Source organism: Cyprinus carpio, chromosome B5, assembly GCF_018340385.1.
Source record: "Cyprinus carpio isolate SPL01 chromosome B5, ASM1834038v1, whole genome shotgun sequence".
NCBI classification, from domain to species: Eukaryota; Metazoa; Chordata; class Actinopteri; order Cypriniformes; family Cyprinidae; genus Cyprinus; species Cyprinus carpio.
Window position 1 is genome coordinate 29,938,020 of NC_056601.1, and position 72,089 is coordinate 30,010,108.

Sequence of the window (72,089 nt, forward strand, 5' to 3'; positions counted from 1 at the left end):
TGAGTGTACAAATCCGAGGGGAACGGAATGCAAAAGTCCTTAGTGCGCCCGGTTTCATGAATTTTGTGGGTACGGATTCAAAAAACGAAGGTTACGGTGTTCCAAAATATGAGCCGCGTACGGATTGGATATTCTTTGGGATGGTTTATTAATCTGAGGGCACCGGATTGTCTAGACCGGGGAGACACAGTTTAAGAATTTGTGAATACGGTTTACAAACTGAGAGTACGGATTGCCCACAACGGCCGCCACGGATTGTATTTTTTTTCTCGTGTGTCAGGTGACCTCCGGGGTGTCGTACATCTTGTTCTAGCACAAAATATGGTGCTTGATTATATAATTACAGCGCATACATTTTCTTTATTTGTACCCTCCAAAAAAATGTGGATGGTGAACTTGTGACATACATGCCCCGTAGGTGGGGGACACTGTAATAATCTGAGGGGCAACAGTGTAAACATATGGGACAGTTTACAAAACTGTTGCTGATCTAAAATGGAATAAAATATTATTTTACTTAAACATTATTTTAAGAGATGTAGATACTTAAAAACTGAGATAAAAAATTTACTTGAAGCTAAGGAATTTTCTTTTACTATGGTAAAATAAATTTTTTCCGCGATATCTTCCTAAGATTTTTTTAATTGTGGTTGCACTTTTTGTCTCTTCTAGTTAGATTGGAATGGCAACTCAATAACCATAAATTCTGGTCATTCTTTAGAAATGTGTGGAATAATATTTACACCATGTGTATGACAAATTATCCCGCTGTTTAGTTTGTCCCTCTGGGCTCCCCCTACATTATTCATGTGCCATTACCCTTAAGCAAATTTATAAAAAAAATTAAAAAACATGGATAATGAGAGATGAATTTTCGAGTAAAATATGACATTATGTGAGACAAATAGAGATTGTGGCGTAAATGATATAGCATATAACGCATACCTAAAAACTAACTGGTTCCGACTGGTACTAATGAGGTGGGTTGTTGGACAAATTCACTGGGACAAACTGTGTCAAATGGCAGCACTCAGTACTCAGATATGTGTGAGTTATAACTCATCCATGTGCCAAACGTATGTAAACTGATTACTCACCCCTTGGAACATGGTTTTTTTACATACAGTAGGTGTGTTGTTCTGTCCCAATACATTTATGTTGGTCTTTGGTAGGGCTAAGTGGCCATATTAAAGTTGAGATAAGAGTACACTCAGAACTGTCCTTTTCGCTATAGAAAAGTTCCTTGAAGGTTATTCTGCTGTTTGCGTGATTAAATCATTCAAAGTCTGGTCTTCTTTGTAATATATACCAGAATGCCTGTGCACTATTATGAATGATTAATCGTGGCGTTTACTTTGAGGAGTAAATGTTTAAAAGGCTTGCCATAATTGTGTCATTCGCTTATGTGAAATGTACGGGGACGGTCCGCATCTGTTGTCTTTCTAAAAAATACTGAAAAGCGTCTCGAGAATGATGTCAGACTGAACGCGAAGTCACTTCCTGAACTGAGAGAGAGAGAGAGCCTGAGGAGAGAGAGAAGAGAGGTGAGGAGCCTGGAGAGGAGATGGAAGAGAGGACGGAGAGATGAGAGAGAGAGAGAGAGAGACTCAGAGGCAAATGGGGAGAGCGCTAGTGCGTATGTAGGGAGAGAGCAAGTAGGTGAGGAGGGTCTGGCTGCGCTCCACGGACCCCGCTGGAAACTTCACATCCACAGAAATACGTCGCTACAGAGCGTCGCGCTCTCTTATATGGATGAGAGACTCGCCTGGTAAAATATATGACACGCATCATGTTGTTTGGTCTTGATGGCAGGACTGCATGGCGCATATGGGGCCATATTTTTATTTCCTACTTCATATATTTCTATGATTCAGAGTCACTGATGGAGATCAGATTTTCAGTGCGGCGGGTAATGTCATATAGGCTACTAAGAAACTAAAACTTAGGTTTGCTCTAACCTCGTGAACATTAGCCTCAAATTCAAGTCATTTGTTTTTAGCTAATCAAAGTTATTTAAAAAAAAAAAAAGTGTGGCAGTGAAGGAATGCAGGTGGATTCGGTGGAATGTTTTTTTGTGCGAGCAGAATGTGAGAACGTGTGCCCGCGCGTGTTCGAGTTTATTGGTGTTTTAATGTAGAATTATGATGATGATGATGATGATGATTACCTGCAGATCATCACAAACACTGTTACAAGCTCACTTTACTTTTGCAAAACTGCATAAGGCCTGTCAAGTACTGTTTTTTGGACATACCACAAGGGTACTACCAACGTTGCTTCCATGGTATAACATTGTATGAAAATGGTAGCATCGTATTACACGTTTTTTGGGCTGTGAGATATTCTTTGCAGAACCTTGGAGTGGCTATTTGAATACAGAAAACAAACAGATTTTTTTTTTCTTATCTTATAAGATTAAAGTCACACAGAGGTAAATTACATTTGATTGTATCCTGCTTCATTCTGTGACACAGCACATGCTGATGATATCCAGTTGCAACTTTTTATTTGTAAAAGAAGTTCATTGTAGCATGATTCCTCAGCAGTTGATTTGTTCTTGTAACCGGATGTCATTTGTTTGTTTTTTAACTCTGAAACCACATGAACAGAGAAACGGGCCCGCACACTCAATGAGAAACTAACTGTTAGAGACAGATATATGGCGAGTTTGATCTGCAGTTGTAATCAGACAGGGCTGGGGCTGATCTTTAGTTTCGGCTGAGTGCATGTTTGTTGCTTTTAGATTATTCAGACGATGACTAAACTGGAGAAAGGAAGTTTGGTCAGAGGAGAGAGTGTTATAGCCACATGGAGTGCGTGTGTATTGTATGTGTGTGACTGTGTGCGTGCTGCTGTCTGGTTTCCAAGAGACATGTGACTTTGCACAATGCCTCCTTTCCTATGCAACTAACATGTGCTCCATGGCATTTCCTGCATAAGATCTCACTGTCTCCATCTAGATGTTATCTAACAAATATTTTATGTGTGCACAGTAAGTCATTTTAACAGAACAGTCTGCACTTAGTGTCATATTCCTTATTGAAAGAAAGACTTGCTGCTGTACCAAATATCTGCTTTTCTGGGTTCCTACTCAGGATGAGCGTGTGAAGAGATTTTAAGGTAGTTTTTGGACTATGGTGGCATATTTCCAGGCCCGTAGAGCCACAGGGCTTCTTTTCACAGCTACACTGCTGTAAAATCCACACCAGCTGTTACTGCAAATGTGCTGAATATGAATACATGACCATTTCGATGCACATATGGGTTTTTCAGTGGCTGGATCTTTAATATGTGCTCACAGCCTTGCAAACAATAATTTATAGTTACCAACTCAAAATATTGAAATGTTTGCTAGTTGCAGGTACAGCCTACAGTACATGGCATTGACAGTTTTGGTTTGTAAATGTTTCTTGAAGATCATTGGTTTTTCTTTACTTACAAAACAAACAGTGGTCACACATTCTTGCCTGTTTTTAATATTGTGTTGTCTTTAAACTTCTGTAAGTTTTGTTTATGGTTTTTTGAGGAAGAGGGGCGTTCACATAAAACCTGCCCGTATTGAAAGAAGTTGTTATTTTAGTTGAATTGACATATTATTATAGCTTTGTTTATATTTTTCATGTTTTAGGCGAGTTATTTTGGTACAAGCTAAAGTAAATGAAAATTAGAAATGATGCTTTGGCAACTAGCTAAATCTTTTATTTTATGGTTTTAGTTGTAGTTAATTACAATAACCCTGGTTGGCATTTGTATAAATTTGACAAGCTTCTACAAACAGAAAATGAATTTACTCCAAGAGCTGGATTGGACACACAGCCTTAGACATCAATAACTAAACATAGGGAAGTGTTTTTCTTCTTACTTTTACAAGTCTATTTATTTTGCCGCCATCCTCCGTTTAGTTGCATTTTAAGATTTGCATTTAGCATTGGTTTTTTCTTCCTGGCTTGTCTGTCATTGTTGGGTCAACGACTCACCAGGCACAGCGGTAATGTATTTTCTAAATGGTTTTATACGATTATGAATGTAACAAACCGTTTTGTGGTTATACTCACACATGCTGCCAGTGCCAGTAAACCAACTCATCAGTGAGTCTGACTGTGTTCTGAAACTATCTCGTCATCTGTGCATCGTGTGTTCTCACACAATATACAAGGCCATGTTTCTTGGGCTCAATGCATGCCTGTAGGCACGCTGTCTTTGGTTTGGCCAGTGCCATGCTGCCTGATTGACGATGCACAGCAGCTGTATTTTTGCGCACTGTGCCTGAGTTGCCTTCCCGAGGCCCATCGCCTCTACCCAAACATTCCACATGGGGCTGAAGGGCCAGCCGGGGTTTGTTGGGTTTTGTCTGACGCGCTGCTCTCTGGGCTGAACCCTGATGGGCCCCTTTTACTGAGAGCCTTAAATCTGAATGCAATGAGCTTTCTCTCTTCATCAGTAATTAAATCTCAGGCCTGGAGACTCTTGAGACTATGCTGTGATGAATCTCTGTCGTTCTGTATGATGTGTGTGTGCTACACCATCGGTCACATGCTTTTCACATCAACCTTTTGTTTGCTGACAACAGAGAACTAAAATTCTCAAGAGTATTTTGCACTATGCACTGCAGACTGATAAAGTCAGTTCTGGTAATACCGTGTGTGCCATTTGTGTAGAAAATATCAAGACTTTTTGTATTCATTTATCATTAGCTTACAGCTTAACGAGAGAGCAAGTGCTCCACAATAGATGCTTTACAGTGGCCAATTCTTCAAGGGATAGTCCTTTAGCTTTAGCTTTCCGCTAACTGTGGTACGCACTTTCATGAGGAGAGTGGCGTCCAGCGGATTGCAGTAGGTTAAATGTGATTTCGCGGTTGAAAAAGTGATGAACGCCGAAAATGTTGGAAGATTTCGATATAAGCCGAGGGAGACTGGTTTTCCTTTGCTGTAACAAAAATACAATAAGAAAACTGGGTTCTAAATGAAAGTAGCATATAAAAATAATTTTAAGATCAGTGGAGACAACAGCTTTAACATGTTCAGTTAGTGTAACTTGATGTACTAAAATAAATATAAAACAAAAAATAATAATAAAACTATACATACATATTAAAAATAAACAGTAACAAAAAAAATAAAAAACCAACAAATTTCTAAAACTTTAACTAACATTAAATGATAGCAAAAAATAACAAATTCAAAATATTGAAAAAACAGGCTAAACTTAATATCTTGTTTGTTTGTTCATCATTCATTCATTCATTCATTCATTCATTCATTCATTTATTTTAATATTTCTGGCAGACAAAAAAAAAAAGTTTTTCTACAAACCATATCATTTTCAAAATGTTTCAGAGTTTAAGATTGATGCGAGAACTTAACCTCAGCTCTCAAATATCATTGCACCACACTGCATATTTACAGTCAGTATTCTTGTGCTTTGTGCCAAGAACAATATTTTTTCTGTAAAAAAAAAAAAAAATGCAATGTTTTTTCCCGTAAGAGTTGAACTGTTAAGTGTGAGTGAGATCATGATTAAAAAACCCCAAAAGCCAATTCTCTTTCAAAACATGTTTTGTTCCAGCCCTGTTCCAGTGTTTCGGGGTTGAATGTTACAGGGTTGAAGATCGGTGCAAGAACCGTTTATATAGGATGTTCCACAGCAAGTTTCCAGGGTTCGGGTTCATCGATCTCATGTAGCCCCATGTTGTTTACAGTGTCTAAACTCACCACTTGGCATGTATGAATAGTTACTATGCACATGTCGGCTGTTTCTGTGATGCCAATGAGATGCTAGTGAATATGCTGGGGGGGGGGGAACGTCAGGTCTCACTATCAAATCAAATCAAATGCAGTTGCTTCATATAGTCCATATGTATGAACCTGTTCAGTCAGATATTGGAATGAAATGTGGGTGGAATGACCTTTTTTGTTCATTGGTGTTAGTGTAAACAGTGCAATATCAGTGTCTTCATGGAAAACTGTTCATGCTTAATTGTATTTCTGTGTACTTTCGTAAGAGGGAAAATATGGGATGAAAGAGATACAGATACAAGGGGTGCTGCAGTGATAAGAACAATAACTGGCCTTTTATGGAACATATTAAACCAAACAACAATGCAATAACGTTGCACACAGACTCTGAATGATTTCTGTCAAACTTGGGCTGGGACATTTGATAGTTTGTTAAATTAAACTGCTTTTTTCTGTGTCTCTCCCTCCCCCTCTTTGTCTTTGTGATTTCTGGTAAGTGACATTGCTGGCCTTTGTGCATAACGCCTGGCATGATCACATGGTATGGATGTCACGCCAGTATGTGTGTGTGTGTGAGAGAGAGAGAGAGAGAGAGAGAGTCTGTGAATAATTCCACATTGAATGACTGTGTGTATATTGTACACATTCCAGCAGGGCAGAGCTCACTGGGACTGTAAACCACTTCAAAAGCTCCGATGATTTTCCACTTTAGCCGTCCTGTGTCCTGTTTCGTTCAGAAATATTTAAGCTGCTTTTTATCAGTTCTAATAGCTGCCTGGGTCTTGCTCGAAGTTCTCTTGCCAAGTATGCATTTTCTGTTCTTGATACACATGTAAAAACATGCTCGCGTTATGCAGGTAGAGCGCCAGTCGCCTCTAACAGCATGCAAATTATTGTTCTCGTTAATTTGTTTACATATGATTTCTTTCCATCATAGCTGATGTGAATGAGTCTCACAATGTAATATAAAAGTGACCTATTTATTACTTAAGCGTTTGCTAAGCAAATGAACTAGGTCTGTCAAAGTTAATTTGATGCAATTAATTACAGGAAAAATAGCGTGTTAAAAAAAAATCAAGGCATTTAACGCATCACCCCACCCAGACCTGTACATCATCTTACATTGTTCGGCATGATGCAGGATGGTGACCTGATGCATAATGAAGCCGCTATTAGAAATGCACATAGAACCTAAAATTTCTAAATATAAGAGTGTTTTTTGGTTTTTTTAGTGTGTCCTCACATTTTGTATCATATATATCATATAGTTTAGCAATATCCCACACCAGCGTGAGTGCAGTTGTTCCCAAATATCTGCATGACTGCAAATGTGAAATTGATTTTATACAACAGTTCAATGAACAAAAAGTAAATATTGTGTTTTGCAAATGAAAAAAAGTTCCATTAAAGCAACGGCAAACACAACAGTGATTCGTTACTGAATGAATCTACGGTTTTTGAATGAATCAGTTGAGTCAATGCATCAATGACGCATTCATAAAGACAGTAGCTGTGTCTGATTTCAGAGGCTGCAAAATGAGACACAGTAGTCAATACTTGATTAATTTGTGAATGAATCAGCAATTTGAATTGGTTACATAGGGCCCTATGAAATCCGTTTTATTTTTTCCCAAATTCTGTTTTTTTTTACGTTGTAATTTTTTGGGATTCAATTTTTTCCTCAACTCCTTTTTAATTGTTAAATTAAATTGTATAAAATCAAAAAAGCATGTCTAATTAACTAAAATCATAAAACATACATTTTCACAATCAATTTATTAAAAGTTTAACAAAAAATACTTTTAGGGCCCTACAAAATTTATTTTTTTTCTTCACCATATGTTTTTAGTTGTTACCTAATTCTGTGTGTTGTAGCATGTCTTCTTATTTAAATGCATAAAAAACAACTTAAATTATTAAATTTTTTTTCTTAAAATAGCCTTATGAGTTTTTTTTCCTCAGTAATTTCTGTTGTGTATTTACATTTTTTTTCTGGTTATCATATGAAGGCCATAAAACATTAATTTTCTTTTAATTATTGAAAATTAAGCAAGGCTTTTTTTTGGTAAACAAATGGGATTTACTATTAAAAAATTAAAACATGGAAGAAATGTTATGTGATTATTCCTTAAAAAAATAATGTGTGTTTCTTTTTATTAGTAGTAGGCTAAGTACATTCTGCTGAACAATAGTAATACATTTCTGGCAAATACTTGTCTTAAACGTGTTTACATCCTCATTTAGTGAGACGGCAGACGCTGAAATCACCGCGAGCGGTCACGCATGCTTCCATATGTGTGTAATAAACGAAAAGCGCTTCTGCACCATTCATTAACAGAGACATGCAGAACATGCAGGATTCATATTTAAATTGACTTTTCCGGCTTAATATTTACAAATATTAGTCCATATCGTGATTTGATTTAAGTGTAAATGACCGATACTGTTGATTTGATTCATTCAAAATTTGACCAATTTCCGTGACATTCCGCGTTAAACTGTAATTCCATTGTTTTATGACTGGATTCCGCGATTTCCGTCCACGTTTCCCTATCACGGAAATCATAAGGCCCCTAGTTACATGAATGAATGATTCACATGGCTCACCTCATTAAGACTAGCTGCCACATACTGACACCTTTTTTTTTTTCCGATTTATTGTGGGGTGTCAATTTAGTTTAAAAAGGACATGTTTTAATATTCACACTTTTTTTTAAATCCCTTAATGCCCATTTAAAACCATTCATTTCATAGTATTAATTTACACAGTTCTGATTGCAGTGTAAATGCTTCATGCCACCCCGTCACAGTCTGGGTAAATACATTTATATGCAAGCTTCCGAAAACAATGTTATGGCCCACATTGTAGACAATAAGTTTATGTGTAATACATTTTTTTGTTCAATCAAAATATTTTTGTATTTTGTATTCAATGCTTTTCTCATTTAACACCATGACTGTTAAAAAAGATTTTTAGGGCTAATTTTTCAGCCCAAACTGATGTGCAATTCATTTGATTGATTAATCTTCCCAATCATGTGTAATTCATTAAGATTATAATAATTCGAATCACTTGACAAGCCCTGAAATTACCATATTACTGCTCAAGGTGATTTGATCAAACACTAATATTAAGTTTTAAACACTTTGAAGGATTCCTCAGATCTTGTGTGTTGTTAAGGAGAGTCTGCTGCTACTTTTGTTGATAAGGCACATCATTTGCACACAAGAAAACAGGTGGGAAAAATCCCACAGATTTGCACATAGACTGACAAACTCGAGCCATATCTCTCTTTTTATGCCAGGCAGCAGGAAACTAGTTTTGCACAGGCAAACACCACGGCTAATTTCTTACAAGCAATAGTCCAAGATCTCTTCACAAGAATCAAAAGTGTAATGCTTGCTCTTTTTACATTTTCTATAGTATTATCAAGTGTTCTCTGTCTTTGACGCCACAATTCCTGTTCTCTTGTGCACCAACCTGTGCAATGATGAGCTCTCATGTGCTGTGATCCAGATCTTTGGTTGAGCTCCAGCAGAATGTCTGGAAAAATCTCAGGGAACAGCCTGTTTTAATCGTCATCCGCACAATGCTCCTGTGAACCAGTGCACAAACCCCACGGTGTTCATTCTTAACTCGGCTCTTGTTAATATTTTTTCTGTGAACTGATAATGATCAATAACAAGGGTTACATGATGGGAATTTCTAAGGACATGCACACATCCTCAGTTTCACTTTTACAATCTTGTGAGAGCTGGATTTGCTTAAATCATTACATTATGGTTTCGCCTGTAGTGTGGATGTGCAGCTTCAAACTCACTCATCAGTCCAGATGAAATGCTGAGGGGATTGTGCTTGGCTGATTTTGTAGATAGTTAACCCATATTTAACTTGCGCAACTTGCAGTTTGAAGCATCTTTAGTGTTTCTGTTTGAGGTTTTAGCTGCAGTGCTATCGGTTTGCTTGTTTCTAATCAAAGCAGATCATATTATTCTCTTGCCTTGAAGGCATGTTGCTGCTTTATTATAAGGTAATTTTCAGTACAGTGCAATTGATGAAAAATTGAAGGCTGCTCCAGATGGCAAATCATTAACTGTGCGAAGTCTGTACTGAAGATTTAAACCAAAAAAGGAAACAGAAATCTGCATCGGCCAGGAAAAAAATCATAATTGGTGCATCACACTAATTAAAATACTAAATAAAAGCTTCAGCAGCTACCATCACACTTCGAGAGTCAATAAAAGCATATCATGCAAGACAAAATTAATACCAATGCCTTCTGATGATATATCGAGGTATTATGAAGGGAACGATTGGTCTGGTGCAAGAAACTGAACATTATTTACATCATTATTACCTGTAATCCATAGTCTCAGGCAAATGGAGAAATCTAATTCTTGTCTGTGAACCGGTTTTTTTTTGTTTTTTTTTTTTGTTTTTTGGAGGGTTTTTGGAGAGTTTGTTGGTCATATGCGCATATCAGTGGCTCTTCGGTCTTCAGTCCGAGTTTGAACTGTTCAAACATAATAAGATCAGATACACCGTTATTTTTTTGGCTCATTTTAAATCGGAGTGACTGTCTTGCCGTCTGAAAGTGGGTTTTGGATTGAGTAACTTGTAGATATGTGCTACTTGAGCAGCAAACTGATTCAGATGGTTCATCCAATATGATGAACTAGTTCAAAAGAACGATTCGTGTTGTGACTTTGAAACCATGTGCTTAAGGCTCTGGATTACAGGTAATACTATTGTAAATAATGTTAGGATTCTTGCACAGACTGATCATTTCACTTCATAAGGCTTCAAAATATCACCATGGGTGTGAATATTGTCTTTCTGTATATGCTTTTTTTGATTATTTTTACAAAACACCAAGGACAACGGTTTCAGTTAAAAATCTCTTCACTGTTCTACTAAAGAAAAAAAGTCACCTACTTTCTTGCGATGGTCTGAGGGTGAGTAAAACTAACTGCAAAACCTCATTTTTTGGTGAACTATCCCTTTAATGGAAATGCTAGTGGATAGATGATATTCCAGTATATCAACACCCCTGTTTTGAAACCATACCATAAAACACTAATAAGCATGCAACTCAAATGGATCTTTGATAGATAATTTCACCAAAAACTACTACTTACGACTCTTTTTTGCTTGCTTTTGTTTACTTGTCAGTCAGTTTGTGTCTGTTTTTTTTTTTATTAAATACAAAAAATGAGCAAATTCCCTAATCACCGAAGCAGTCATTTACTTCAGTTCAGCAGTTCTTCACTCTCAATTACAGATAACTTATAATTACTGAATCAGTTTGTTGTTTTTTATGAATGAGAGAATTTGAAAGACTGCAGAGCAAAACTCTAGCGTTTTCAATCACCGGTGACTGATTTAAAAGGCCCTTGATTGGCCATTGCATTTATAAGCTCAACAATTATAATGTTCAGTGCTGCAAAACAACATCATAGATGATGGTGCATGAGCAGATCTTAATGTAATGCAGCAGTCCACAACTTTTTAAATTTCATAATAATCACCACAGTCATCACTCACTCACAGTAATAGATTTAGTGTAATTAAAGCAGTGGGATTTTTGCCCCCATTATCTTGAGTTTAGGGGCATTTGCTCATTTTGTGGCATTTGTTTTTTTTTGCCACCAAGCCTCCTGTTTATGATTCTGTTCTACAGTACAGCTCAGACTATATTAACTCATGAAGCTGCTCTTTGCACGATGCTTCATTCATCAAGCAGACACTATGAGATGCACTTACAGTGTCGGTTGCTCACTGACTCATATAGAGAATTTTACCCAGAATTCACATCACGGTTTCACTAAACACACTTCGTCTGCTCTCATTTGTGCATGCATCGCTGTAGTGCATATGATCAGTTTGTAGAATACAGTGATGGGGGGGGGTCATCCGTGAATCTCGATTGTCTTCTGTTTTTGCATGGTTTGGCATCTCAGACGCAGTGAAGCAGAGTGTTTCAGAATCAGAAAAAGCTTTATTACCAAGTATGTTTACACATGATGATAGGATTGATGATAGGAGCTTCTAGTGTAGAAGAAAGTACAACATAGTGCAGACATGCATAGGAATAACACAGTTCAGGATAATGATGAGATCAAATCATCACTGCACTGATGCTTACTGTTCAGATGTGTTGTCTGTTTTCATCTGCATCACTGACTAACATTTATTACTAGAATCCTTCAGTCCAGACTCATCTCAGTTCTAACTGTTTACTGTTTGCACAGTCATACATGACTAACATGAAATAGCCTGTCTATTTCTTTGGTAATTAACAGTTTTATCATGCAGTTCCACTGAGTAATGGGTGTATTGTTAACAATTAATCCTGTCATGTGATTGAATTGCCATACCAAAATTTCTCAGGATTGACCTTGACTTATACTGTATGTATTTTTGAAAGTGCCATGAACAGATGGTGTTTATGGAAACATTTGCTGTAATGAAATTAATATATTCATCTGAGATCATCACTTAGTTCTAGAGTAGGAAGCAGACGAATAAAGTCTCAGAACACATTTAATGGCAGGCTCACTTCGTTTGTTCATGATCTGGACGTGTTTTTAAACTGAAATGTTAAAACCACACAGTTCCAGCACACTGCATTGTACCAGTATTGATGGGGTCTTTATCCTTGAATGACAGCAGCCTGTATATGAAGGCATGTGAATTATGCATATTGCACTGAAACAGTTGCTAGTTTCTGCTTGATATCACGTGTTGCGGGCTTTAGACAAACAGTCATCTTGGAAATAACCTAGTTTTTTACACCAGTTGAGTTTGAGGGAAGAGCTAGGTACGTGTCTTTGACAAAATCTTTGAGAGTTAGTTAAGTGTTTTTTTGACATTTAAAATCAATGATCAGAACGGCTTTTTGTTTTCTGAAGTAGTCAGTGCTTCTTACTTTTACATGGACAGACTTTTGATTATGAGTCCACAACTCACTTTGGTTGTGTTCATGTACAGACGCTATGTTTTATGAAAATGCTGACTCCGAATTTTAGATTTATATCCTAAATGACCGCGTGATAACTTTATGATCAGAATGTATGTGATGTAGTAATGCTCAGTCCGGAACTCGTTCATCACTAGGCATAAGTTTTATGGTACTATCATGCGTGCTTCATGCTCATTTATTATTCATTCTGTTTGTGGAATTTGGCTCCCCTAAGGTTCTGAAACTTTATCACGGCTGCGTTGGCTTCTGCTGCTGATTCTGCTATGACAATTGTCGTAATAACCAAGAAACACTGCGTATAAACCAAAACGGCGGAGGGCTGTATGAATACTAGTTTCTGTGCAGTATGTGCTAGTACCAAATTGCCTAAATAAAGCTGCCGACAATCTACAACATGTGTCGAAAGAAATCAATGGTAAACAATATATTCTATCGAAAAACAAAAGTAACAACTAAATGATATATCAATGCAATCAGACAATTTAATCTTAACTTTATATTTTTGTATTCGTCTTTTTGCTAATGCACGTCGACAGCGCTTCAAAATATGTCACTGTAGGGAGAGGAGATTAGGCTTAAAAAAAAAAGGTACATCTGCTAATATTGTGGAAGCTAGTTATAGTGATCGTTTATTCTTCTTAGGTTAGACTGCAATGTTATGTTATAGGTTAGTGTTATAGAACGCATGGGCATCCAGACTGGAGAAACTCAAGGGAAAACTATAGCTTGAAAAGCACAGACACCTCATGTCCTGTACCTCACTTTGATTATGCAAAGTGCAATTGATAATGAAATGCAAACGTACAAGTGTGCGTTGGCAAAAACGCTCATACCAGGGCATGAAAATTAAAGGGATTGCTGTCATCAATAAATTAAAATTCTGTCATCATTCCTCACCCTCATGTCGTTCTAAACATGTATGCACAGTCTTTCTCTATGTTGAGACATAAAAGAAGATATTTAGGAAGTTTCTGGTAAATCAAACAGTTGAGTGTTGCCACTCGGACTCCGTAGTATTTTTTTTTTTCCATACTATGGAAAGTCACGTGGCAACCATCAACTGTACATGAATTACCAGACCTCTATCCGAATATCTTCGTTTAATGTTCACAACTAAGAAAGCAACTCTATTCAAGGTTTGGAAAGACATGAGGTTGAGTAAAATTATTACAGAATTTCATTTGTTGCTGGTTAAGGTTGCATGTTTTCAGCAGCCGTTACGGGCAAAATTGGCCTTTAAACTACTAGCAAATTACACATTCTCAGATAACACTGATCCACCGTCACTTCAAGTTCACTCAAGTTGCATTTGCATAATTTTGTGTAATAGACAACAGTAGTATATCAATTCAGATTTTTATCTTAGAGGTCGCGTTTGGTTTTGTATTGGTGGTTCATTCACTCTGCAACTTCAGATTGCAACGTTTTAAAACGTCAGTGCTAGGGATGTAACAATTAAAAAAATCGCAATGTAACAGCACATGAATTATGAAGTCCATGAGACGATATTTTAAGCGAACTAACTAAAAAAATATAAATTTAAGAAGTGGGAAAAACAATCAAGGTATACAATAGCTTATATTAAGTTATTGGGACGTGAGGATCGGACTCGAATGCACCTTTGAGATTTCAAACGTGTAAGAGCTCCAACCCATTTTTCTTAACTAAGAAAACTTAACGAAGAAAAAAAGGTCAGTCAAAATGACGTACCGTTAACTTTAAAGTGAACTCTCAGCCCTTCTTTTTAGTTGTGGTAAACTGTCTCTAGTCTAACATTACAATTGTACACTGGTGTTTGTAGGAAGCCAAACAAATTAGAGTAGTATAAATAATACACACAATTTTTAGCTCATCATTGTTATTCCTAATTAGACCTATTGTTTTATACCGTCTAGGGCTGGGCAATATATCGCATGCGATTGTCACGCGCATTTCGTCAGTAAAACAGCCGGTTCCCTGATTACCGCTACCCCTAATCGCCATCACGCTGCTTTCAAATGGAGGCGGCATTTAATAGACAGAGCCAGCATATTGCGTAGCCTTGTGCATGATCTACGGCTCTGTCTATTAAATGTGCGGCTTCATTGGAAAACAGGGATGGCGATTTCGCGGTAATCATGGGAATCGTGGCTTTAATGACGGAAATGCGCGTGACAATAGCATGCGATATATTATGCCCAGCCCTAATACCGTCATGTGACCACGATGATACGATACCACACTATTGATAATACCGTTACATCAGTATTCAGTGGACACAACATTATGACTATAATTTGCATTATTGTTTGAATCAATCATATTCCTTTAAGGTGCTCATGCATTTAAAAAAAAACTGATACATTGGTATATAATGTAACAAAGTGGACCAGATTTCATGTTCTATGTGCGTGCGAAAACATTCTGGTAACCGCGAGAAATGTTTTAAGGAGCTTTGGGCAATCATACTAATCTAGAATACGATAAATCAAAAAAAAAAAAATCATTCAAGATATAAGTGAGCTAGCAGTTGAATATATGAATATCTAACTAGCATTAAACATGTCTGCTACAATCTTCTAAAATTTAACTATGAAGTGCTCACAATTTGGCAAAGAGAAGCACTAAAATTGATACATGTCTGCCACAATTTACACTTCCAATGTAGCACAGAAGCAATTCTGAAGTGGCAATAGGTGTTGCCTGACTTGGTGAAAAAAAGACTAACTCCAACCAGCTGGAAAGACAGGACTGCTGGTGGAGCAGGTGAAGATTATTTGGAGGAAATATGTTTGTTTGTGTGCTGAGTCATATTCAGAGCTAAAGAGTTGTGGTCTAAGAGCCACGGCTCTTGTCTTGTGGATTGATTTGGTATCATTGAAAACTCCGAGCCGGAAATCATCCCACACACACCACGCTTAACACTCACTTTACCTACACTTACTCACCACACGTGCATGCACACATTGGTAGTGTGTCATTTTAATCCCACATTTGTCACATTTCAAGGACTTCTAAAAATGTTCTCAAAAAAGATTCATTGTGAGGAGCTAGTCGCTCAAAACTTTAGCATATATTCTTTAAAATCAATTTGACAATTACGTGTACTATATTTCCCTCTGTCTGCTGACAAATGAGTGCTTGTATTCCATTTTCTTCTGACCTCTGTACTGTTCCATGGTTTATTAGTAGGGTGGCTCTTTTTGTATTATTTCCGGGATATAGTGTTTTACTTGTTGCGCAGTAGTATAAACAAATATCTGTCATTGTTTTTTTTACACATGAACTTTTTTGCTGGATTATCTCCCAAAATTACAAAAGACAAGAATTATTTTTTTGTTATTTGAGAGTAGGCGTTTCCTAGTAAGACCATCGATTGTAATAGTCCAAAAACCGTGCACTTAGAAGAATCTAACTTTTTTCTAAAAAAAAAAAAAAATAAGAAGTTAAATTGAATTGGTATTTGGCCCTATATGAGCCTGTTAATATTACACAAAATAAGATTAGTCTCGGGTAAAGAATGGCCGTACACAAGGTTTTAGAAATAAATACATGAGGTCCAAAAACTGAGCTTGCTAGGGGTTTTGGGGCATATGCTAAATTGGTAAATGATAATAGGAATATTTTCTATTTTTAGGTGAACTATCTTTTTAAATTGAGCACACAGAACAGCCAAGGGACATGTTGGCTTATACAAAAAGGTGGTAGACACTTGGGGGTTTCTTAAAAAATACAAGTTAAAGGAATAAAGGAAAACGATGAGTAAAATAAAAACTAGAAGTTAATAGTTTAAGAAACTTTAAATCTATGCTCTGCAGATTTTATTTTAATAGGTTAACTGACTATAATAACCACAAACTGATAACTAACATCACCACTCAAAGCCAACGTTCTGATACGACAGCATGTTAAGATATAGGTCTGAGGGATGATAATATGATTTACTGAAAGACAAAGCTATGCGAAACGAAAGAATAGATTAGAATCTTTCCAAATTATACTGGGTTGTTTAAATTCCTGGAGTATTACTGTAGGTCATTTCTTTCTGTCATAAACACACTTGGGCCAAATATTAAATAATTAGCTGCTTACATTTTCGTTCTACATCGCTCAGACTTCTGTAAATGTTATTCAATGCCTTCTTTGGGTTGATTGGCCATCCAGCTCTAGGTTTGCAGCGTTTTGACGATTGATGAGTTGCTGTTAAACCCAATTGATTAGCTGAGAGGTGAGAGGGTTCGGTACAGTACAATAAGAGGCGTCATACAATACGCAAAGTAGTCAGTTATTATTAGGCAACTATTTCATCACAACTTTTATATGAGCTAACGCCTAGGAAACATAAAGAGGTGTATGGACGCCTCAACGTGAAAGGCCTCGGCCATTAGGGGTTGGGTAACCGTTCACAGGTTTCCCCGACGTCTATCTCGATTTTCGAGACGATTTCATGGGCATGAAACCATATGGTCCTAAAAATGGTAACCACACAATTCAGAAAATAAACAATTTGGCTGCACTGTGTGTTGTTTGAATGAGTTGCAGGTGGTGACATCACGTCACAGGGTCTCTCTTTTCGCTTCTCTGTGAGCGTCATGCGCCAAGATGCATTCTCAGGTAGCCCGAAATTTGGGCACAACAGAAGTGATTTAAACATGAATTGGGTACTCGGTAGTACCGATGCAATGTCAGTCGATAGCGATTTTAAAAGTACAGAGTTCGGTACCCAAATCTACATCTACCGGCCATGCTCATTAGTGCAAGTTCATGTGAAATATGGCGCATTAAATAGCTATGTATGGTTAATCTGACCATGAACTGTCCATTTTTTGATATGACACATTCAGCTGCATTCATTTGACAGCCAGTGAAGTCCCGAATGGCTTTTGAATATCTTTATAAGAGTGTCTATTGTGTGCGTGACCAGACCCTCGTATCAATGCACTATCATCACAGATATAGATCTACTTTTTAGTACTGTTTTTGTCATGTTGGAGCTGTAGTTGTGTGTGGAGGTCTGGCGGTGGCTGCTGGAGTCACTGTTTGTTTGTTGATCTTCTCGTGTGCCAGTTTGAGTCCATTAGTGTGTTGACTGACTCACACCCGCAGGCTTCGGCTGAGATCCTGCTATGGGCTGAACGGAGCCCTTTACTTTCACACACGGGCACAACCACCAATGTTGTTTCTCCAACCAGCACTGAGATTTGGTGGAAGAACATCCTGATGTCTCATTTTCTGTTTCACAATATGGGCGCACAATTGGTGTAGAGGGGGAAAAAAAAAGAACAGTTGTTTTGTTAAGATGATAATATTGCGTATTTTAAAAATGTAATTAAAAGCTTCTGTGCTGTTTGTTGGTGGGGATGCCCGATGTGGCAAAAAAAACAATTTAAAATAAATATAAAAATAACTAATAATATGGCAATAGATTTTTTATGGTTAAAAAAACAGAGAATTAAAGATATTTTATATATAATATATAATTATATATTACTGTGATCAAGACACTGAAAAACATGGATCACGCGCCCGCTCACGTGTGATTGACCAGTGCTGCAATTCATTCTGTTCAGGCGTCTGTTAAATTAATTAACTAACAGCCTTTGCAATTTGATAATCACACTAAAGCCATTTTGTGATTTCAGCAGTTTTATGCCCCTAGTTTCACATTTAGTCTTCTTATGACCTTAAAGCTGCTTGTTGATCATTCAATGAAACATAGACTGAGAAGCGAAAACTCATATTTCTTAGGAAAAAAAACGGTATCGTGGGGTTTAAAAACAGGGCCTTTTGGATACAATAACTCCATTCCATGAAATTTTACAGAGTGACATGTAAGGGATCATATGTCATAAGCAAGTGGCATTAGAAGACAGGCCATCATGATGATATTTCTGTGTCCACACCCCGATCTCACCCGCAGCGCCCGGTGATCGATTATATTAAGACAATGCTGGTAGCACTTGAACACCACGACCGAGCAGATCTACAGTACAATCGCTTAGTGAGATTATGTTCCCTAGCATCCACCAAGGGTCATGGGTTTGAATTCCTCAGGTGATGCAGGAACTGAGAAAAGTCACTACCAGATGGCAATCAAATGTGCATGTACATATTCATCTGCTGGAGTCTGAAAGACCTGCTGAGACTGTGTTTTTCCTGTACATTTCCGTCAGACGTGCAGCTCCGTGCGATTGGAAGGGCCTGTTGCCAGGGGAGGGCGGCTGCGTCTCATCAACGTGGATCTGAATGTGTTGTGTCTGTGCACTTAGACATGCTCCGACTTTATGAACGGACTGCCCTAGAAGCATGTGCTTGAATATTCATAAAGCAGATCGTTCATAATGAAGAGGGTCAGTGAGTGCAACATCCGAATATACGTGTGTTTTCTGCTGGATTGACTCATGCTGGCGGCAGGTCTTTAACAACACTTTACCAAGGCCAGGACAGAATAGTCCACAGACTGCTCTTTTAACTTTTGGACAGAACTCCTTTTATAACTCTTTTCCTCTGTGTCTGAGGTAGTTTTATGTCTGCAGCAGTTGCATCGTGGGCCTTCTAGTTCTGGCTGACGCCAGACTGAGTGCGTCGCTGATAAAATCAATGGTTCGGCTAAGGAATCACTGGCAGGTTTTATGGGAGTTCACGTCTGTACGTTCCTTATCAAAGATGTGCAAAGTCTATATTTAGTCGTGTCCGCGGTGAGGGCCTGACTAATCGCACCTATTCCTGCAACGTACACATGCTTGTGTGGAACTGCATTGTCAGGGCGCTGTGGGGCATTAGCTGGGCAGCGTGAAAGTGAACGGCGTGCGCATGGTCCGGTGCCATGCTGCAGTGGGACAGTCAGGGGCTTCTATTGGGCTCACGTGGGCATGTGTGACCTAAACTTATGATGTAGAGCTTCAATGGCATCACAATCACAGGATATACAGGGACATCAGGTCGCCTTAGAGGCTACATTTTTTAGTGTAGGTCAGTTCCAGCACACAGAGAACTACGTACCTGGAAAATTAGTGCTGAGAACAATAGTATTGTATACTTCTGAATTACTTTTTCAGAGTTGCTAATGGCTCGGTATTGTAAAAATAACTGTTCATTTAAATTAAACTAAAAAAACCCTACAGTACCCCCAACATCATCATTAATTCTTTCTCTGTTAATGTTTTTAACAGTCACTTGGACTGCATTTGTTTTAAGCAAAATACTGCAAAAGCGAAGTATAAATAATTGTGACATAATTATATACTAACTGTAAAAACACAGCTAGTTGTTTACATCTTGTAAAATGTAAATGTAGTGCTGTGATCAAAGCTGAACGATCATAAGACTACCTCGCAGACGTTCACGTCATCATGAGCCATCTGAATGCATTCTCAATAATGCTGATGTTACTGCCTCAAGGAAATATTGTCTTTGCTATCACCGTAAAATAATAGCATTTTACCATAATATAATATAGAAACAACAGCGATGTTACGTTGTAATTAATATTTCACAGTTTTTAAACCCTTGTTTTTGATCATATAAAATGGCAGTCTTCGTGGAGCAGGAGTAGACCTTTTGATTATTATATAAAAAAATAATTTTAAATGTTGTATGACGTCAATATCAACATTTTTACTGCTCTAATTGTAGATGCAGATAATAGTTTAAGTTTTTTAATGAGGCTACATTTGAAGAGTATGTTTGAAACGCCGCTACCATTTAAGAGACCGTGACACCCAGTTCAAGGACTATATCGAAAATCCCAGCGCTCCGTGTTCTTTAGGTGCTACTTTTGGAATAAACATCACAGCATATGCTAAATGGTGTGTTAGAGGATTTTCTGTATTTGCTTTTGTAGTGAAGCTACTCATCTGTGGAAGACAATGCAACAGACGAAGAGCTGACTTTGTGTTTCACATTATGAATCAGTCATACTAGGCAAAATAGACGCCATTGCATTTTTCTGTTTTGATTTGCATCTCTCTTGGCATGAAAATGGGCCATTCATTTTGTACTGCATCTGGTCACGTAGGTCATCAATCCAACACTGGACAGATAGAGAGTGATCTCACTCATTCGAACCATGTGGTCAATATACTCAATATTTCACAGCTAAAATCGAAGGATGAAAATTTCATGAAAATAAGTACAGGTCCCATTCAGACTTGGCAGACCACACAGCTTGTCAGTGTTGGATGTCCTTGTGTTTTTGAAATGTTTTGTGCTTGAGTTATGTCATGTCAGACTGGATTGCTTACTTCAGCACTGCGGGCTCAGCACCGAGAGTTTTTTCTTCTTTCACTAGAAGCAGACATCACCCCCCCCCTTTTTCAGTGTCTGTGCGGCAAAGACAAATACCACCTGCAGTAACAAAACCACTACCGGCTTTACCAGTGTAAAAATATCTTTCAGATAAATGGATTATTCAGACAACTTGTTTCCACAACAGTGGGTCCCTGTGTGTGGGGGGAACACTGCGATAAACTTTCCCCGTTGCTGAGTTCGAAAATACCAGAGATCCTGTCAACAGTATCAAAAATAGGCAATATTAAAAGGATTTAGAATTCCAATCAGTAGACCGATGTTACAATTCCTTAATATTATAAGGCCTATATTAATTATTAGGGTAGGGCTGCATGCGATGTCATTTGCATTTTGTAGTAAATCCGGTTAGAACGAGCAGTAAACTATCATTGACGGTGCTTTAAGATGGAGCAGCATTTACTAACACAGAGTGCTTCATTCAAAGATACATATGACAATGCACAGCCAGAGTATGCCTAATCAGATTTTCTATTCCATTTTGAGTTTACCTCGGCAGTCCATATAAGGCCATAACGTGAAATAAAGAAATAAGTTTTGTAATTATTTTATTTCCTTCACATTTCATTGAAGTAACACAAAAGTTTTTTATGGTTTTAGTGGGTTATATTGAAACACTATGGTGTTGAGGGAAGCATAAGTTTAATAGTTACGAGGATGCAGATGTTAGTTATTGCATCCAATTAGCGATTCGTCTTCATATGCGTGATGTCTTATGTGACAACCAAGCTCATAAACACCCAACAAATAGCATGAAAATCATCCGGGGACTTTCCAGGAAACCGTGATTTGCCTACAGTGAAATCAGGCTTTGTGTTTGGTGTTGGGTTAGTGTAATGGTGTCGTGGATGAAGTGATTTTCTTTGGCTGGCTTCTGTCGCCTACACATTAAAAATCGAACTTTTGACTGTGTACTATCACACCTCCCTCATACGGCCTCTCTCTCTCTCTCTTACTATCTCTCTCTTCCCTCTCTGGGTAATGGACACCCAGGATCCATTATAGCTGGTCGCTCTGGTGTGGCCTTTATAGACGCAGCCTTGATTGCTTCTTTTATCACACATACAATGATTGCAGCTGCACGTTGTTGCGAGCCCGACGACGAGGAGACGGACACTCATGAAAGCTTAAACTTCATGTGAGCAAAATGCTGCACAGTCACATGACCCCAAGCTGCGCGTTTCACTTTTGTTTTCCTGGAAATAATGAGCTGCGCGATTGTTTACCAAGAGTGGAAAAAAAGTTTCTGTGTGTTGTCACAACAGGTTCATCAATTGGGGCTTGTCGTGAGTGAGGGTGTTTGAGTGTTGGTGTGGTTGTAAAGGTTTTATTGTTGTATGGGGATTTGACGGCACCCCCCAAGTGGTTATCATGACATGTGACCACTAACCCTACTTTGTAACATGGTTTGATGAGGTTTCACACTTTACTGTGTCCTTTAAAAACAAGCCAGCTTATAAAAAAAACATAGAGTGAATGGTGTATGCCAAAGTAAGTTAGTCGTATTTTAGTATAGTATGTGAGGGGTTAGGTTTAGGTGTGGGGTTAAGGGAGAATAGAAAATAGGGAATATTTAATAAAAGGGAAGAGGAAGGAGGGAAGGAAAAAGACAAAAAACAAAAAGGGTTTTTTTTTTAAAAGTTAATGTGTTCGTGTGTCTGAATCAACGGTCTGAGCTCAAATTTTAGTGTATTGCAAGCGATCAGCCTGTTGTTGAGTAGGGCTTCAGATCTTCACTTTAATGCTATTTCAGTTGTGACTAGGGTTTTTCATCGGATGATGCCAGGTAGCTTAGGACCCAAGGCTAAAGAGGCCAATATATCACCCAATATTTAGCATTTTTGTAATGGTGACGTGGTGGTTTTGCTAAGTTTTATCGTTTGGGCGCGAATCAGGAGTTGTTGGACAGCAGGACTTTTTATTTTGACATTGCTGGTGGAATTCTTATGTTGCCGCAGTGAGGATCTCATTGCTCTTTCCAGTTCACTGTCTTTGTACTCTTCTGGTCTGATTAATAAAAAGGAATCAAAGCTTTTTTACTAATATATTCGCGTCATAAATAGCAAGTGGTAGGACCACAAAGTTATTAGACCAAAATAGTATTTTCACCAGCTCTAACAATGGTTTTAAGTTAGTTATTTCTATCTTTGTTGTATAGTTGTATGTGGCAATAGGAAAATATCCGTGTACATTTTTCCCATAAAGCATTTTCATTTTGCCGTTTTTAATCTGTAATATAATCCAGTTGAGGATTTGTGTTTTGACCAAGGAGGTCTATCAACAAACCAGTTGCTCCACACAGATTGTGATCTCACCATCAAACAGTCTGTCTGGGAATTATACATGAGAGAGAAAACGAAGAAGAAAAAAAACCCTGAACCTGAGAACAGGACTAAATCCACCCTCGAAAAGAAACACTTTGGCAAACAAATCCCAAGATGCTTCAAGAAACCTACCTGCAAAGCTCCAAGTACTGGTTAAAGTTTTTTAGACAACTTGCTTGTATAAATCAGGATGGCATGTCACAAATAATGTCATAAATAGATTTTTTCTTTTATCAATATGAACTTCTGTCACAAAATGTTGAAAATCAACATTGGGTGTGACCGTTCCTTTGCAGTTTTTTAATTTTTTTTTTTTTTTTAGTTTTTTTTGTTTTTTTTTTTTTTTTTTTTTTTCTTTTTTTTTTTTTTTTATTTTTGTTTTTTGTTTCTTAATATTTTTTTTTTTTTATTTTTAAAAGCAGAGCTTTTGCCACTCGGTGCACTTGCGCATAGTTTTTAAGGTAAAACTTTGCAGGTTAGGGTTTCTTGAAAGCATCTTGGAGGACGTTGTCAACAGTTCATTTCCTGGATTTAGTCTGTCTCAGTTTGTTCTGTTTCTTCATGTCATTCCAGGACAGACTGGCTGATGATGAGATGATAATTACACATTAATGGCAAAAATCTGATATTGCCATAACTAACTGACACCACATAAAGCAGAAGATAACTTGACTTTTAAGACCCTTTTTAGCTGGTGTGAAATACTAGTGTTTCTAATCATTTTGGCCCACCACTGTACACATCACACACACACACACACACACCGTATATATAAGACACCCTGTGGTCATAATAGCTTCATATCGGATCTATTCTTTCAGGGGTGTGAGTTGCTCTCTGTACGCTCTCTCTTGCTGTATGTATTATATATGTCTTTATTTTTATAGTTCCGGTTTTTGATGTGTGATTTTAGTAAGGTTGTTTTTTATCATTTGTATTATTTATTTATTTTAATATAGCTTTTATGCATGATATGTTATTTTAATACATCATGTTAAATTAAATTAATGAAAATGAGAATCAGACTACTGAAAGTTTATAAAAAAAAGTAATTTTTATTTCATTCATGTGCAGTTAGACATTATTTTATTTTCAAGTCATGAATATGTCTGGTTTTTTGATTTGTTATTTTTGTGTTTTTGTTTTTGGTGGTTTAATTAACCCTGATCATACTGGCAATATCAGATGTGTTCATGGGTGCATGTCTTCTTCTGTCTGCATGCACCATTTTCTCTGAATATGGCTGTTTCTCACTCTTGTCTCGTCTCTGTCCAGATTGACCCTCCCCCACTGGCTCTGTCGACGGTGTGAATGCGGGCCGCCATGTCCCAGATGCTCCACATGGAGATCCCTAACTTTGGCAGCATGGTGCTGGGCTCCCTGAATGAGCAGCGGCTGCAGGGCCAGTACTGCGACGTCTCCATCCTGGTGAAGGGCCAGACGTTCAAGGCCCACCGCGCCGTTCTGGCTGCCAGCAGCCTGTACTTCCGCGACCTGTTCAGCGGCAGCAGCAAAGCACAGTTCGAGCTGCCGTCCTCTGTCACGCCGGCCTGTTCCAGCAGATCCTCAGCTTATGCTACACGGGGAAGCTGACCATGGCCGCCAGTGAGCAGCTGGTCGTGATGTACACGGCCGGATTACCTGCAGATCAGCATCCAGCAACATCGTAGAGCGCGGCATGGACCTGATGTTCAAAGCCAACTCGCCACACTGCGACTCAGCCACAGCCGCCATGGATGAGCCCAACTCGGGCCCGCAGAGTCCCCTGCACCCACCCACTGGTGCCAGCGGCTGGTCCACCTCGTCGCTGCATCGCAGACCCGCAGGGATCAAGCTGGAGGGAGCCGCTGGCCAAACGAGCTAGCGATGGGACACGTTCGGCACGGGCCGCACCCCTGTTCTCGGCAGGGTCGTTTCCGCCCGGGGGTCCGGCGTATCTGGGAGAGCGTTCCAGTCCAGGAGCGTCCAGCCTTCCGACCACTGACAGCCCCACGTCTTACCAGAACGAAGACGAAGAGCTTGAGGAAGGAGAGCCATTCGACGCAGACGAGACGTACAGCCAGCTGTGCGGCCGCTCGGCCAACCCTTACGGAAGTACGGCAGCTTCTTCTTCTGTCCGACTCTCATCTGCTGTTGATTGTGTGTTATTTTTGATTGTTTGAATGACAGGCAAAATGTTATATGAGGGTTTCTTTGGTTAGAGATGGAATGCTCAGCATGTGGCAGATGGTTTGAAAAGTGATAATGTGCCAGTTAAAAACTGGCTGACAGGAGGGCAAGTTATGAATTCTGCTTTTTGATAACCTGCATCGTTCTCATAGAGTTGGAAGAGTTTTAATTACAGTACTATATATGATCTTGATACAGTGTACACAGTCTGGTATGTTTAGGGGGGAATACTTTTGATGTCTGCTTTTGAGTAATTATTTTACAATAATTGATTTTACTTTAGTAGGGTTTTTTAAAATGTATTTAAATTTTTTAAATTAAATTTTTTTCTATGTGCTGTTCAAAGGTTTGGGGTCGAATAATAAATATATATGTATATACTGTATATATATATATATATATATATATATATATATATATATTTATATATATTATATATATATGTGATATTGTATAGATATGTATAGATACTGTATATATGTATATATTATAAATTAATGCTTTTATTGATCAAAAGTGACAGTAGAGACATTTATAATGTTACAAAAGATTTCTATTTCAAATTGATGCTGTTCTTTTGAAATTTCTATTCATCAAAAAATACTGAAAAATTTAATGCATCACGGTTTTCAGATAAAAAAAGTTTTTCAGAAATGTTTTTTGAGCAGCAAATCAGCATTATTAGAATGAATTTCTGAAGAATCACGTGACACTGAACACTGGAGTGATGATGCTGAAAATTTTGGTCACGGCAATAAATTACACTTATATTCACATAGAAAACAGTTATTTAAAATATAATTTTTCACAGTTTTTACTGTATTTTTTGATGAACTTAATGCTGCCTTGGTGAACAGAAGAAACTTTTTTTCCAAAACATTGATCCTACCAACCCCAAACTTTTGAGAATGGTAGTAAATGTAAGGAGTGACCGTGCCAACGCAACACAACGCTGGACCTTTAGTAATGGAATAATGAATATATTACACGAGGATCATATCAAATCATTCACTAGTGAACTAGAGGCTGCTTCTGTTGCTGTTAAATAGGTTACAGGCTCATTACTTTGGGTCAGTATGTGAAGTTGTCTAGACAAACTTGTGGGGAAGTCGTGGTCTAATGGTTAGAGAGTCGGACTCATAACCCAAAGATTGCGGGTTCCAGTCTCATACCAGCAGGGATTTTAGGTGGGGGGAGGGAATGAACAGCGCTCTCTTTCACCTTCAATACCACGACTGAGGTGTCCTTGAGAAAGGCACCGAACCCCAACTGCTCCCCAGGTGCCGCAGCAAAAAATGGCTGCCCACTGCTCCCGGTGCGTGTTCTCAGTGTGTGTGTGTGTGTTCACTGCTGTGTGTGCACTTTGGATGGGATAAATGCAGAGCACTAATTCCTAGTATACTTGGCCACATGTCACGTCACTTTCACTTTCACAATTTTAAGTAGTGAAGAGTCCATAAGATGAGCCAGAGCATTTCAGGATGTCTTTTGCAGTTGGGTTGTAGGACTGGTTTTTAGTGTCATTTCATCACTAAGCTTATAAGCAATTCATTGTGCAACAACTGTCAGAATTGTTAGTAAGCTGTAAAAAAAAAAAAAAGGTGTTGTAAAACATAAAATAGGCAGCAAAGAAACACGTGTGAGCAGAAGTGTGAACATTGGGCGGTTCATGAGGTCTGTTTAAACTGTGATATCAGAGACATGTGTTAAAGATAACCTGATGTATTATTACAGTGTGGATTTCTCCAGAACACACTCAGTCAAAAAACATGTAGTGAAATGTAATATTTTTATAGTTGGACGGTAATTCTCAGGACATACTGCAAGTAAGTCACTCATCATAATTTAAAAATTATTGATAACCCATTTTATATTAAAAAATTTAATGACACCCGTTCCAAATGTACATTCAAAATGTTACGGGATAAAGATCCAGGCAAAAATTAATAATAATGGCCCTAATTAGCAAATGTTATTCCAAAGACAGTTTTCACATACTTTGTATGGAACCGTTTCCGCCATGGGATAAAAACAAATATTTTCATCCCACAATTCTGACTTTTTTGGTTTTGTTTTGTTTTGTATCACAATTCTAAGTTTGTATCTCACAATTCTTTATAAACTCACATTTCTGAGAAAAAAAGTAAAAGTTGGGAGATATAAAGTCCCAATTAAAAACAGATTTGTGAGATATAAACTCCTATAATTGAATTGTGATGAGGAAAAAGTCAGAATTTTTAGTTTTTTTTCTCAAAATGACCCATTTAAATTTCTCAATTCTTACTTTTTTTTTCTCTCTGAATTTTCAGTTAACGCCTCACAATTCTGAACTGTGATTTGAGGAAAAAAACTCTGAATTGCTTCCATGACTTCATGCCAAGATCTGTCATTTTCAGTAAAAATGTTTTCCCATAGCTATGTTGAAATATTAAGCTCTGAGGCCAATATAAATGTGTTTAAAAAAGTCAAGAAAAAAATTAAGATGGCTCTCACTCAAATGTGAAATTATCAAACACCACAGCATTAATTCAGGACTTTGTTCTACTAAGTGCAGGGCATTTTTGAGGAAAAAGAACATTTTAAATATCAATAAAAGCTTAATTTAGGTATTATTCTTTGTGTAACAAGCAAATTGGCTGCGTCTGTCTAATGATATTCCAATGGAAAAAAACGAACTACTTTCTGTTGTAACAGTTGTTATGCTAATGTAAGTTGATTTTGCCTGTTTATTTCATAAGTAGTAAGTCATGGAGACACACTTGAGCGTTTCATGAGAAAGTGCCTGAGGTTAATGAGTCAGAGCTTGAAGAAAGTGCTGCTAAAAGGTCAAATTCAGAGTTAAATGCTGTTGGATATGAGCATTCCTCCATGTTGAGTAACACGCTGATCTTTTGTCTGCTGTGTGTTATCAGAGTTCCTGTCTTGATTTTTCCCGTATGTTTGGTAACTATACAGATCTATCCTGACTGAGGAAATGGCTGTGTCTCTCTGCAGTGACACTAACTGTAGCTCTCGCCCAGCGCTCGGGTGTCACAGATCATGAAATGCATTCAGTCTGAAATCAGTCACCACTCTAAAGGGTCACATTGTGGGTTATTTGAGAGCTCACACATCTCTTGTGTGTGTGTGTGTGTGACTGAAGGACAAATGGGAAGCAGAACTTTTCTATTAGTCGTGCCAGTGCAGAGCTTTATTGAGTTGAGGCAATTTGATGCGTCAAATAAGTGAAGAGCAGGCGCTTCCCCTGAATACAGTTACTGTAAAAATGTCCACCTAATTCAACTTAACATACATTTTAAGTAGCAAATTGGCTGTACAAGTCATTCAACTCATTTTTGGAAATCTTGTATATTTAAAATTCCAAAAACTTAAGGCAAAACACTATAGGTAATATTGGATAAATACAGGTTGAAAATTGGGTTTTTTGTTGGTGGGGGGGCTTTTTTATCACTGTACAAATCAGAATATACTTGTTTTTGTTTTTGGAACAAAGTTTTGTATAAATAAGTGTGTTTGATATATGAACAAACCTCCAGTAAAAGCCTTCAGAATATAGATAGGAATAAAACTGTATGTTTTGAAATATGTAAATGCTGCTGAATTGGAGATATAAATTAATTTTGGGGGGAAAAAAACGACCTGAATTCTACAGATGAAAAAAGAAGTGCAATAATAAAGCCAAGTGAATGATGTACAAACCCTTTCAGTAAAACTCTTAAGAATATAGATAGGAATAAAACTCTTAAGTTTTGGTGTAAGTACAGTAAGTGATGCTGACATGGAGAAACTTTTGAATTGATATGGATATGAATTGGAAATTAAATCTCCAGACACATGTAGATAAAGTGCAATAAAATAAACACTTAAATGTGTATTTCAGATGTTTTCTTGAAAGTTACAGTAGTTTGAAACAACACTTTATGAAAAGCCAAACAGCTCAAAATAGCTTTTTGCTTCTCGTGATTCGCCTTAAAAATAAAGTTGAAATTGGTTAAATGATTTTGATAGATTGTATTGAGTGTATGCATAATTTTTTACTATGTGCAGAACTTATAAGCATCTGTTAAGATGGACTAAAACAGTGTTGAGTTCTCAAACTTGTTGATTTTATGGCATGATTTGTCGTGATCTGAGGCCGTATCAGAGGTTCTGAATGTTGTCGGGACTCTGTCTCTTCCAGTGGCAGAGAAGCCGGAGATGGCGGTCATGCCGGTGTCATTGGAGAACCGCTCATGTGTGCTGATCCGCAGAGATCTGGTGGCTCTGCCCGCTAGTCTCATCAGTCAGATCGGCTACCGATGCCATCCCAAACTCTACACCGAGGGAGACCCCGGAGAGAAACTGGAACTGGTGGCAGGTTGGTGAATCACTCAATCAACCCTATATGAAAGTTAACAAAAATGAGACTTCGTCATGAAGACATTGAAGGAACACAACCGAAAGCTCATTGTACAGCCTTGTTTCCAATGTAAAAGATCATAATGAATGATTTTGCCCCTTGTTACTAGTAAAACCCATTTCAGAAAACCTGTAATACAAAACAATCTGTGATTGATCTGTAAGTTAACAGTTTTACCTTGTTCACCTGTGCTATCTGTCTTGTCACAGATGTTGTTCATGCACTGGAGCTGATTACTATCACATTTCTCTGTGTTGTTCAGGCACAAGTGTGTTCATGACCAGAGGTCAGCTGATGAACTGTCATCTATGTGCTGGTGTCAAACACAAGGTGCTGCTGCGCAGGCTCCTCGCCACCTTCTTTGACAGGTGTGTAACATCACATAAAATCACCGCTGTCTGTGGGGGTGTAACGGTACATCTATTTGTACATCTCATTCACTTTGACATGCATGTGTACTGAATGAATCCAGCATTTAACCTGCACATGGATGGAATGATACAGTCTATATCACTATACTTTGATGTTATGAACACATCTGAAAAAAAATGAAGGACTCACAGCTGCTGTTAGGAAACCACAGGATCCAAGTTGTTATCATAAGCTTACAGGTTAAAGCGGTTTGTTCTTCTGCCAGATGCATGTGCTCTGACAGTAAATGAGTCTCTTAAACCAAAGCCACTTTAAGGGCAAGCCTCCAAGGTTAGCAAAAAGTGTAAAGGAAGGAGACCAGAGGCTGGTGTTTGTATGGATGTCAATGGTGGAGAGGCTTCACTACGCTCAATAAACCGCTTTTGTGGAGCTTATAATAGCTTATCATTTAATGAATCGACAGCCTAATGTTTGGGACTGCGCTATTTTTTTGAGTTTACTCAAATATTCAAATCTCTTCTCTTATTTACAACAGCACCATAAGCTGCAGTATGAAGAGTGTGTGGCAGCAGTAATGACAGACTTTTTATTTAAAGACAGAGACAGTTTGTTCAGTAAATCAGTTTAATAAGAAAGAAAAATATGCACTTTTATGTTGTATTTTTTCCCCATGCTGCACTGAGAACGTACCGAACCATGGCTTCAAAAATTAGTTATGTACCAAAATATTGTGTAGCGTTACACTGTGGAGTGAATTTTTTGCCGATATTCATCAAACAAATCCAGCATTTGCAAATAAACACAATCTGCTTTGCAAAGAAAAACTTGACTTTCAAAGAAACGCAAAGTGATTTGCAAATACAAAACTATGTATGGACAAATATATGTATTGTGTGTTACAATTGTGAGACTCATTTGCCTTTTTATGAAGAAACTTGGCTTGATTTTCTCACAAATGCGTGCAGGCAGATTTTCTCACAAATGCAATTGAGCAACTTCCTTTTCCAAAAACAGCAGATGGCGCTGTCGGTCAATTTACGCTAGTCTTCCGAGACCTGAAACAACTTCCTTAACCCAGACAACCTTTTCAGTGATTACAGCAGACCAACATAAGTGGGGAACAGGTGAGTTTCTGTCTTATCTATAATTAACCATTTAGATGTTTTCACAAAGCGACCCTACTACAGTGTTTCATTCTGCTATATATGTTGAGACATAGCCTACAGTGGAGAGAAATGTTATAGGCTATCTCTGCAGTAAAAGTTTAAACAAGTATAAAACTACACATAGACAACCTGCTGAAAGGAGAAGACTAATCTAATTATACAAATAGGCTGCTATAATCAAACTAGTTTAAGTTAAAGTGAGCATTATTGTGATTCAGCTATGTAAATGTACCGAAATATAATCTAAACATTAATATCCCTTACGTAATTTGTAGTAAAGCTGCTATTCTAGAAATGGTAACCTGCAAAAAAAAAAAAAAAAAAACTTGGTTACCACAATTTTATTATAGTAAAGGGAATAAGGGATATCATAGTTAATTATCATATTTATGTTTATATATAGCTTAGTTTATATACACGCCTTGTACAACATTTAAAACTAAAGGTGGCCTGTAAGGAGATATTTTAGATTTCAACCAATATTTTACTCTGAATACCGGCAGATTTTAGTCTGGCAAAAGCCTGTTTGGAAAAATTCAACTAAATAAATGTAGCTTTTTATATATAGCCGAGCAACATTTTAACTCTTGAAGTTAAGAATAAAAGGCTTCTGTCAGGAATTATATTAGTGGCTCTTCAAAATGCAAACATTTGTCATTTGAGTCACTCCGAGAAGAGTCCTCGTTTGTCCAAAAATTTCTTCACCCCGTGTAGCGCGTCATCATCCAACGTGCAGAAAAATAAAGTACACTTGATGTTTTTAGGGGCATCTACATGTTTACCTGTTGACCTCAGATCATTAACATGTGAACAGAACGCTCAATGTGAGGCGGGATCACATTAGCAATAATGGAGTGAGACAGGAGAAACTGTACCTCTCCTTTTATACAGATTATCAGAGAATATTTATTTATATATATATAGTATATATATAAGTTTTATTTAAAAGTAGACATTTCAAGCTTTCTATACATATATGTATCATGTATGTGAGGCACATATTCACTGAGATTCAGAGTGTTTTATTCATGTGCCTATGAAGAAAGTTCCCGGAGACCGAGATGGCAGAGAGCGCACCCTGGTTGTATTCTTTATTTTACAAAAGCACATTGTTTTGTTGTTATTATTACTAGACACTTTGCAGCTTCAAAAGATGCCATATTTCTATCTGTATTTTTAGTTTTTTTATGGTCAAGAAAACATGACAAAACGCGCCGGCGCAGTCTTCGACCCCAAAGATTGTTGTTAACATTACATTGTTAAAATCATTCTGAAATACTGGTAAACCACTGTTTATTAAAATGCTGAATTTAATATTATATTAGAAGAGAAATATTCATCATTTTTCTTAGCTAAAAAATACATAATTATTTTGGACACAAATGATTGCACAGTGTTACAACATTTAAAAAGATATTGTACTAAATAATTTGATTTGTTTTCAATTTTTCATTAATAATTCATGACCTCTTGGGTGATATTACTATATCTGATTCTAAATTAAATTTTCTAACCTTTCATTTTTGGTACAAAATATTGTCGCTATCCATAATACATTTCCATTTTAGTATTACAATATACTGTGACATGATATGTTGTTATACCCCTGCATTGTTTTGAATATGTAGCTTATATATTCTATATCCTGCGATCCAACAGAGGATAAGAGGTACAGAGAATGGATCAGTTTTTATAGGGAAAGACTGCCTAGTTAAATGTTAAGCCATGCCACTACTGATTTTTGAACTAATCAGTCATGTTAAAGGGATACTCCACCCCAAAATGAAAATTTTGTCACTAATCACTTACCCCCATGTTGTTCCAAACCCATGAAAGCTTCGTTCGTCTTCAGAACACAACTTAAGATATTTTGGATGAAAACTGGGAGGCCTCTGACTGTCCGTATGCTCTTCAGTATCATCTGCGCCACAAGGATGCACTATTTTCTTTCAAATCAAAGCCAAATACACGTAGAAACAGCGCATCCTTGTGGCGTGGATGATACAGAAGAGCATACGTGATATGGAGAGAGACAGAGGAAACCGTTGACAAAGGAATTATTGAATAAAGTCATTATTTTTGTTTTCTTTGCTTACAAAAAGTGTTCCCGTCACTTCATAAAACCCAGATTGCACATCTGATGACAGATGGAGTATTCTGACGACGACTTTCATACCTTTTATGGACCTTTACCCTGTTATTTACTTGACAGTCTATGGGACAGTCACAAGCCTCCCGGTTTTCATCCAAAATATCTTAAATTGTGTTCCGAAGATGAACGAAGCTTTTACGGGTTTGGAACGACATGGGGGTAAGTGATTCATGACAAAATTTTCATTTTGGGGTGGAGTATCCCTTTAACAACTTTACAGCACTTATTGAGAATTTCACTGACACTGTAGTATGGTCGCTTTGTGAAAACATCTAAATGGTTAATTCTAGATATAGTAAGACAGAAACTCACCTGTTTCCCACTCATGTTGGTCTGCTGTATTCCCTCAAAAGGTAAACAGGTGTTTCGGGTCTCGGGAGACTAGCATAAATTGAGCGACAGCGCCATTTGCTGTTTTTGGAAAAAAAGTTGCTCAATTGCATTGGTGAGAAAATCAAGCCAAGTTTCCTTATAAAAAGGCAAGTGAGTCTTAGTAATGCACAATACATATATTTGTCCATACCTCTGCATTTTCCCTCAAATAGAGGTTTGTATTTGCGTTTGTCTGAAAGTCGAGTTTTTCTTTGCGAAGCAGATTGTATTTATTTGCAAAACACTGGATTTGTTTGATGAATATTGGTACAAAATTCGCTCCATAGTACACCCCTCCAGTTATGTGCAGTGCAGTTATTGAAATACTGAATGTTTTGGTCTCATGGCTTTGCTTTCCACTGCACCCTCTGCTGGCTGCTTGTTAAACCTGCAGGAACACGTTAGCAAACAGCTGTGGGACGGGGATCCGATCGTCAACCAGTGACCCCAGCAGAAAACCACTGGACAGTCGAGTCCTGAACGCTGTCAAACGTACGTTACGCTCTATATAATAATTAGTAGTGATGTTCAAATTTACATTCATTACTCCACCCTGCATCACATCTGCTGAATGAAATCCAATACTTATTCCAACAATTCCTGTCTTCCTCTGAGCTAGATTACAACTATTAGTTCAATTCTCATTATTTGATGCCTAATCCCGATTTCAAGGTCAGAATTATGAAAACTGACAGAAGAACAGTCAAACATGAGCCAGACGTTTTCTGCTTTAACTGCATCCAAACAGACACAGAAATTCTCAGATTTTGTTTAAAATCTTATTTATTTAGAAATTTGTGTCTATGACACAAATCAGCAGCAGCTGCTGAAGTGTATTTTAACGTATTTTCCACTCCTCTGCAGTTTGTAAGTTAAATGAATACTTCTTTTTTTGTGTCAAAACATCTGACATTTGTCATTTAAAGTCATTGAAGCTGTCACGTACTCTACCAGTCAAAGGTTTTTGAACAGTAACATTTTTAATGATTTTATAGAATTCTCTTCTGCTCACAGAGCCTGCATTTATTTGATCCAAAGTACAGCAAAAACAGTACAATTTTGAAATATTTTGAAAATAACTTTTCTATTTTAATATATTTTGTTAAAATGTTATTTATTCCTGATTTCAAAGCTTAATTTTTAGCATCGTTACTCCAGTCACATGATCCTTCAGAAATCATTCTTAATCTTCTGATTTGCTGCTCAAAAAAATTATTATTATTTTTATTATTATTTTGTGGAAAACAGTTGAGTAGAATTTTTCAAGTTTTTCTGTCTTTATCATAATTTTATATCAATTTAAAGCATCCTTGCTAAATAAAAGTTCACCCCCAAAAAATACAAATTATACTGACTCCAAGAAAAAAAGAAAAATGTACTCAACTGTTTTAAATATTAATAATAATAATAATAAATGTTTCTTGAACAACAAATCAGCATATTAAAATGATTTCTGAAAGATTATGTGACACATTTTAAAATATATTCAAATAGAAAGCAGTTGTTTTAAATAGTAAAAACATTTCACAATATTACTGCTTTTGCTGTATGTTGGATCAAATAAATGCTGACTTGGTGAGCAGAAGGGAATTATTTCAAAACCATTTAAATTCTTAATGTTCAAAAACTCGACTGGTAGTGTATATAATTTGAAAAAATTATTTCGTGAAAAGACTGTACACGATTGAAATATTTTATTGATATTTTTGAACTCCGCATTATCAAATTAGGTAATACAAGCCATGTTTGAAACTCAAGCAAAAAACTTCTCAGGATGCAGGGCTGTGTAATCATGCAGTAGGTGAAATCATCATTAACTGTTAATTGCTCACCACAATCATGCAGCTTTAGTTTCCTTCTCATTCAAGCTCTTAATAATGCACTCTTTTTTTTCTAGTTTACTGTCAGAACTTTGCGCCCAACTTTAAGGAAAGCGAGATGAACGTCATCGCCGCTGACATGTGCACCAACGCGCGGCGTGTACGGAAGCGCTGGCTTCCCAAGATCCAGTCCATACTGCCGGACGGGATGGAGGTTTATCAGGGCTCGTCGGTGGCGGCGGGTGTCAGTCTGGGCATCAGTGGCCTTCAGCTGCCCTTTGAGACAGACTTTAAGAATCTGCTACCCTCGGGCCTGAGCCTCTACGCCGAGCGCAAGGAAGCCACGAGAACTCATTTACCACTGGATGGCGACAGCCCCGATCTTCCACGGGACGGAGGCGAGGAGGAGACGCAGGCCGAGGAGGATGAGGAGGAAGAGGCCCAGACTGACAGCAGAGACGGGACGTTGGGGGCGGGGCCTGTCAAACCTGGAGCTGAGGGCGGGGCCACTGTGGCCACTCCTCCTGAGAGGCAGCAGGAGGAGGAGGAGTTTGTGGATGGCCAGAGAATAAATGGGCAGTGAGACTGGAGAAAACGGCCTTCAGTTCATATCCACCATGTGAATAAACACTGAAGGGAGGAATCAAACACACACAGGCATCACTCGTGAAGAACACACAACTGGATTTGGCAGGATGTTCATCATGTGCTCCATAAAGCAGAAGTCACGGGTCATGGGACGAAATCATGCCAGTGGCATGGCGGCTGACCTTTATTGTGAAACATTATATTACGTTCATTCTTGATCTTGAGATCACCTTGCCATAAATGCAGCAGTAAATCTCACTAAAACATGACCAGATCACTTTACACCCCAAAATCAAAAGGAAAACAAAAGGATGAAGCTTTTACAAGAACCATTAACATGCATATCAGTTGCTATGTTTACATGCATCCAAAAATCAGTTAATTATAATAATAATAATAATAATAATAATTGATAATTAAATTGGATTGACTGATGTGGTGTAGACCTGAAATAATACAATCAACAAGATAAATTGAAGTATGAAATACCTGAAAGAAACTATTTTCTTAATTAGATTCAGTAATAGCATGCCTAACATGCACAGTTTACATATGTTTTACATCTTAAGGACTTGTGAGTGGATGGGACTGAATATTTGCTAAACATTTGCAAAAAATGTAAAACTAAAAAAGTTCTTCGGAGACAAATAGCAGATTACTTTTTACACAGGTCTCATGGTTCCTGTGGCTCAGTGGTAGAGCATTGTGTTAGCAGCGTAAAGGTTGTCTGATCGAACCCAAATTCTATAAAAAAAAAAAAAAAACCTTAGCCTGAATGCACTGTAAGTCGCTTTGGATAAAAGCATCTGCTAAATGCGTAAATTTAAAATGTGAATGGGTTTGCAACAGAATCTGAAACCAGATTAGATTTGTTATTGGTTATGAAAATTATTGCATGTAAACATAGCTGTGCCATTATTTGAGTGACAGTTTTTTTTAAATGTATTTAATGAATTTTTTTGATAATGAGAAATTTAAATCATTTATTTTAATTTGGAACCATAATGGTCCCAAGTGTATTTTTGTGTAATCTGGGCATGTTTTTTGTGAGATTCATTTACTAGATTCATTTACTTATCTAGAGAATTGGCTGCGTTTAATATTCATTTGAAGCTGAAATTATGCATTTCATAGTTACATTTAATGTTCGGTTTTTAGTGCAGTAGATCTGATTTAGAATAGTTCCATCATCTTCACACCTTTAACTGGTACGTGAGTGATCGTCCCTTCAGAAGAGCGATGCCTGCGTGTGTTTGACCCGATCTGAACGCTGACATCAAGCTCACATGACCAGCCGACACACGGATAACATCAGACATTTCGCCGATCTTTCAATACAAACGCACGCTGACGCTGCTAGAATGAGCGCTCACTTCCACTGCTTGCATGCCAGATCACATACAACTAATAATCTGCATCCCCGAAAAAACAAATAAAACTGCTACGGTTTATGTAAGAACTGTTTGTCAGACAAAGAACTGATGAATTTTCCTGAATGAAATGGTCAAGCGGTCAGGTTTTCGCGGTGTGTTGCTGTCTGGAATTGAAGCGGTGGGGTTTTTCTGTACTGTAAACTGTTTGATGAATCTAGCTGGCTTCATTACATTTGCACTTGACGGGTTTAAGGAGGTGATGGAGAGCAGCTGCTGAAGACTGTTTGTGAGCGGCACTAAGAGTGATGTACGTGTCTCTGAGTGATTCTGTTCACGTAGGTTTTGCTTTATGTGCGAAGCGTTTTCTGTTCCTTATATGTTTCTGACACATGCACTAATCTAGAAGACAATAACAAAACAAACCCTCCCCACGCTTCAGCATCTTAAATATGACACAAATTTGATTTGTTTACTCAAAAACGAGTGTTTTGCCCAACATTTTTCCACACTATGGGTGATGAACAACACACCCACATACACCCTGAACTCATCCCGAAATTATCTCTGGCCACATGAAGTGTGTTGTCTTCATGAGAAATCAAATTTCTTTGATTTTGGGGAGAAATATGAATGTTCCTTTTGAGATTAATGACAAACATGTCATATTATCTCTGAAGCTTTAAGAGCGTTGTGTATTTGCGTCATGCTTTTAATACTGTAGTTATCAGAATCTCCAGGTATGTTGATTTTTTTTTTTTTCCTTTTTTTTTTCGGAAATTCATCTTCAATCATGATGTTAAGATCTACTGATTTAATGCACAAGGGTTTATTTTGCACTGTCGGTTGTTGTGTGTTAAAGTGCCTCATCAGTGCCGTTGATTGACAGCTGTCATGATTCTGATCAACACTAGATGGCAAAGACTAAACTAAGGACACATTTGTCCAGATCTTTGAGAATCTTGAAGATTTGGTGTCTTTTCCTTGTGGAGAGTTCAAAACTTCATCTTCACCTGCTTCTCCTGTTTTATTATTAGTAGCCTAAGCATTTTTTTCAAGCTTGAGTCAGTTAGAAAGTTGGCTGTCTCATATCTCATTGAGGAGGAATAATGGCCTTGATTTTGTTGAGGTTGAAGATCTCGTGCCTTATTGTGACTACTGATACCATCATAACTCTTCAATTCAGAATGTTTTTAGAGTGACCGAAATAATGATTTGTGAAATTATGCAAAAAATGTTCTGCAAGTGCTGGACGTTTATCACAGCTGTTGGTTTGTCATGTTAAAAACAGCTCAACACACCTGAAGATTCTGAATAGAACTGACAGATGGCTCATACGGTATGATTAATGCTGTTTGATTTCATATTTATGTAGTCTGTGACTATTTAGATCAATAGCAATAGGTTTGTAAAGGTAGAAATAGTCGGCTGGCTGCCACTAAAATGTGCTGGAACTAACATATGATCACTAAGGCCAGTCTTACACTAGTACTTTTATATACCTTTATTATTTACTCAGAAACCCTGTAGTATCAGTAGGCAAATCTCCAAGTATCTTGTCTCCAGCTTTATTTTTGAAGCGAAGTGGCTCTGAATTCATGCACTAGATAACGTGGATCTTTTACCAACTTGTAGAGCGCAAAGATGTTTGTTGCAGCTGTTCAAATGTATGTAATGTGCTCATTTCTAGATTTCTGTTGGTACAGTAGCGTAGAAGCTTCTTTAGTAAGGCTGAGTGTTTTCCGAATATCAGCACGATGAAATGCAAACTCTGATAAACAGAACATATTAATAACTTTAGTAACATATTTACAGACTGCAGTGGTCCAGAATTTCATCATTTGGCTCTTGCCACATTACAAAATATCCTATTACAGTAATGGCCAATGAATGTAACAAAAACAGCTGCTTCCAGAAGAATGCATATGCTCAAGAAAGTGCAACGCTAATGACTCGGCCCTTCATCTTCTTTATGCAAATGATCATTTCTTGTTTTATTCTTTTGATTTTGGAGTTAAAACACCCTGAGGTTTCAGCACAGTGTTTAAGCGTAATTGCATATTTCTCTGTCGGGATGCTGTGCAGCCGAATGACTTTAATTATTCAAATGAATATGCACATTAATGATCTGCCTATAACTGCATGCTGTTTCTCCACAGATCGATCCGATGAGCAGTTCTTGTGGGACTTGTGTCCCGTCTGCACTACTTACGTGTGTTTCTCCTTGTAGTAAATAACGGCAGCACTTTAAAGTTTGTGTGAAGGTTGGTGGAGTTCAGTGGGAGCCGCTAAACCTCGAGCTCCGAGCCCCGACAATCAGAGGGAGAAGGTGTTTGAGGATCTTTGACTCAAACATTGAAATACAAACGATAGCTGAGCTTTGCTTATAGCATAGCATCGCCACGACGCTCCATCAAACAACCTCACTAAAAAATATAATAAACAACCATTAAACTGCTTTTTTATTCAAATAAGAAACAATTATGTCTACTGCAACATGTCACTGTTATTGTCACAAATAAAATCTCTTTCATTCCCAGTGTCTTTGCTGTGCAAATGTGACGATCAATTCTTGTTTGCTGCTGAAAATCCTTCAGCTAATTTTGGTGTTCAAGAAATTATGAATTTCTCATTATCATATTTTTGTCAATTTGTTTTTGTTCATTTAGCACAGGTTTTATGTTTCTTTTTGCGGCCGATTAATCAGAAGTCTCATTGATCTGAGCTTATGCAGTTCTTGGGTGAAAAAAGCATTATTTTTGGATAATTTTGGCTGAGGTTTAAGGTAAAATCAATGAGGCCTATGATGCAAGCAGCTCCAAAGTTGAAACAAAGATTGAATCCATTTGGTTATAATAGGCTATGTTATATATTTCTTAAGCTTTCTGACCCCAAAACTCAACTAATCTCTGCATTCATTCTTGAACTCTCATCATTAATGTGAATTAGGATGATATAGACACACCTCCTCTTCCAAGCAGATTTGAATCATCTTTAGTTGATTGGAACTTCTTAATTATTGCTCTGATGGTGGAAATGGGGATTTTTAATGCTTTAGATATTTTCTTACAGCCACTTTCTATTTTGTGAAGCTCAACAATATTGTTCTGCACATCAGAACTATATTCTTTGGTTTTACTCATGGACGATGAAGAGAATTCGGCCTCTGTGTTCCCCATTTTTAGAATCATGTGAAATAGGAAGTTATGGCTGGAAAATTTCATGTCACCCTGTGTGCTAAAAAATGGGAATATACTTCAGAGATATTTTATTCATAAGAATTTCTTGGGGTGCTAATAATTGTGACCAACATGCATTTTTTTTATAATTGTTATAGGCTACACTGTCAAAAAAAAAAACTTGAGAAGAGGTCGTCTAACAAATGTAAAGAATTTTTAGTAGCAGTTTATTGTTTTGTGTGAACTGAACAAGAGTACTCTAGCAAAAGAGTTATCTAAACAAATTATTTTACGTTGAACAATACTGAGCAAGTTCCCAGCATGAACTGCGGTTTATTATTATTATTAAAATATTATCATTGTTTACTAGCTTAATTTATGCTGCTGGTGGTGTTGTCACTGTCAGCTGTCTTATGGATCAATTAGTTCATACTTTTACTGAATTAACATTTGTTGGTCCTCAGCATATGTTTGAGAATCGTGTGTGGAGGTATCTTGTGGTTTTAAACCATTTGTCTATCAGCATGTTTGCCTTAAGAGGCAGATTCTTTCCATATTACTGTGGGCTTTATAAATGAAACAATAAGAAAGAAGATTGCTAAAGATGTGTAGAATTGATAAGTATTAAATAACTTTTAGTTGATGTGACAGATCTTTTACAATTCAGCAGACTGCCTTTTATTCATTAGATGAACTAAAAGTTTTAATTTGTCAGTTGCTAGTTGAGTTGACTTTTTACCCTGTGTGAGCAAAGTCTGTAGCCTATAAGTTTGGCATTTCTGGGGAAAAGGTTATCCTCTCTGGGTCAAAATGACATAAACACAGTTAAATGTCCTTCAGAATAGCCTACTTTGCTTTCAAAATACACATTTCACAAAACCATCATTTTACTCTTTGATCTTTTCTTTGATCATTATTATTAGTAATAGCATGTATAATGGATGCTCTTTCGGTAAAATGTCAAACTTGTGACTAGTCTACCCATACTAGCCTATTTTAAATCAATATTATTTATTTATTTATTTATTTTGGCTTGGTTATTTTAATGTTAGAGAAAATATAAAAGGAATGTTAAATTTAATCATTTTGCAAATTTTGAATGTTTTCTGGACCATCTGGAACGAGTAGATTAACGTCTAACTAAATGATTCAGAAAAACGTTCCATAAACAATGTTTAAATAGTGTTTTTGTACTAATGTTTTGAGAACAACTTAAAAACTTGGAATAATTAGCGTTCTATTAACGTGCTGGAAGAATGTTCATAACTTGAGAACATTGACACAACCTTAACCAAAGTGATTTTGGGGTGTTTTTCTGTCATCAGAGAATATAAATGTGAATATGAGTCAAAATATTTTTTTATTGCAATATTGATTGTGTCTAATTAGAGAGAAGTAGCCAACATTAAAGTCACTTTATCATGCTATTAAAGAATAAGTTGTTCTTTGCCAGAGGACAGGTAGTTTAATGTTCAAATGTGCGACATTCTAAGAGCCACTTACACAGTTTATCTTGCATTATGCATTAAATCGGAAGATATCTCAAATACTAACCAGGCTATCGGCGTGAATATTCGGTGTTGCATTCATGAGCGCTGTGCTGCTGTACACCGTTTGGCCTTTAGGGGTCGCTACCGTGTGACAAGATTGTGATGACACGCATCCGCGTCTTAACACGCGTCATTTCCTGCTAAAGTTCAACGCGGGTTCTTGCTAACACGCAGAGAGTTTGAGATGAGCAGAATAAATTCATTAGTTCGCCAATAATAACGTTATTAGCTACACATTAACTTGTTATTGTACTTGACGGCGCTCGAGTGAAGCTTTGCAAAGATGGGAGACGATCCGGACTCTATTCCAGAGAGAGAGATGAAGGTGAGACATTTACCCGCTAGTAATACTCCTTTTCTTATTATTTTTATTATTATTATTATTAATATTATTATAGTTATTAGAGTAAAGGCGTCCTGTGGCAGGTAAAGGTGATGTATGTTTATGGCGGTATGAATTCATGTGGCTTGTGCCTTAGTTTAGTTTCTTATTCTTACGAATTGGTGTAGTTTTACTTTTGTAAAATAGTACTAGTCCGCATTAAATGATTAAATATGCAGGTATATTGGAACTCTGTGAGTTAAGCACACGAACTGATAACATAAACAAATTCTGGAGGTTATTAAGTGTCATATATGTCTGTTAATTACTTCATACGAGTCTCAGCTTGACAGCATAATTAAGCAAAATATAGTTTCCCTTTCCCATCAGACTCTTTACATACTATTTGTTCATATTTGACTCCGGTTTGGGGTGTTTGGGATTTTAAACAAGTCGGATCACTATAGACTTATTTTAGGTTTAATGTCACTCTTGCTGTGAAACGAATGTGAAACCTGAAACTGAATACATTTTTTTTTTTTTTTTTTTTTTGTGGGTGTATTTTAAATCACATTTAAACATTCTTGAATTTAAGACTTTCCCTTTTAATTAAAGTGAAAGTTCATCCAAAAATAAAAATTTGTTAATTTACTAAATGTTAATATACTCACCCTCAGGTCATCCACGAAGTAGGAAAGTTGTATTTTTTCTTTCTTTTTTTTTTAGTAGAACATTAAAGAAGATTTTTAGCTGAAATTTCTGTCCTTGGTCATTCATATAATGCAAATCAATGGCTACTGCCACTCTGAGAGTCAAAACAGCATGTCAGGCAACACAAAATTAATATCTATGGCTCCTGGCGATATATTGAGGTTTGAAGTGAAACTATTGGTCTGTGCAAAAAACTCAACATTATTTAAAGGGTTACTCCATCCCAAAATGAAAATTTTGTCATTAATCACTTACCCCCATGTCGTTCCAAACCCTTAAAGGCTTCATTCGTTTTTGGAACACAATTTAAGATATTTTGGATCAAAACTGGGAGGCTTGTGACTGTCCCATTAACTGCCAAGTAAATTACACTGTCAGGGTCCAGAAAAGTAAGAAAGACATCATCAGAATAGTCCATCTGTCATCAGTGGTTCATTATGAATTTTAGGAAGCGATTTTTTTTTTATGCAAAGAAAACAAAAATTAATGGCTTTATTCAACATTGTGTCTCCTCTGTGTCTCTCCGCATCACCGTAGCACCATTTTGGAGAATATCTGCTGAATGCAGGCAGCTTACGCTCTTCTGTGTCAGCCACGCTGCACGGATGTGCTGTTTTTGTTCAAATCAAAGCGTAGTTCAAATCCTTGTGTCAGGGCTGACACAGAAGAACATACGCAGTTTGCGTGCAGCTCATATTCTCCAAACACAGAGGACACAGAGGAGAAAAATTGTTGAATAAAGTCATTATTTATGTTTTCTTGGTGTACAAAAAGTATTCTCATCGCTCAATAAAATTCAGTTTGAACCACTGATGGCAGATGGACTATTCTGATGATGTCTTTTATACTTTTCTGGACCTAAATAGTGCAGTTTACTTGGCAGACAATGGGACAGTCACAGGCCTCCCAGTTTTCATCCAAAATATCTTAAATTGTGTTCCGAAGACGAACAAAGCTTTTACGGGTGTGGAACGACATGGGGGTAAGTGATTAATAACAAAATTTTAATTTGGGGATGGAGTATCCCTTTAAGGCAGTATTACGTGCAATCCAGAGCCTTTGGCAAATGGTCTTTCTTTTGAACCAGACATTTACACCATATTTACATATTGTGTTCCATTCAGTATGCTCCTTTAATTTTCTTTATTTTAAAAGGCCTTAAATGTACCTTCATAAACCTGCAGAAAGCCTGTTATTGCACGGCAGTAATAGGCACTGACATAAAGATGTGCACTGCTGTGCTCCTCAGGACTTTCAGTTCCGTCAGATGAAGAAGATCCGTGTGTTCGAGTCGTCTGCGGATCTTCCTAAGGAGCGCTCCAGTCTCCTCGCCATCTCCAACAAATATGGCCTGACTTTCGCTGGCAAAGACGAGATGCTGAAAGTGTTCTGGACGAGAGATGTGATTGCAGCTGGCCGTCTGGAGGGAAACCCCAATGACACAGGTATGAACGCTCACGCGAACTCTACTCTGTTCTGCTGTGACTGAGCTCAGACTCACGTGTGTTTCATGTGTGTCTCATCAGTGGAGTGCTCCTGCGCTGTCACGGTGACCGTCGGTGTGGCGATGCATCACATGGCTCTGAGCAGCGATGAGCTCACACTGTCTGTGTGTGGGACGGGGGACACCGCTGAGCTCACGATGGACTTCTACGATGTCCGCACTTTCCTCAACAAGGTCATTCAACTCTCCTAAAACTACTTCAAATCTGATTTCATTTGTTTCCTCTTCAAGCAGCTCCTCATGTTTAGTCTACATACGTATCTGCAGCAGAAGCGGTGGAATGATGTGGTGTACTTTAGTTCATAATAAAGTCAAGTCACATTTATTTCTGAAGCAGCTTCAAAGAAATAAACACAAAAATAACAGAATCAATAATGCAGACTTAAAGCTATTATACTCAATTTTGGACCAAAAGATTTCATGTTAACTTCACAAAGCAGTTGTGAAAACTGAATGATTTTGGACCTTTATACTGCACATGCTGCCATTGTAAGAAATGTAAGTCTGTCCTTCTCAGGCTCACATTCATCCATGTTAATTTCAAACTTACAGGCAACTATTAGTTGAACCACACAGCATGTGAATGCCTTTATTTCTCCCACCAGATGGCATTAGTTTGCTTTCCATCTACTGAAATTCAAATACATTTGCTTTTTATTTTTTATACTTAAACACTGAATTAATTTGAAATGCCATTTTTATTCTAATATTTGTATTACTGTATATAGAAATAAATTATGCTTAATTTAAAGGGTGAATTTTGTTTAGTTCAGTCAAATACAGAATATTTAAAGAATAAATATAGTATGTTCATGGATCAAGAATGTGAAGAATACCAAAGTGTTAATGTGTGTGTGTGTGTGTGTGTTTGCTCAAGCAGGGCAGACAGGAGAAGCGTCCCTTCACCTCTTTCAAACCCGCGGCTGCTGTAGACACGCTGATCCAGGATCTGAAGTGGAGTCCAGTGGACGCGTTCCGTCTGGCCGTGTGTCTGTCTGATGGCAGTATGATGGTGCTGGATGTTCAGGACTCTGTCAGCGTGGTCGCTCAGCTTCCTGCCTCTGAGGGAATCACCTGCGGTCAGTGTTCACTGTGTGCTGTCTTTATTCTCACAGTGCTAATCTTGAATAAAGCCATCAGTGTCCAGATGTCTCCACCACTGGTTTTTCAGTGTCTTTGGCCTTATTTTGAAACATGTTAATTCGTTCCTCTCTATCTCATTGTAGTTTGCTGGAGTCCCAAAGGGAAGCAGGTGTCTGCTGGGAAAGAGGACGCCACAGTGGTTCAGTACACTCCTGTACGTCTGAACATGACAATTTATGACGGACAGATCCTCAGATCTTCACTTTACCAAGCATGATAACTATTTCCACACCATAACTGCTTCAATACGAACACACAATATTGTTCTGTTCATTATAAACATGCTGCAGTTTTGTTGTCTGCCAGTTTAAATGCTTAAGCTCTTTAAAGGAGGATGGATTAATATTATTATTTATTGTTCTGAAAATGATTCCACTGATATTGTTCCCTCTGTGTTGTTATTGTTACAGTTGTGGTGTGGACTTGCTACTCTCATAGAGTTAGAGTTAAAACTTTATAGTTTAGTCCAGTGTGTAATGTCATGCTGTGTGTTTGTGTCTCAGACCTTACAGGCAAAGAAAGTGATCCCCTGTCCCAGCTTCTACAGTCAGGATCACCCTGTCAAAGGTACAACGGCTCAGATTTACTGTGTTCATGTATAGATGTGATGTCAGTGCTAATCAGCCTCACTGATGCTTTCATGTCATGCCATGTGATTTATATTTACGAGATGAGTGTCACCACAACTTTAAACCCAGACTTTGGCTTCTGATTTGGTATTGATCATAATGAGACTGTGCTTTCATTATTATGACCAATCAACAATATAATTGCAATCTAAAATGTTATTTAGCTGCAGATTCATATTTTTTAGTACTGCACACTTTGGCGAATATTGTTGCTGTTATTATTATTTAAGATATATTAAACAGTGAATATTATACTGTACTGTATATATATTCTGCTATGAGATATTAAGTAAAACAGAACTAATCGTGCAGCCCTATCCCATCATTCTCTGATGGTGTAAGAATGGAATAACACTTAGGTAAACATCCATTACACAAACCATTTGCTCGCTTTATAAATAATTTTGATTGCATTATAAGTGGACCTCGGAGTACAGTACAAAAAAAAACGGCAGTTCATGACCCCTGAAATCATGCCTTCCACTCTCATAATTAAGGATGTGAGCACTGGAGTCTGTGCTTATATGTGTGTGTGTGTGTGTGTGTGTGTGTGTGTGTGTTCATTCTCCACAGTGCTGGATGTGTTGTGGTTAAGCACGTATAACTTTGCGGTGGCATATGCAGCGGCTGATGGCTCTTTGGAGACGCCACCAGAGCTGGTGGTTGTGTCATTGCCCGTGAGTTATTCTAACCAATGATACATTGTAAAACTTTTCAGACACGACTACTAACAATGTGTCAACTGTGTGTGTGTGTGTGTGTGTGTGTGTGTGTCAGAAAAAGGATGAAAAGAGAGATGAGCGCTATCTGAACTTCAACGACCTTGTGTACGGCACTTGCACCGAGAGGCAGCATCACTACTACCTGTGCCATATCGAGGACTGGTGAGACTCGTCTGCATGTCCTGTGCTCTGCATGAGCTTTGTTAGTCCAGTGAGGACATAAGTTGTCAGAAATCAAATCAAATCAAACTGATTTCTCTTGTGTAGGGATTTGGTTTTGGCTTCATCAGCAGCTGCCATTGAAGTCAGCATCATCGCGAAACAAGAGGACAAGGTCAGCACATCAGAAACAATTATGTTATTATTGTTAACTAAAACTAAAAAAAAATTTAACACTTGATAATTAAAAGGATAGTTCACCAAAAAGGAAAAGTGTCATTGTTTGTTAACCCTCAATTTGTTCTAAACCTGTAAAAGTTTCTTTCAGCTTCTGAACACAAAAGAAGATATTTTGAAGAATGTTGGGAGTCAGTCAGTTGACGGTAGCCATTGACTTCTGTAGAATTGAAGAAAGAAAGTTATAAGTTACTATGGAAGTTAATGGGGACCAGAAACTATTTGTTTGCCAGCATTCTTCAAAATATCATCATCTGTGTTCAGCAGCTGAAAGAAACTTGTACAGTTTTGGAACAACATTATGACCATTAAAGTTAAATTGATTTTATCACATATATATAAAAACAAAAATATTTTTCTTTTTCTATTTCCTTGTTTTAAGTTAAAGTTATAGAATAACAGAACTAAAAAATAAGTATATAGGCATTTCATTTTTTTAATAAAAATAACAAATGCTAAAAATACTGTAATGTAAAATGAAAAACGAAGTATAAAAATAAAAACTTTTTATAGCTGAACTATACTAGTCCCAACTCTAGGACCTTTCTCAATCCTGCCCCACATCTCTCTCCCACTTCGCTTCCTGTCAGTTTTGATCTTTTCTATCGTGATAAAGTCAAAAAAAGGCCAAAAATAAATCTTAAAAAAAATAAAATGAATAAAAAACAAGTGTTAGTCACAGAGGTCTGATGTGATGTTGTGTACAGGTGAACTGGGAGCTGTGGCTGCTGGAAGACGCCAGTCGTGCGGAGCTTCCCGTCACAGAGAACAGCGAGGACACACTTCCTGTCGGCATGGCCATCGATTACACCAGCCAAGAGGACATACAACTGTGTAAGAGCTAATAAACTTCTAATGTCTGTTTAAACTGTGATTTGACATATATATGATTTCTTTTCCTAAGAAAATGTTTCCTATTGCTGCTGACGCATCCATACACAAAGAACAAAGACTCTACTGCTAATGGAAACAGTTACTTTTATGGGCGTTTGCACTTCTGTTCATGCTTTACAAGAACTAACTAACAGTACAAGTATTTATGACTTAAATTCTTTCATTCAAAAGTTCAAATTCGGAAACATTTATTGTCAAATTCTCAAGCTTTTATTCGGCTGAATGTTGGTGAAATGCTGGAAAGTCCCAGCACAAAATTGTTGGAAATGATGTTAATGTAAATAAAGTGAACCTAGCAAAAATTGTATTCCCAAGTGCACAATAAACTCACAACGCTTGCAGAGGTGGAGTTTGTGAAAAGCATTATTTTCTGTGCACTGAGCCACTTTGAAATCTCGCTGTTTCAGTTTTGTTGTTTAATTGTTCATCCTCATTTGTTTGTATTAAACTTGCACTAATGAAAAATTCTTAGCTTTTCATGCACTCATGAACCCTGTTTTGTAAACATGGTCACTGTTTTCTTGCATCCTCAGCTGATGAGAAGAGATTGCCTCCAGCACCAACGCTGATGCTGCTGTCTACAGATGGAGTCCTGTGTCCTTTCTCTCTACTGAACCTCAACCCAGGGGTCAAGCAGCTGACCGTGGCTGCTGTCCCGCTGCCTGAGGTTGGAGAGAGAGCACCTGCCGCCAGTAAGACCGCAATCATTGTTTAAGACCCCAATATACTCACGGCATGTTTTGTTCTTCGCAAAAAAGTTTGAGATACCTTTGCAGCAATATAAAAATGAAACATGACGCAATCGCATCATTATTTTCTCTTAACTGTTCTCTTAACAATCATTCGCATGATATCAACATCTCTAATTCCAACGTTTGGTCACAATTCCTGGATTTCTAAAAAATAAAATTGTGTTCTCTTAACAATCATTCGCATGATATCAACATCTCTAATTCCAACGTTTGGTAATATTTCTGTTCAAAATCACAATTCCTGGATTTATAAAAAATGAAATTGTGGCAAAATATTACATTCAAATAAAATTGGAAAAATTGCCTTGGCCTACTTTAATACAGCAAGCTGCTTTATACTATTGAACATGAAAAAAAGTGTCAGTATTACTTTCAATCAGAATTACACTTTCTAATATAAAAGCATCTCTTCAGTGTGTTTTTACTTGTGTCTGAACAGACCAAATGAACCAGAGAAGACTTCAACATCATCTGTTTTCTACCTATTATGTAATTGCCACAGACCAAATAGTTTACCAAGGTGTTAACCAGTCAGACTGACTTCTCTGGAAAGTTTCAAATTTTTTTGGCCTTGTTTTCATTCAAAGTTATTCAGATCAGTTTCATTTAGTCCTTTGAAGTGTTTCTGGTCTTTACTGTGACAGGCAAACCTACATGTGCTTTGAAGTTAGTTTAATTAATTTTTAATTCACGAGCACTTTAAATCTATTATTGATTAACGCAGACAAACCATGATTTAGAAGTGATTTAAGATGCAGCGTTTGCTGTCCAGCACCAATCCAGTGACTTTGTTGTGCTCTAACACACTTTGTTTCAGAGTCGTCGTCGTCCTCTGTTGCTCCCGCCTCTGCAGCATCCTCCATCTTCCCATCTTTCCCAGCATCTTCTGGCACGGCTCTGCCTCCAGCCACCTTATCCTTCACAGCCTCTGCAGCATCCTCCATCTTCCCATCTTTCCCAGCATCTTCTGGCACAGCCCCGCCTCCAGCCACTTTATCCTTCACAGCCCCACCACCAGCAGCCACTGCTGCCACCTCCTTGGCTCCGCCCTCCTCCGCGTCATCCACTGGATTCTCCTTCTCTCTTCCTGCTCCGGGTTCTACCTCCTCCTCAGGCTTCTCGCTGGGCTCTGCCACAGGAGGTTTCTCCTTCAGCGCTCCCAAACCCTCATCCGATGCTCCTGCCTTCTCCTTTGCTTCCTCATTGGCTCCGAAGGAGGTCAGCAATGCTCTGGTGGCCACTCCTCCCCAGCGTCCACCAGCGATGTCCCCCATCATCAGCGGCCCCAAAGTGCCAGCAGAAACCCCCAACGCCTGCCATCAGGATGAACCTCGCTGACAGGTAAGCGCGTGATTTCAGATATTACATAAAATAGATAATCCTGAAGGATCAGCTGAGAGTTTGCTGTGTTTTTCTTCAGGTTTCTGGGAGTGGACTCTTTGGGGTCAGTCACATCTGCTCCCCAACCGTTTTCTTTGACCTCCACACCCAAACCCACAGCAGTGGAAGTCAGCGGTCCAACGACAGCGGTACTTAAACCCGCTGCCCCTGCAGGTACAAGCGCACCTCACGCCCTTCACCCCTTTAGCTTATTCCTAGGGCCTCGTTTACAAAACGCAAATCCTAAGTTCCATTGATTTTGTCCTACATCAGAAATAAAGAACAAATTTGGAGAGCATGTGTATAAACTTTTTGCACTAATATACCAGTAATTAAGCCTCAAATATTTGTTAATATAAAGATATTTAGATGTCAAACAGACATAGTCATAGATTCATCTGTGAATCCTGAAAGATAAAATGTATCGCTAAAATATTTTGCAGCACATCTGTTTTCAACATTGATGATAAGCTGAAATGTTTCTTGAGCAGCAAATCCGCAGATTAGAATGATTTCTGAAGGATCATGTGACACTGAAGACTGGATGCTGAAATTGTAGCTTTGATCATAGCAATAAGTTATTTCACAATATATTCACATAGAAACAATATTTTACAATATTACTGTTTTTACTGTATTTTTAATGACATAAATGCAGCATTGGTGAGCAAAAGAGACTTCTTTCAAAAACGTTCAAAAATCTTAATTATCCCAAACTTTCGACTGGTCGTGTATATTACGGGATTTTACACAATACAGGTCCTTCTCAAAAAATTAGCATATTGTGATAAAAGTTCATTATTTTCTATAATGTAATGATAAAATTAAACTTTCATATATTTTAGATTCATTGCCACACCAACTGAAATATTTCAGGACTTTTTTATTGTTTTAATACTGATGATTTTGGCATACAGCTCATGAAAACCCAAAATTCTTATCTCAAAAAATTAGCATATCATGAAAAGGTTTCTCTAAACGAGCTATTAACCTAATCATCTGAATCAACTAATTAACTCTAAACACCTGCAAAAGATTCCTGAGGCTTTTAAAAAAACTCCCAGCCTGGTTCATTACTCAAAACCGCAATCATGGGTAAGACTGCCGACCTGACTGCTGTCCAGAAGGCCATCATTGACACCCTCAAGCGAGAGAGGTAAGACACAGAAAGAAATTTCTGAACGAATAGGCCCTGTTCCCAGAGTGCTGTATCAAGGCACCTCAGTGGGAAGTCTGTGGGAAGGAAAAAGTGTGGCAAAAAACGCTGCAACAACGAGAAGAAGAGGTAGGTGACCCGGACCCTGAGGAAAGATTGTGGAGAAAGACCGATTCCAGACCTTGGGGGACCTGCGGAAGCAGTGGACTGAGTCTGGAGTAGAAAATCCAGAGCCACCGTGCACAGGCGTGTGCTTTTGAACCAGAAACAGCGGCAGAAGCGCCTGACCTGGGCTACAGAGAAGCAGCACTGGACTTTTGCTCAGTGTGTCCAAAGTACTTTTTTTCGGATGAAAGCAAATTTTGCATGTCATTCGGAAATCAAGGTGCCAGAGTCTGGAGGAAGACTAGGGAGAAGGAAATGCCAAAATGCCTGAAGTCCAGTGTCAAGTACCCACAGTCAGTGATGGTCTGGGGTGCATGTCAGCTGCTGGTTTTGTTCCACTGTGTTTTATCAAGGGCAGGGTCAATGCAGCTAGCTAATCAGGAGATTTTGGAGCACTTCATGCTTCCATCTGCTGAAAAGCTTTATGGAGATGAAAGATTTCGTTTTTCAGCACGAACCTGGCACCTGCTCACAGTGCCAAAAACCACTGGTAAATGGTTTACTGACCATGGTAATTACTGTGCTCAATTGGCCCTGCCAACTCTTCTGACCTGAACCCCATAGAGAATCTGTGGGATATTGTGAAGAGAAAGTTGAGAGACGCAAGACACAACACTCTGGATGAGCTTAAGGCCGCTATCGAAGCATCCTGGGCCTCCATAACAACCTCAGCAGTGCACAGGCTGATTGCCTCCATGCCCACGCCGCATTGAAGCAGTCATTTTCTGCAAAAAGGATTCCCGACCAAGTATTTGAGTGCATAACTGAACATAAATTATTTGAAGGTTGACTTTTTTTTGTATTAAAAACACTTTTCTTTTATTGGTCGGATGAAATATGCTAATTTTTTTTGAGATAGGAATTTGGGGTTTCATGAGCTGTATGCCAAAATCATCAGTATTAAAAACCAATAAAAGACCTGAAATATTTCATTGGTGTGTGCAATGAATCTAAAATATATGAAAGTTTAATTTTTATCATTACATTATGGAAAATAATGAACTTTTATCACAATATGCTAATTTTTTGAGAAGGACCTGTATATGCAATTAATAAATAAAGCAAATATATTATTCCAAACTTTTGAACCTTGCCTCCACATGATGATATTTCTTCTGAACCACAAAAGATTATCTGTAAACATTCTGTAGGTGATGCCAGTTACTCATGTGAACACAAGATGAACATTTCGTAAATTGTTGTATTTTGACATTTAGGATCATTCTACACACATCTTTAGGCCCCTACAGTCATCAGAGAGAGACATTAAGGTGTAAAATCTTGTTGTGTTGTAGTGTTGTCTCGAGCAGCTCAGAGCAGTGCTTCTCCAGCTCAGCCGAAACCAGCCGCCGTCGCTCCGTCTGCACAGGTACTGCACAGAAGACCTGATGAACCAGGATCAGACATATCCAGACTCATGTGTCTTGCACAGACTGATTTGAAGTGTGTATGCTTGTGTTTTCTAGCAGGTCGTGTCTGTGAAAGCACTGGAGAAACACCTGCAGCAGAAGAAAGACTCAGACCCCGTCATGACTGGAATACTGGAGGAGGTAGAGTCCGATAATCACGTTCACACAGTCATTTCTGATTGCCTGTCATATTGATGCTGACTGAGCGGCTGCTTTGTTCTCTTAGATCGCACACTTTGAGAAGGAGCTGGAAGATCTGAAGGCTCGCTGCAGAAATGCTGATTTCAGGGTGGGCAGCACAGATGACATGAGAGACCTGAGGAAAGACTCCGAGAACTTGCACGCCTTCACACTGGAGATCAAAGAGGCCACAGAGGTGTGACATGCACATTTAACCAGGCTGATCACCATGTGCTACCTAGGGCTGATATTACATTTTTGAGGGTTTTTTTTTTTTCTTCTTCTTCTTCTTTTCAGGAATTTCAAAGAGAAAATGTAAAGTTTTGATATCAATTTAATGTCTGTTTTTGATAATCCAGTGAATTAAAGTGAGTTGCCTCATAAGGAAAACATCATAAAATTAGTTGAGCACAAATCAAACAATGAGATTATTCGTTGTGTAAAGACAGCCTCACATCATGAAACACCTTAGTTACAAACAGCTCCGATTCAGATCAGGTAAAGCGGCTCTTCTCATTCACTTTCTAGATTGTCGTGGCCCACCATAGTCTAATCTGTCCCGTCACAGTTTCATAAGGTGTTGGAAATATTTTTACACTTATCGTAACGTTACATAAAAGGTTTGATAAAGCATTTAGCAGAGCCTAACTAAAAGCAAAATCACATTATGGCTTATTGTGTTTAACAGATTGCATAAGTGTGTTTTTGTGCCTGTTTTGGCTGGTTTAGGCCTGTTATGTCAGCTGACTTCCAGCGCTTTTTCATATTCTTCATATTCTGTGCAGAAGTTAGTTCACAGCATTGACAGAAATGTATTGATCCATTAAGGGGCAATGTTTCCCCTCTTAAATCTATTTCCAGGTGTATTTTTAACTAACTAAAGCACCAGTAGGTGGCAGTAAGTCACTGTGTTAATGAGGGAGTCGTCTTTATGAATGAGCCATTGAATAATTCACTCAACTGAATAGTTAAAAAAATGCAGATTCATTCATTAACAGAACACAGCTCGGAGAGAATTTTGCTAAGGCTATGTTTGGAACAATATTTCTTGGCAGATTTAAACAAAAACAACATTGTCTAAAATGCATCTCTCAATATTAACTAAATTTTTATTAAACTCCTGTATGAAATCTGTCACACTTGCAATTGTGCTGATAGTCAGGAAAAAACACCCTTGCTCATGTGGTATTGCTAAACTATGTCATGATATAAATATAAGACAAACCCATACAGGGCATTTTTGCCTCCATATATAAAATTTTGTGGCTATTTTATTTTTTAACTACATTCTAGGCAACATCACAAAGTGAAAGCGTGCTCTCAAGACATATTTTTTCTTTTTGTAATGAATTAATGTACTCAAATATCAGCTCCAGTTTTACTAAATGAATAAACTAATGCACTTTTTAAAATAAATAGTTATAAATGGTCATGATCAGTGGTTATTTAAACATTTTTAAACCCAAAAACATGCCAATGACAAACAAGAGTTTCGTCAGTTTCGGTTGATCATGAACCATAGATGTGATGGTAGTTTTGAGTTGTATGAATGCATGACTGACTGACTCAAATTGTTGGACTCAGTCTCTTCACGGGGACATCAGTGTACTGAAGACCAGCCTGCTGGAGGGTTTCGCTGGAGCAGAGGAGGCACGAGCACAGAGCGAGCTCAACCGAGACAAAGACTACCTCCAGCTGCTCTACAAGAAACCACTGGACCCTCGGCGAGAAGAACAGCTCAAGGTCTCGTCACCACCTCGGACAACTAGCCTAGATCATCATTTAAAAGGATAATGTGTGCTGAAAGTGTGTATTTGCCACAGGAAATCCGCCGCTTGTACCAGTACGTGAAGTTTGCCATGGAAGACGTGAATGCCGTTTTGGACGTGGAGTGGGAGAAGCACTTAGAGAAGAAGAAAAAGCAGAGGTAAGCAGCTGTGATATTGTGTTTTATTAGCGCACATCTGTTCGTCCGTACCCCTGAGTGTCAGTGTTTGCTCCTGAAGCACCTGATCATCCCGGAGAGAGAGGCTCTGTTTGCAGCATTGGCCAATAACCTGGATATCATCAACCAGCAGAAGCAACGTCTTGCCCAGCTGGAGAGTGACCTGCACAATCTGAGGCTCTACAGAGGGAAGTCTGTGTGGAGCTTCACCAGCCAGACACCCTCTACCCCCTCAGGACAGAGGTTAGAGTGCATGTCTGCCGCACAAGGCATCATGGTCAGCCAATAGTGGATTTTGCTGATGGAAAATATGGCCTATAACCAGTTAACAGAGTTGGGTAGATTACTTATGAATTGTAGTCTGTTACTGAATCTGATCTGCGTAACAACAAATTGTAGTTAATAAAGTAATCCATTACATTGTTAGAAAATTTAGGTAATATAATCAGACTACTTTTAGATTACTTTTAACCTAACTCGTTTATTACACTGATTTTAAAAAAGGGTCATTTTGTACCATATTGATATAAAATACAAAGAGTTAGAAAATGTATTCCATTCATTGTAATTGACAACATGAAGTGCATTAAACATTACATTAAGTCAAGGTTTTCCAAACTGGGGTTCGTGTAGGAACTGCAAGGGATTTGTGAGTTTAATGAAAAGCTAAGAATACATTAAATCATAAAAATGTAAAGTAAGTTATTTGAAAATAAAATAAAATAAAAATGTTTATAAATTATACAAAAAAATATATATATTTGTTTACCTACATGTCATGTCTGAGAACCTTGAACATGCAAATGTGACACATAATTATTAAAATATTTATTTTAAAACATCCATGGGTACTTCCAGCAAAATTAGATGAAAGAGGTTCAAATGACAAAGTTTACAAATCCTTACATAACATGTAAATAAGAAATAACGTGAATTTGTGCATTTTAATTCTTTGAAAGACAAAATCATTCCAAAGATGTAGTAATACATGGTTAACCTATTGAATGATAATTAAAACAAAAAAAAAAAATGTATGTGTTCATTAGTTGTTGATGCAAAGTTGAAACACTTCTTAAACTTGAAATGCTTTTTGTAAATCCAGTGGTCAAATGCTGGATAGCCACCTGACTAGTGACGGATCTCTGTGTCAATGATTCTCTGAATATATATAAGCAGTAGGCTATTATAGAAAGCATCATTTAAAAAAACAAAAGAGGAATTAGGGGGAATCAATAATAATTAATAATTCATTGCTATTGAGTGAATAATATGCTATCATGTAATCAATAAAAAAGTAACTGTATTCTGATTACAAGAATTTTTTTTTTTTTTTTTTTTTTTTTTTTTTTAGAATTATTAATTTAAGTTTATTGTCAGGATGACAAAATGCTTTAAAAAGATTTTTTTTTGGCTGGTCTGCCTTAGCGGTCTAACAGCATATGGCCAATCAAATCAAAGTAGGTGTGGTTTACTGTTCACAGAAGCAGAGCGTAAGATGGAGGCAGGGGCAGTGGAGGCAAGTGTTTAATGACAGAAATGTTAAAGGGCTAACAAGTAATATCCAGCAATGCAAATTACTCTACTTTTTCTCAAAAATGGTATCAAGATTAATGTAATCTGCAACTAAATGGAACAAGACAAGAAACTTTTAGAATTTGCGACATATTAGGCATGCCAATAAGATTGAATGTATGCATATTTCAAAATACTATCTCAAAATGACTTATAAATAAATAATAGGTCTCCTCAGTGTCAATGATATGGTTACGGCCTTGTATTAACATGATGATATACATATTAGGGCTGTTGATTTGATGCATTCCTTTGGTGTATTTCAGTTTTAGATTTAATTAATTGGCTCATGTAATTAATTAATTAATTAAATAAATTGCATGACCGGCATAATTTTAATTTATTTTCACAGAACAGGCTATGGTTTTATATCCACTGTGTGTTGGAGTCTTAATCTGAATTTTGTTTCTATTGTTTGATATAGTTAAGCAATATAAGCCAGAAAAGAAACAAAAAACATCCAGCAGGCAGCAAAGGTCCGTTAGGGTACTGCTCAAATCACAAAAATCAATCACAACAAGAACAAGTTGGCACACTAGAGCTCCAGAAATAGAAAGAATAATTTAAAATATTTTAATGCATGTTCTCATCATCAGTGATTGTTCTCCGAGTCGAGACATATGGCTCTTCATCAGGGGGACACGTGCACCAGCACACTCATTCATTGACATCTGTGAAGTTAAATGTAGATTCGGTGGGGTAATTATTTATGATTCTTTGCTCTCAGGAGACTTCATTTATTCACAGTGGTAATACTTTTTTTTGTAAAATTTTACTGATGAGTATAACACTGTAAGATGTAAAACATGTCTCCAATGCACTGAATATCACACACTACATCTGACAGCAGAAAAAGCCACATAGGTTTTATGATTTAGTTTGAAGCATTTCGTGAATAACATGTTTAATACAACTTGGATTGTGCACTTATCCAGCACCAGCTCACTTTGTGTCCTTCGTTTATATTTCACATGCGTTTGCAGCATCATCCTGGGGGGAAACTGGAAGCATCCATATTCACGTGTTCTGTGTGTTTTACAGTCTGGACAGTGAGCTGGAGAGTTTGAAGGATGCTCTTCTGAAGGCCAGCCTTGAAACGACAGCTAAAGCTCCTGCCAAATCACCATGTAAGATCTGCTTGTGTTCACCTCAGATCATCATCTCATGTTCAACAGTACAGTCTGAATTGTTCATGCCATTTTACTCAAGATGAGTCTGCTCACAGATAGGGGTGCTCCGATCAGGATTATTGAGGCCATCACCGATCGTCAATCACAGGAAGCAGTATCTGCCGATACACATCTTTTTAAAGCCTTCTTTTCATCATATAAAATTAGTGATGATCCAATCAAGATTTTTAGACATTTATTCAGGGCCTGCATTTCATTTTGAAAAAGACTTTCCCTCTTAGGTGACTCTTGTGAGAGGGGATTTTTAATTTGGGGGGTGGGGGGCAGCATTTTTTAGACATTTTTGGTTAGCAAAAAAAAAAATTTTTTATGTTTATTTTATATATTTTATTAATTTATATTTATAGTGAAGATGTGATTTGAAGCCATTTGTGTATTTTGAGAGAGAGAATGCGCGCTGTGATTCACTCACACTGTTTGTGAAATTATGGCTCACAGAACGTTTTCAAATTACTTTAAAAGTTATTTAATGAAGAAATCGAATTGTACCTCACCTTCAGCATTATAATTATTTCACCTGCGCCGGACAGACTGAGACAGTGCTGCTGCATGTCATGCCAAACCTCTCACGGGCAGGCACGTCATCAGCCTGAGATAGGTCTTTTGAGATCGGCCTTTATAAAGACAGCCGATCAAACACCCCAAAGCGATTATCCATCGATAGCGATCACTAGCTGATTAATCGGAGCACCCCTACTCACAGATGAGTTGCAGTGCGATGATTTTGTTCTAATTTGACCTTCCTGATGTCACTGTGTGTGTGTGTGTGTGTGTGTGTGCAGCTAAAATGACCCCGGCCAAACAGTCTCAGCTGAGGAACTTCCTGTCCAAAGCGACAGACCCCACACGGTTCGCTCCACAGCTCCAGGTACATCAACTGTGTGTGCTTGTGATGTGATTGTGCATCTAGGGGTGTTACACTAATAAAAAGTAATTGATATCTCAATATTTTTAGTGATTTTGTTGATAGCTGTAAGGCAGTGTTTGCTGGGTGTTTTTGGGGCTGGTTTCTTGGCTGCTTTGTGTACAATAAACTTTGTCATTAAAGGGTGACCATCTTAAATTGATTTACCAGGGAATTTTTTTCCTTTTTTAAAAAAGGTTTTTTATTCAACCTTTTTAGTTGCGGTTCCAACAAAGTGGTTGCCGAGCAACACACAGAAGTAAACAAAGGTGTATGTTTGTAGTGTAATTTACAACAGCTTTGAACACGGCTCAACCAATCATAATCAAGGACCGGAACTATCTGTTTTATAAAACAGTGCTTGGATATATTTACACTGAAATTACATTTGCATAAATAATGCTATGAGATTAATGTTTCCAAAATATTTTGATATTGAACAATTTTTTTTTTTATGAAACAATGCCTCAATGTTTTAATGAGTGAGTCATTCAGGAACGAAGCAAATGAATAATTGATTTATTCAAAAAGACTGATTAATTCAGGAATGAAACACTTCTGTGTGTTACTCTGAGATGTTTACTCGGACAGTTTTGGCTTTGTTTGGAATTGTTTTCATAGAGTAAAACAGACAATACTGTCTAAAATGTAACAATATTAACTTATAAAATCCCAATCGTACTGATACTCGCTCATGTGACATAAGACAAAAACTTAAAGGGGCCATTCTAACTGCTAGTCTGCATCATGCAGCTAAAGCCTGGACTATCAAGGTGTTTCTTATTTTTAATTAATATATTTTTCCTGCAAAAACAACCTGTGTGAGATATTGTATTGTGCACAATACATGCCAGACACCCCTGTGTTTGTCTCATATATCTCTCTCTGTTTCTCAGCCAACCTGTCACGGTCAGCCTTCCTGACTCCTCAGTTCTACGAAGATCTGGACGAGGTGAGCTCCAGTTCGTCTCTGTCTCAGCCTCTGGAGCCCGAGGACTCACTGGCAGTGGCAGAGGAAAGAGACGAGCCGGCACCCATCCCGGTGCTGACGCCCTCCGTCCCGAGACACACGGTGGTCCGTACACCCTCCATACAGCCGGGCTTCATTATGCAGTCCAGTCCATTCAGCAGAGTCCAGAACGTCCCCATACCTGTCTTTAGAGCCCCGGTGAGGTTCAAACCGTACCTCAACACATGATTCTGGTCTTGTTTATGGTCTTTTACAACATCTCTTGCATGTGTTGCAGCACCAAAGATAAACATGGACAGTGCTGATAGCACAGCATTAGCCCAAAGTTAAGCATGGAGCTCCGCCCACAGAAAAGATCACGCCCACCACAATCCCCGCCCCCCAGGCTGCAGGAAGAGCCGCCCTCAGCCAGACACACATGACCAGCCAGAAACCAGGTACAAACATACTGTCCTTCACAGATAATTTTATAATCCACTTTTACACAACATACACACGTTTTCATCATTTCAGACAGTGATTGATTTTAAACTCTTTGGAACTGATATTTAATATTATAGTCTTTATAATTATTAGTTATCAGTAAGTATCCATCAGTCTTATCTGTACACTAGGGGGCGACACTGTATAACAGACCTACAGCATATTTGGACTATTTTAAACAGACTTAATTGTTGTTGTAGATGTATGATGTAGATGTACCTTACGGTTTATAATGTAACAAAATAGTTTATACTGTTATAATGTAACAACGTATATAATATATATATATAATATATATATATATATATATATATATATATATAATATATATATATATCATATATAATATATAATATATATTATATATATATATATATAACTATATATATATATATAATAATATATATATTTCAAATAAATGCTGGTCTTTTGAAATTTCTATTCATCAAAAAAATCTTGAAAAATAACATGCATCACAGTTTCCACTAATGTTAGGCAGCCACAACCAGATAATAATCAGGAAATGTTTTTGGAAGGATCATGTGACACTGAAGACTGGAGAGTAATGATGCTAAAAAAAATTCAACTTGATCACAGCAATAAAATACATTTTTAACATATTCACATAGAAAACCATATTTTAAACTAATAATGCTTTTTTTTGTTCAAATAAAATGCCAAGCCTTGGTCGAGCAGAAAAGACTTTCTAGAACCTTAAACCTGTTTTATATAAATACAAACATGCTCATGAAAGTTTTTTGGGGGGTTTTTTTACAAGATGAATGTACAAGCCTGCGGTATGGCGTGAAAGTGTTGTATTGTTGGTTATGTCTCTTTACCATTTCTATTTATGATTTATCACCTGGTTGGTTTTTTTACGTTCATGTACATCTCTAAGAAAACAAACTCATAAAACCACATTTATTAGTTTACTAAGAATAGAGTTTGTGAAGAGGATTTGTTTCCACTTTTTTGTGATTCTGTGTAGTGTTTAAACATTGTTCACTTTCCAAATGGAAAATGGGACATGCTTCTTTGTAGTTGTGACATGTCAACCACCCGAAAGCATTATTAGAATGGTAGTTAATAAAGTAATTATTGACTTTTCCTGGTGCTCATATTGAAGGACTGTGAAACACTGTGGATGTGCAGATGACATGGTACTAAATTATTTGAATGTCAGAAGATCCCTTCTGTTGCTGGGGGGCTATACATGCTCATTATTATTGTTTGCTCGTTAAGTTGTTTAGATACAAGTCTTGTCTCCTGTCATTTTCTTACAGGAGCGTCGTCTGACAGACGTCCACGCTCAAGACAGGTTGCTCAGGTGCCGTGAACCGTACAGGAACTGGAAGGATATAAGGTCGCCCCATACCGCTGTCCACTGTCATCAGGTGAGAGAACCACAGCAGGGGGGATATGGGCCATTTTTATGATTTTTTTTTTGTGTAATGTCACACTGAAATACAGCAATGCTGGTGTGCTCTTCGTTTCAGTACAGATTGAAATGGCCATGCTAGAATGCCGCACACTGGGGGGCTTTGTCTTTTTAACCGACAGTAGTTCATTTGCTGTGACAGAGAGCTCACGGCAAATAACACACAACTCGTTATGCACATGACAGCAGAGCATGTGCCTCAGAACAAATCTGAGTGTTCATTCGCTGTCACTGGTGTGTGGTGTGTGTGTGTGTGTGGTGTGTGTGTGGGTAGTCGTGTGCGTGTGTGTGTGTTGTTGTGTGAGAGAGGAAATCCCCACCTCGCCTGTGGCGGTCTAAAATGAAAGTCGTTCGTCCACGGTTCAGAAGATTGAGTCTGTGTTTAGTATGGGCTCTGTGTGTGTACGGCAGTCCTGTTTTAACCTTCACATGAGCTCATCTGCCCTAAGGGGAAGCATTTAACCACATTGTGAAGCGCGTGCTCAGACCCTCTTATCTGCAGCGCTGAGCTGTGTGAACAGCGTGAACAACAGCAGCTGGATGCGTGACACATGTGCTGACCTGGTCTGTTGAGACCCGGCATCAAGCTCTCTGGTTAAACATAGAAATGCATGTTAAAGGATTTAAAGCTTGAACGAGCTTGGGAATATTCATATAATCCTTGCATTTGACAATTTTACTGGAAGTCTGGACGGTTTCACATGACCACACATCTGTCATCACAGCACATAGTGTTTTGGTTTTTCTATCAGAGTGACGATGATTTGCAGTCGTTGAAGGTTTTCAAACTGTCATCACCTGATGATGACTCATTTGCTGCCTGTTTAGTGTGTTTATTATATGGTTTGTACAAGATCATCTTGTTACATGTACTTTACCTCAACCTTACAAAAAAACTAACTCCTATAGCGGGTATATGTTGTTAATAACTATTACTTTTGTGTTATTTGTGTATTACACGTGTGAAAGGACCACTTGATTCTAACAGAAAGGTGTCAACTTGTTGGTTTCAGTTGTTATAATTTATCCATTATTTGATTGACAAATAACAATCATTTTATAGGTTTTTTGGGTATAGTTATTAACAGTCCATAGTGTTTTTAGTGTTCGTTATAATACTCAGTATATACATGTCAATAACTATAAATGGTCAATATAGTTATTGTCCCTAATTGAGTAATATATTATGCATTGTTGTAACACAAAAAACAAAATACCCGAATGTAAATAAGTTATGCAAAGTGGATCGTTAAACATTTTACTGATAAACGCCAGTGTTTGTTGATAGTTATTAATATGTTGTGTATGGTTATTATTGGTTTATCCGTTAAACATCGTTGCCATTTTAGTTACCATTGAGCTAATCGCTAGAGTCAGTGAGTATTAAGTTTATTATTATTAATGTTTATAGTTTTAGGAGCTGTCGTGTGTTAACATTATACAATAACACACCATAATATATAATCACGGCATTTTCCCCAAAATGTTACAGTTATCATTAAGGTTGCCGTTATCATTATCCGTTAGCATTAACATTGGATGACTGTTTTGAAGGTGTGTGTGTTTGTTTCCAAGTGTTGTGCACTGACACAATCAGGGATAATGTAAGCGTTTGCACAGTCAGTCATTGTGAAGCAACATGCATTTGACATCATTTCCTGCAATGACGACCTGACTCATGCTGTACCGAGCTCAGGCAGAGGTGTATCTGATTGTCTAAAGCGTTTGTGTTACATGCGGAGCGCACGCCTCTACTTATCTGTGTGTGAATGCACCTAAGACCATGTGTCCCATGCAACTTTAAACCAGAATCATATGCTATTAAGCTTGAGCTGCTCGGGCCCTATGGCAGCGCACTGCACAACAGGACCACAAACACACACACCCACACACACACACGCACACACACGCAGACGTGTATCTGTGGCGGTGTTCAGACCACGTACAGTAGTCACACTGTTTTTTGCAGTAGGTAGTCACTGATCAAATGCTATCTGACAGAATCACAATGCAACACACTCTTTTGAACTGGAGAAGTGACTATTAACGCAATCTCTTTCTTGACCTAAATTATTTGATCAGATCTGCTAGAAGATACTCAGTTTTCCACTTGGTTTAATTCTAAATCTTCAAAACACGTTTATTTCCTGTATAGTGGAGTGTATTACCAACACGTCGTAGTGAGGACACAAATAGCATGTAGTATATCTAGCATTTCAAACATTAACTTTCTCTGATGCATTCAAAAATGTAATGCATTTGCGTTGAATCTCAAACATTATCACACTATTATTTATTATATAAATTTTTATTTGAATTTCTGCATACAAATTAAAGACCGTTCACATCAAGAATCGATAACATTATATTTAGCATCCACACCAGCACGACAATAAGGGTGTCTATTTCTTATAACCATGCTACTGCAGTTTTGGTCATGTTGATGCTTTTAAAAGTGTCTTGTTTTTGGTCAATTTGTCAAATAATTACCCGAAGGAATTATTAAAACTTTAGAGATTAGTATTTATAGTTATGTGTCCTTGAAGTGCAATGGGCTTTTATTCCTTTCCTAATAAAAGAGTTACTCAAGCAGGACTTCAGACAAAACAGCCATTGGCTCTATAAGAAAACAAATTAAGTGGCCAATTATTTTGAGGGTGCCACAGAAATAAACACTTTAAACTTTTCAGTCATACTGTCAAAGTGTTTGTCTCATCTTTTCTTTGTCTTTTGTTTGAAACTACTAAATGACCACACCCCCCCCGTCCCGCCCAAATGATTGACCAGAGACACATTTTTTGTATGTCCATTTCTAATGGTTTGTTTGTGTACTATAGTACTAAAAGAGGAAAGACATGATGGGTTCACGTGCGGCTTGAACTGAGGTGCTCTAAAAACAATGCTCGCGTGTCGCATTAAAGAGTTGCCAAAAACGGTATTTATTGTTTGAATTTCAGTATGTACATTTGGTGCAGAATTTTAAATCTGATACTTTTATTAAGGAGGTGATGAAGCACAAAAATTATAGTGATTATTGGACGGCAGAGTTGTGCTAAAAATAAAATGGAGTTAATGCATTAAGAGAACACATATTGACTAAAGATGCTTGTATAAAATGGAGCCATTTTAGTATAACAATTCTCTGTGTGTGTAGATTGTTTAACGATAATTGTTAATGTCCACGACGCTGACAGCGCTTTCCGGTGTTAGTTTATGCATGAAAGAGGACATTGATTTTCTGCACTTTTACTTTGCACGTCTCCCTCATATTTAGATCTCTCTCCATGCTGCACAACTCGTTGAGCTGATTTTAAGCAGGTGTGCTGTCAACGCTGCTGTTCGGCAGAGATGAGGACTGTTTGAAAGTCTTTTTTTCATTAAAACTGCACATCGTCTTGGGTTATTATGTCAACAAAAGATGTGATCGGCAACAAAACAGGAACAAGGCATTACGTGCAAAGATGTTTTAAGGTCCCGTAACCATGTAAATTTATATAGTCGCCAAAGTGTCTTCCTCTCACCGCAAAAACTTCTCGCACCAAATCTGAATATCTTTGGTCACAAATGCCACCTGTTTTAAGGGTTGTGCAGTCTGGAGCCCGGCAGAATGATTCGATTACTGTCCCTCGCTCAGTAATGTCCTTTTGATATTTTGCGCATTTATGCACTAAACTGCTGTCGTCTGACCTCTGTGTTTTGTCTTCTCTTTGTACTGTCTGTATTGATCTCGTAATTACTCGACAATGCATGAAAAAGACAGATGGTGAAAATCACTCACACAAAAAAAGCACCCACCACACACCCAGTTCTTGTGTTCAATGTAGTTATGTTTCTCTGCCTGTGTAGAGGTCAGAGGAACCGCTGTATATGAGTTCATGCGTGACTTTCAAGTGCTTGGCTTTGGTTTTATCAGAGAACATATCGCCTACGCTTCCTCTGCTCCTCAGTATCTAATGCTCTCATCATTATCATCATCTGTTGTCACAGTGGCCGTTCGTGCCGTCTGCTATGCCGAATGCGCGTCTTGTCTGTCTGGCACCAGTTGCTGAAGTCGTGGTCTATTTGTCCCTGAACAGCCCGCCAGGACACTTTCCACTGACTTGAACTTCGCGTCTGCTCTGTATGTGTCCGAGTCATGGACACGCTCACAGACTCAGGTGCATCAGGTCATCTTCATGTGTGAAGCAACGACATAAACGTGAACACGGAGCTACTCGGACCTTTTCGCTTTTGGTGCTGTTCAAATTAACTCACGTGATGTTTTCTCAGATGAATCCCATGCATCCCTGAACACAAAGGCATACCTCAGGTCTGTAAATATGAGCTTTTCTCACACCACTTAGCCTATCTCTGTCTATCCACTCCATCCCCTTGTCTACTCCGATTTCGATGACGGAGCCCAAACGCAAACAAGCATGCTTGGTGGCCTGCAAAACCACATTAGGACACCAGCGAGTAGAAGCTGCTCACTTTGGGTAAAAACTGGTTACTTGGCACAGGTTTTGCCCAAAATTGGTGCTGTATATTACTATGGCTTAATAATAATTGTATTATGAGTTCATTATTCCAAAATAAAAATATTAAACCCCTTATGGAGTTGTTTTTTGTGCAGTTTTTTTTATCACACAATAATGAGGCAGATGCAAATCATGATTTGCCACTTTTTACAAAATTGCCTGTAAATGTTTCCATAAAAACACTCACCGTTCTCTAAGCCCTGTGCTGTTTGAATTACTATAAGTGGTCCCCTGAGTTGTTCTGAATGACTCAGTCATGTTTTAATGTGTGTCCTGTAGCGCGTCTAGTGTCCAGCACAAGCGGATCTCAAGTGTGGTTCAGCAGGTTCTGGCGACAGCGGGGGGCCAATAAAGTAAGTCGCAACATGAGCTGCTCCCTCACAAAACACCAATCAACAACATTACAGTTACACTGAAACCCTTCCAAACGCGCTTTTTTTTTGACAGAATTCAGGGTAGTTTGTAACAATGGATTCCTATTACGTACAATCACACACACCACACTCCAGATGAGCAAACGTCTGTGTTGGTGTAAACCAGTGTTTTTTTACTTGCCAGAATTCGCTTTTTCAATGGCGTGGGTGCTAAGTAGCGTCGGTCAGGTGGGTGGCGCCGGGCTGTCAGGGTACGGCGGGGACAGACCACATCAGGTAGTTTTGTGTTATGGTGAGAGTGTGACTGAGTTCCCACAGTAGTAACAGAATGTTTCAGTATATAAAAAATAGAATCGAATAAATGCTAAATAGATGATTAGCGCTGCAACTACTTTTTGTCTTCCATTACCTGTGTAGAGTAATGCTGCTGCTTGCCCCCAGTGTCGGTTAATGAGATTGTTATTCTCGTGTGGGTGGCGACGGGTTTTAGGAGCTGCTGAACTAGAAATGACGCAGGAGGAGCAGTCCTTCAAGCCATCAGTGATGAAGAACGCAAAGGGCGTTTTCATTTGACTGCTCAGTGAGTTTAACTAAACCTCATTACAGTGACCACCCTTCATCTCAATACAGGTTTTATGGTTGTTGATTGACTTAGGAGACTATTATGAGTTAATCTAGTTATGGGGTTATCTTTGATCTAGTCTGTTATTTATACGGATTTGTGCACTTACGGATCCTACTCCATATTTTAGTGGCTCTTAAAGCAGCACTTCTGATTAGGGATGCACCGATACTGGTATTGGTATCAGGCGTCGATACTGAATACTGCACTCCTGTACTCGTACTCGTAAAAATGCTGCGATACAAAAAGCTGATATTACACAGTGTGTGAAACAGAGCTGTGGTCCAGAAAAAAAACACTGACAACAGAACAACAGAGGTTGAATGGAGTATATAGAGATTAAGGATTCTATGAAGTACAGGTTATTAATATAGGCTAATGTTAAACATCCAGTATTCACGCCTGTATAGCGTGATTGGTCAAGAGCTTGTTGAGTGAATATCTCACATGACATCACTGGAAAGTTTGAAGTTCAGTCAGATTCAGAAAGCAAGCAAGCACAAACAGTGCACAAGTTTTTGAAGTTATCTGACAGTAAGAGAATGAGAGCGAGTCGGAGCAACACTTTTGCTGTTGCATGATCTTGATTGCTGTTTCGCGTCCTAGCACATGCATTTGTATTAAAAATAAATTGTAAAATATAAAACAAACAAAAAATTACAGGGGGCATTCACTATAACAACATTTATTTTAAACGTCAAGGCATACACAATTAAAGCACAAGTGAAAACCACAGACTGTGTGAAATGCGCTAGGCTAGAAGTGTCTCTCCTGTACCAATGTAACCGTTTGTGCGCACTGCGCATGGTTTATGGTTGCTCTAAAATTATGTGGTTTTATTCGTACGTGAGGGTCTGCGTACGTTTGCGCAAATTACATCACCAAAAATAGTACGGGCGTGACTTGTATAATGTTATAACGAGTGGGTCCCTGTATTATTTTAGGAAAATATTTTATGATTACAGTATTGAAGCTGCTGCAATGGAGCAGCTCTAATATGCGCCATAAAATGAACAGTTAAAGTAACATAAAGCCTAAACAATACTTTTAACAGGTATAATTACAGTGTGGAAAAGCCCCCAACTGAAGGAAAATATCTGTTTTGCTAATGAAGCCAACTAACATAATTCTTCTTCTTATATATTATTATTATTTTGTCTTTGTACCCAATATTATGTAAAAAATGACAAATGCTGTGAAAATTACAGGTATCTGTATCGGCGAATACCAAAAATGAAAGCATTGGAACATTGCGGACGCCTCGGTGTCGAAAAAAAGTGAGTATCGGTTTGCATCCCCTACTGTTGATCTACTGGAATATTAAGCATCTGTCTTTTATATTGTTTGCATATGAATATGAAACACCAGTATGTGGTTTAGAGATCAGAATCTGCTGGTTTCACAGCTATTCCATCAGGGGTTCAGTTTCGCCCCTCCAGTCACAGGAACACCAGCAACACCTCAAGGTATCTATGTATCTCCATGTGTTCTCCGTCCACATTAGAAATAGCGCAAATATTTATAAATTGTACTTACCCGACTATTTTAGTTTTTAACACTGCGTGTGGTTAGAAAATGTCAAAGTTTTAAGTGCTCATTCAGTGGCCAGGAGGGCCGGAAAGTAAGGCTGCAGCAATGTCCACATAAATTTAGAGCAGGGTGGTTCTCAACCGAGGGCTTTAGCATTAGCTTCCGAACCGATAGGCCTCAAAATAACCTGAAATGTTTTAAATGAAGACAAAACAGATCTTTTTGTAATAAACGTTAATAACGAAACAAAAATCAAGAAAACTGTATGGGAAAATTCTAAAATTAAGTTTTTGTGGGGGATTTTATATTAATTATTAGACTTTAGTATTTCCTTATGTTAATCTTTGAATTGTCTGAATAATTTTGAATTGAATATAAATCATTGAAAAAATTGATTAATGTGTCTGTAAATTAAATAAGGGCCACAGTCATGGTGTGGTTGGACTATTGTTTTGGCCCAATGGGGCCCTAGGAGTCAAAATGGTTGAGAACCATCAGATTTTAGACTGCTGCTGTCAATCCTTCTCTGCACCTTTTGCTAATTTGATGACATGCTCACCCATGCTAAAATCCACTTTAGCACAATTACCCCAGGATATCCCTCAAATCCAGTGCATGAATATGTAAAATTCTGCATCGGGTTCTGGACCTTCCAGTGGCTTATTGTGTTTCACATTGTGCTTATTGGGCTGATATTTGGCTCTCTTCTTAGTATAATTTTTTTTTTTTTTCCTCCTTTTGCAAAATAGCAAAGAGTTCTGGCCTACAGCAAGTTCTCTTTTGCAAGCAGTCCCGGGAACAAATACGACGTTGTTGGTCCTGTGGGGTCTGAGGAGCCGTTTTCCCTTTGCTTCAAAACTGTCATCTCCCGCACCTCCCGCACAGAGCGTGAGCTCCTCTACACCACCTCCTGAACCATCTAAACCGCCCTCAAAGCTCCCAAACCCCCGCAGGGCAACAATGCATGGGAGAAAGAGAAGGCATCTTCGGCTTTCCCTTTTCCTGGCTTAAGATGGGGGCCAAAGTGAGGAACGAAAGGAAGCCCTCAAGACCACCTTGGGTTTCACTTTTTGGACAACCCTGGCAATGGATTCTACAGGATTTGGTTCGGTTCTGCTGCACAGAATCAAGCTGCAGAAACTGGAAATTCATCAGAATTAACCGGCACTAGGCTATAGCAGAGCCTCCTAATGATTCACTACGGACCAAGGATTTGTGCTCATCTACGTTCTCCTTTAAAATACACACAGGATGGGAACTGCCTCCACAAAGTTTCACCATTCCCTCGGACATCTTCCTGTTTCCAACAGCTGCCACTTCTTTCGGCAGTCTATTGCGAGCACCTCTATCAGAGACAACCGTATCTGAGCAAAACTCACTAGGAAGTCCAACAAAGTCCCTCCAGCCAAGAAAAACGATGACTTCAGCTGAGCCGCTCCCTCCGCCTGATACTTGACCGTAATCTAGAAGAACCTCCAGCAGAACCCAGTCCTAAACCACCAACCCTCTTAAGTGCTCCATCAGCCATACCGGCACTGAAGCCGGCTGCTCCCACCAGTACTGAGCCCACTACAGCACCTTCCAACAACCCCCCAACTCCTCCAACTTCTCGAGGTCTCTTACCCACACCATCTCCATCAGTTACCCCACCATCCGAGACACCAGGCAGCCTGTCTTGTCCGAGCCTCCTGCAGCAGAACCAGTCTTTTGATCCTGCCCCTGAGACCACCAGCACTTCCATAACAAACTCCTGCACCCAAAGAGACACCAGCACAAGCACCCCATCCTCAGCTCCAACATCCGAGAACCAGTTCATATCTTCGCCACCACCTTCGGGTGGCACAAGACAGTCTGACTGTTGGAGCCATAAATCTCACCAGAGGCAACAAGTTGATTGGTCGTCACCTTCAGCAGCCTCCTCTGCCCCATCTGCAGCCATCACCGACCAGTGGCAGCTCCAACCCAATGGTGTGTCAGGACGGTCTTCGGACAGCCCACTTCTTCTGCCGCTCCCGCGCCCAACAGTAACAGGTTTGGGTGTGTTTTATACTGTCTTATGTTGTGCCAATTCTACCACCATCTGGCCTTTTGAAACCTGCCTTCGGACAGATGTCCCACAGTACCGGTCGTTCGGCCAGCCTTGCGGCGGCCTCTGGTTCTTGCTAGCAGCTTTACTTTGGTCAGGACGGCGTTTTAGGAGCATTTTTTTTTGTTTCTGGGTTTGGGAAGCCGGGTGGCAGCCTACCACCACATCAGTCACCAACAGCGGAGGAGGAGGACGGTTTGGATCCTCTTAAGCACAAACAGTGCCAGCTCCTTCTCTTTCGGAGCCAGTCCCCCAGCTCCCGCAGCCACAGTACTGGCACTGGGCTCTTTGGCCAGAGCAGCGCATCCTGTTTTTCTGGACAGTCCAGAATCAGGCTTTGGCCATGGGTCATCCATGTTTTTGGCACCCTCAGCAAACCACCACACGCATTCTGCCTTTTCCCTCGGTTTCGGCTTTGGACTTAACAGCCAGGTGATTTTTTAGGAAGCGCACTATACATTATGGGCCCATATTTATAGAAATTCCAGACAGGGCAGAGTAGGATGTTGAAATTGAAAGGCTCAGGGCTGGTGCTAACTGAGAAGTTGCTGGATTGATCCCAACCAAGGGTGACGCTAGACCTCTTTTTTTACTGTGGTATGAACCCCAACAAAAATACTACCTTCT

The 72,089-nt window shown here is 38.3% G+C and overlaps 1 protein-coding gene and 1 pseudogene across 1 annotated transcript; both read left to right on the forward strand.

The window, feature by feature from the left end:
* The first annotated feature begins 24,625 nt into the window (after window positions 1–24,625).
* LOC109065070 lies at window positions 24,626–37,097 on the forward strand (annotated as a pseudogene).
* A 5,492-nt stretch (window positions 37,098–42,589) lies between these two features.
* On the forward strand, window positions 42,590–51,096 carry LOC122137308 (nuclear pore complex protein Nup214-like). Its single transcript, XM_042723077.1, has 13 exons — window positions 42,590–42,793; window positions 44,751–44,946; window positions 45,028–45,179; window positions 45,886–46,084; window positions 46,232–46,302; window positions 46,652–46,715; window positions 47,351–47,454; window positions 47,555–47,661; window positions 47,767–47,833; window positions 48,603–48,729; window positions 49,323–49,481; window positions 50,359–50,882; window positions 50,962–51,096. Exons 1-12 carry the CDS (start codon window positions 42,752–42,754, stop codon window positions 50,877–50,879), a joined length of 1,809 nt encoding a protein of 602 aa, XP_042579011.1. The 5' UTR covers window positions 42,590–42,751; the 3' UTR covers window positions 50,880–50,882; window positions 50,962–51,096.
* The last annotated feature ends 20,993 nt before the right edge of the window (window positions 51,097–72,089 follow it).

What these genes read in the sequence shown, in the direction of transcription:
- LOC122137308 (XM_042723077.1), top strand. Translation starts at nt 42,752, where the DNA reads ATGGGAGACGATCCGGACTCTATTCCAGAGAGAGAGATGAAG. An exon ending in TTCCAGAGAGAGAGATGAAG is followed by an intron (nt 42,794 to 44,750) that starts GTGAGACATTTA and finishes TGTGCTCCTCAG; the next exon opens with GACTTTCAGTTCCGTCAGAT. An exon ending in TCAGGATCACCCTGTCAAAG is followed by an intron (nt 46,716 to 47,350) that starts GTACAACGGCTC and finishes CATTCTCCACAG; the next exon opens with TGCTGGATGTGTTGTGGTTA.